Source organism: Typopeltis vanoorti, chromosome 20 (genome assembly GCF_054136105.1).
Source record: "Typopeltis vanoorti isolate ZY-2024b chromosome 20, IOZ_Tvanoo_1.0, whole genome shotgun sequence".
NCBI lineage: Eukaryota > Metazoa > Arthropoda > Arachnida > Uropygi > Thelyphonidae > Typopeltis > Typopeltis vanoorti.
The window spans coordinates 89,798,223-89,870,311 of NC_143568.1; positions in this window are offsets into that span (position 1 = coordinate 89,798,223).

Genomic DNA, 72,089 nt, shown 5'->3' on the forward strand with positions numbered 1-72,089 from the left:
TCGGGTTTTTCGTCCCTAAGAACACGCAAACCGGCCCCGTGAACACACATGGATTACAGTCTAATCCGGGATAAGCTTGGATTATGATAATCTAATTCTGAATGGATTATTCTAACCAAAGCACACGCCGAAGCATGTTACTAATGTGTTAGAGATTTTTCGATCGACCTGTAAAAAAAAAAAGAAGCTCAAAGTCGAAAAGGTCTCACGTTGCGAGACCTCCGTCACACTCACTGGGGAGGGAAGCGACTCGGAAAAGTTCACGATTTGGACTTCTCTAGAGCAGGGTTTCCTAATTACGATAAAACAAAACAACACAAAAATGATAAATAAAAATGAAGAAAATAATGAAAAATCATTAGCCTGTTTACGGTTGCTATAGCAACCTTTTGTGGATGGGAAGTGAGATAAGATGCAGGATTTCACACTGAATACGATAACAGTCTTTTTTTTTTTCTTCTTTTAATGTTTATTTCCGTGTTCTGAAACCAAACTATTCACATTTCATGGACATTAACAAATTAAAGCAACATCCCTGATCACAAATTAAGTTATCGTGAAGCGAATTCATTACAGAAGACAGTTTTGTCAAAAACTAAGCAACTAGTTCGCCCACAGATTCGAGACTCTTCGACAGTTCTGCGCATGTCCCAAAAAGGAGAATCCATTCCGATCACAGGGTAATCAATCCGTCTTCTGGGATGAGTTGTTTATGATTACAGGTCGAAAAGTACAGCGACAGACAAGAAAGCACGTGATTTCGCTTGTTGGCGACCAATTCGTACGTCCTTCATCTCTTTCTTCCCCCCCCCCCCTCGGCACGAATCGACTATTCTTGGCACCAAGCCAAGCGAAGCTCTACAAAGTGTGGGCGTACTATAAAGCTCTTGCATCTGATGGGTGCTTCGGAAGGGTGTTCCAGTTGGGCCTGGGCCCCCTCTTCTGCGAAAAGAAGTGGTAATTGGAAACGCATCTTGATGGTAATAAAAGCAATCAAAATTTGAAGACTAACACGAGCATCCTCGGGTTTCCTAAATGGAGGCCACGTTTTAAAAGGAAATATTATTATTTTTTAGTATTAAAGTAAAAATACGGTGTACATTACAGTACATTGGATCCGAGTTGAAAAACGAAATATTTATAAATGACGGTGCAGGATTCTATCAAGGGATTTCGATATTCATAAGTGGAAGGGGGTGGTCTGCTATTATGCTATCCGAAAGTAACAATCGTATGCAATCGAGAGAGGGATGTCAAGCTGAGTATTTATTTCAACATGCCCATTCTTCCGTACCCCATAATGGGGGAATCCCGAATCGTTCGTATCCTCCCCATTAAAAAAAAAAAAAGACGTCCCCCACTTGGATTTTTCTTTACACCGCCAGACTCGATTTTTTCCCCGACTGCGGTGAGTAGCACTCGGTCGCGCGTTGAAAAGCGAGGGAGAACACTCGTTACCTCGTGGCGATAAAATAAAATATTTAAATTTAATTGGATCAACGGGAAAATATTCATCGCCTAATGGATGCGGGAACCGTTCTACGTTTAATGACGGTTCGGCGCGCGAGCCGCTATTGTTCCTGCCGACCGACTCTCCTTTGACACGTGTTGTAACAAGTGTCGTCACCATCAAAGACAATGGGCGATGAATAAATAATGGCCGATTCGTATACGGACCCAAGGGCGTGGCGTCGGAAGATGACATAAAAAGCGGACGTTGATCTTTTAATGTGGTTCGCTGTCCACTAGGATTAGGTAACATGTTAAATCTAAGCCATCTCCTCCCCCCCCCCCGTTTTGACAGAGAAACAGAAGAAAAAAAAAGCTTGTAGGTTAAATGGGACTTTCAATTATAACTCTTCTACGGACACGTGATTCTGCCGTCTACCTGAGCCCGGTGATGGGAGGGGTCAAATCAATTCCCGTCCCCTAAATCACGATTCGCAATTGAGATGACTCTGCGTTGATGAGCTCGCTGGAGTATCGCAAAATAGTTCGTTTTCAAATCTTGAGGGATTCGGTTTTTTCCTAACTCCCCAGACTCAAGCAGTTCAGGTTCGTTCTCTGAAATTCAGGAAAGGTTTTACACTGTTCGGCTCTGCGAAAAACTCCCCCCCCCCCCAAAAAAAAGTGCCGGAGGTTTCAATCGTTTTGTTTTTGAGCTCAAAATCCAAATCTCTAACTGTTCAAAGGCCTTTTTTCAATCGGATTACAAAAATGATTGAAAAGTAACTTACGTTGGCAGGAATTCTTTTGAGGAGACGGGTAATTAGGACAGGAGGGGGTAAGTTACTTGTCACACGTGCAGCCAAGTCTGGGACGCAATATTTCATATAAAAATAGAGAGAAAATGAAAACAAAATAACGAATCTATAACCAAAAACAAATCAGGTAGTGAGCCTAAACAATGACTGAGCTTCATTGTTGTATCGTGACGTCATTTTTTCTCACAACAATGAACTGAGAATCTTTTTTTGGCTTACGTACCGGAGACATCATTTTATCTTTCTTCATTCTGCCATTGCAATCCCAATCACATTTCATTCAAACTGGATTGGATCGCCAAACGCATTATAAACTTCTGACTTCGGTGGAAGTGAGGGGGGGGGAAGAATATTTTGGTGGTTTTCGTTATGTGGATGAGTGGCAATCATTTGCGTATGTTCTTCGGCCCACGGAAAAGCAGTTTTCTGAAACAAATGTTGCCACCTCCGTCTGAGAACAGTTATTTGAAAAAAAAAAGGTCCGGAAATTCGAATTAATTCATGAAGGGGGTTATTTAGGGGATCCATTCGCTTTAGTGAATACAGGAATATTTCTCCACGTGACACTTTTCGCGCCAAATGAGATCGAATGACTCAATTTAAAGAAAAAAAAAAATTGGAAGAAATTTTTTTTTTACTCAGACCCACTAGCGAAAGTCGTGAGGCACGCTCCCCCCCGCGCGCGCAACCCCCCCCCCTATTATAAAAGCGCACACGGTCGACTGAATTGTTCGGGTCAGTCTCCATTCAACTATTAACAGCGACGGCACCGGAGAAAGCCACATTGAATCGACTATCGATCCGGTCGACACATTGAACTGACCACAGCGGGAAAAGCGGACGCTAAATCATCGAAACATCCGTCTGTCCATTCGCCGTGACCAACTTCTCTCCAACTCGCGAAAACTCTTCTTCTGTTGCTCCCACTTGGCGCTAGATGGCGCTTCGCTACCAGACGGCGATCGCATTTCCATCAGGCACTCGAGCACGTCCGTTTACTGCAGACGATAAGTGCGCGTTCATTGAGGCGTCCGTTCCCTTTATTAGCGGGTCGAAGTTCGACGTAAAAAAAAAAACATTCGGCCGGATCATTACGGATTCGGAGGCACGACGGAAAAAAAAATTTCAATGGGAGCTGTTTATTAATTTGAGGCCCGCATTGGATGCGGCACCCCCCCCCCCTCCCCTCGCGATGTCGGTGCTGCGGAAGATGCCGTCAACTCGTGCGTTTATTACAGCGTAAATTGGCGATGCAATGGAGGCTGCTGACCGGAAGTAGTGGATATCGAATACACGCATGACTTGGTGGACGTGATGCGAGTGTCATCTTTCTGTCTTAGATTTTCGTCCTTGTCTCTTTCGCTTTAGTATGGATGAGGGGAACGAATGTGTGACAACTCTGTTGTTCGCCGTGTTCAGTCAGTGGATCGTTACTGCCTGAAGAGTAACGTAAGTTGACTTATTTCTTCTGAAATGCTCTTCCTTTTCCATACTGTTTTTTCAATTTCTCTTTCCCCATTTTGAAATAACAGTTTCGCTACAATCAATCGAAAAAACACGCTTCCCCACACTTGATCAAAGAAACAACTATCATTGCAATCAGCAACCACTATGACGTAACAATGCATGACAAGTGTGAAAAAAAAAAGTTAGTTTTCATGCATTGTTACGTAATTGCTCAGGTTTGTTAATTGTTACGTTGCTCAGGTTTCACTCGATTGTATGTAGAATTAATACCAGAAAGATATAAAAAAAAAAAAAAAGCGAAACAAACTCATAATTATTGACAAGATAATCGAATAATAAAACTATCGACTTTATATAAACAATGCGAGCACAGTCTTAGCAATAAATGCATCTTAAGAAGATCCGAGGAAGTTCACACATCAAATACATTCCTGAGGGTATTAACAATACAAACATATCGTGTAGATGCCCTCTTCCAACAACAATAAGCAGAATGTGCTGAACAAATCAAGAAATGCAATTAAAATTTATATACGAAAACCAAACCTCTAGTGTGCTAGGGAAACATTTGACAAAGTAAAAATAAATAAAATATTCCCTTTACATAACTTACTTTTTTTTTTTAATTTTTTTATTATTAAAACTAACGCTTCATTACATTTTAATAATTAATTTTATTTTTAATAAGAGAATATAAACTAACTAAAAAAAAAACACATATTGAGTTGTTTCTAGACTTCATTTTCCCACCGGTGTATGGCATTCATTCCGATTTCTTTTGAATATTTATGCCTACAACTAGCGATAGATTGACGGCGAAGATAAAAAGAATTAATGGCGTCCACTGCGACTTTAAAGCCCTTCAGATATTTGCTTGAACACGGTGGAGCGGTGTTGGTAAAAAAAAAAAAAAAAAAAAATCCAATATTAGAATCGACTGCTCTCGAGATCAAAGCTTTGTGCCTGTTACGAAAGTGTATCGAAGGATAACGACAGAAAGATTAGTTTAGGATGGCGTATACGCGAGTGCAATTGAAGCGTGACACTGGGAATAACACAAGTACTTAAACATCCATTTTAATTTTTCTTTTTTTCGAGTTAAAAATACACCCAAATCGAGGAGTTGAATAAATACGTAAAATATTCAAAACAAACGAGAGATTAAACTTAACCGAAATAAAGTGCTGAACTACTACGTGCATTGTTGCGGGAAAAAAAGCATCTTAAAATGTGTATATTAATGGCAAAAATACATTCTTTATAAGTAGAAACCGAATATTGATGATCTTTTGTTTTCAACCTATGTGTGACGTCATCAAACTGCAGTTCTCTTCGATGGTTAGCTATTTATTCAACACCAAGTTATGTATTGTGATATGGTTTTAATTATCTTTTTACAACAATAGTGGCGCTGTTGTTGTAAAAAGATAAATAAAAAAAACAACAACAACAATGGAAACATTGACAGCATACATAGCGTGTTATGCACAGTAGAATTGCAATTAAGATAACGCACATTATTTTTACAGAGATAAAGAAATTACAGAGGGCACTTCGATCGATATTGCCATCGCTTTAATTAAATTTTAAGGCAAAAGAATTGACCTTAATATTTCGAAACTTTCATTTTTAGGTCTTAATACCGCAACTTTTTAGAAAAAATAATAACCTCATCAGCAATAGTTATCTAAATTATGTGTTTTGAAGCGAGGCGGGCGTTAATCTAAATAATACGTTCTAGCACTTAAAAAAAAAAATCAGTGATTTGTAGTTGCTATTATTTAATTATAGATCAAAGCACCTGTTCTTCGTCAGATTAACATCTTTTTATTACACAGCAGCCTACAATAATTAAACTTATAAATCCTTGACTGACAATGCAAAACCATCAACTGTTCGTGTCTGAGTTAGTGATTTTGAATATTTGTGGCTATTTATCGTCAGCACGCCTTTGTAATTGTTGCCAACAGTGTCAGACCTTAGTTTTCCGAGTGTCTCCCTAGTGATAGCCTCAATTAATGTTGCATTTTTTTTAATTGAATGCAAATTACGTAAATTAAAAGACGCCATTTTTTTGCATTTATTCGCCTATCGGCGTAGCCATTTTCTCCCTTACCAAATACGTGAAGCATCCATCTGTGCGCGCACACACACACACACACCGCGACACCTCCCCTTGTAAATTAAAGCGATACTTTCTTTCGTTCAAACTCTCTGCTGTAAGCGAGAGATGGAAGGGTTTGTTTATCAAAGAAACCGGAAGATAAACCCACACGGTGTAAAAAAAAAAAAAAAAAAGGGGGATACGGGGGAACGTCATTTATCATTTTTGACACAAAGCCTTCGACAGGCCACTCAGGGTTAATCGATGATTTATAACCTTCACCGATACTCCGTAGGTTGGTGTCGGCGCTACCCCATCTCCGGAAGTTATAATAAAACGCTGCGGCAAGTGTCAGATGGGAATCTCGAGCAGGACCAATGTAAAATGATCTCTACATTAGAGTTTATTTTGGGAATGCTCGCCAAGATCCACGATATGTGATCATCGCCCTTTTCATTGCGTGATCTCATATCCCACATGTTAACGACCCTTCCATTAATCTTGTGGTTGGTCCATTTTTTTTTTTTTTTTTATCATTTTAACTGTCTCTTCATTTGTATGCCACTCGTCATTTTTTTTTTGCGGAGGATTACTTCTCTCGAATCTGAGCGAAGTGACTGTTATCAGCGGGATAATTCTACGCCTGGGCGCGCGCACACAGAACTCCTTCGTATGCTGCACTGCATCAAAAACTAGTGGATCATACTGCTTAAAAAAAAAAAAAAAGAGGCAGCAGAATCCCGTTTTAAATAGGAGATGAACTTCAATGCCCGGTGTGACCCCGTCGTCCCGCTTAGTGTAGGCCTAAAATGGCTTCAAAAGTTTCCGTGTTTTATTTTTAAAATTTAAAATAAATTTTTAAAAAACAAAAAAAAACCTAAAATTAACTTTAAAATGGTAGCCCACTTACGAATACATAATATACTAAAAGGTTTAACCTTTCCTTGGTTGAGAATTACATAAAACCGTAAATGTCTCGCACGTGGCTATCCGCATGTCTAAATGCAAATGAGCAGTCAAAGATCCCAACATTCAGAATTAAATTTCTATTATAGACAACTTTCATAATAAATGACTCGTGGCTATGACGTTATAAAGAAATTGATCCACGCTGCTGAAGCGCCCTCTTTCGTAAGAAAAGCACAAACCCATTCTGTATTTTTTTTTTTTTTTTTAAACAAATAATTATCGAGATAAGTATTTTATTTATCCAAAATAGATAATACAACACCCATCTAGGGCTGGAATGTGCTCTAGAACGATGGATGCTCCTTCCAGTTCGTAAAAACACTGAATTAAAACGAATAATGACTGTGAAAAAAACTATTTCTCAAATAATCATAAGTCGAATATTCTTTTAGGAATACTCGTAAGATTTTTTAGAGTACACTTTTAGCCCATTAAGACCCCAACGTAGATTTATTTTTAAACTGTATATCTGTTGCTTTCGTTCTATCTACGCACGCCCACACATACATCGATCTGTGTGTATATTTGCTTCGTTCAATAACAGCATTTTTTTTTTTTTTTTTTAGTTTAGTTTATTTTTTTGTGGGTTATATGTGTAAAAGCACGTGCTCGAATAACATGCGGCTCACGTTTCTCCATTTCCAATGTCTGTGAAAGCAAAAAGCTATCACCGTCAAGTGAAAATCTTCCATTTTGTTGAAAGGAGAGAAAAAGAAAGAAAAAAAAAAAAAAAAAAAAAGCTCATTTCATTTTGTGATGATGGAGAGCCCAGACGGAAAGGCTAACGGTAGAATAATAGCCGTACACCCTCATACACGTACGGAAAAGTAAGTAAAGGCTTCTGGTCCACGTCCTTCGACACACCACCACTAAGTGAACATCCCTGTCTCCTCTCTGCCCAAGAAGGTAAACTTGCATTTTCTCAGTCATTCAAGAAGTCTTCCTGTACCTATTACTTATTTCGTATTCCGGATCAAAGCGAACTCGAGCCAATGCGGTCCTACCCTAAACTACAGCTGCCGTTCTATCCCTCGGCATGTTTTATCATCGAAAAAAAAACCCTTCTAAGTAGATGAAGCCAATCTGGAGAGAGAGAGAGAACTCGGGGGAAAAGAACTACAGGGGGGTAGTGATTATTTGAGGGGGGATATAATAGACAAAACGTATGGGGATGCAATGATCCATCCCAAGGGATAAATTACGAAATTTTTTTTTCTTTAAAAACAGTAACAACGCGAACATTGGTTAAAAGGATTTTCTTGGCACTTCTTTCCGACAAGAAAGAGTTGTTAAGCGGGGGGGGGGAATACTAAATAAACTCATAAATTATTGGAAAGGAGACGTCCTTAATGGAGTCATGGGGGCGGACGTGTGCCACGTTGGTTGATATTTCTCCAAAAACTAAAATTGTGAACCTTTCACGACAGCTGACAAGAAAATAATCGTTGAAGTTGGTAAATTCGTCGTGGAAAGGGCTGCCAAGTAAAGTCTTCAGTTCTTGGCTTGATTATTGATAAACACACCTTTCCTTTTATAGACAAATGCATTTTTTTTTATTAACTTTAATAGGAGCAGAAAAAGAAAATCAAATAGTCAAGAATTGAGACTACATCTCCACCAAAATGACGTCATCTCTAATCATAATCCGGGTATTCGGATGACGTCATGTTCAAACCATCAGTGTTAGAGAAGTGCTTTGTTTTGGTTACTGCGATGTAATTCTCCAAACATTGTTTGTTAACGGGTTGACTTAGTTAACTGGGCCCTCATTCACCTAATAAATGACCCCCACAATATTCTGCTTGGTACAACAGAGGCGATGTTAGTGCCAGCATCAACGACAGGCATCTACTTCCAAATGAATCTGTTACTATGGCAACAGAAGCAGGACTCGATGGAATAATCGGCCGCATTAAATTCGTCACGAACCCCCCCCTCCCTCATGATTAGGGGACTCAACCCATCCTAAGGAACGGACGAGACTAACCAACCAATAAATTCTAATGCCAAAGACCAACTGTGTTTTGGAAGTCCTTAACAAATCCATTTAGCAGAGGATGTTGTGGTTTACGTTTCCATTTCCTCGTTTAACTGGATAAGTTTAGTCACGTGTTCCCGTATGATTTTGTTGAAAATTATCGGTTGATGTCGCTCTACGAAGGCTCCACCTGCATCTAACGAGCCCCCTGAAACCGGAGATCCTCTCCACTCGCTACAACACTGCAATGCTAAAAATAAGACACGTGCTTCTAAGTGGCATTTGCGCCTGCAGACTGTTAGGTGAGGACACGCTCTTCGACGGAACCAACCCTCTCGAATTAATCCAATTTTCGGCACATCTGTCAATAAATCCCTTCGCTAATTGGTCCCCCGTTTCCGCATACTCCACCCCCAAATAGAGCACATCGCTGTCGTAATTTGAAGCATAAGGGTAACCTTAACCTCCCTAAAGCTCCAAAGGGAGAGCACAGCTTCCTTTAATAGTAACGAACCTATCCAATATCGCACGGGTTGGCCAACAAAGAAGCTTCAAATGAAAAGGAATTGGTTTTCTTGAAATGCTATTACTTTTAATGTTTCCTACCGGCTAGTAAGTTAAGATGGAATAACAAAAATAAAGGAAAGAAGTCAAAAGTTTATTATTAGGAGTCTTGCTATATTCTAAAATACTTTGATACTCAGACGGCTGTGACGTCATGCTTTCGTTTCTGTGGCAACTGGTTGCGCTTTACAACATTGCATGGTTCGTCCATGCATCGAAATTTCCTCTCTCTCTCTGGTTAATTACACGTTTAGTCCAATGCTGATAAATATGCATCGAGTAATACATAAAAATATTACATCAAGTATTACATCAAAGAATCAGTTTGGCGTATAGTTGTTTGGCACATGCGCGTTACAGGCAAATCTCCCTTGACGCGTGTTTGAATGTTCCCTCAAGATCCCACTTGTTCTCTTTGTGTGTGTGTGTGTGTGTGTGTGTTCATTTACGTCGACAGAAAGAGAAAATTGGAGTGAACGAATAAGGCAGTACATTAACAGTTCACACTTGCTGCTCCGATCCCCGGAAATATTGGTGGTTATTCCCAAGTCTCATTACTAATCTGCAGTTTGAAGGGATCTGTAAATACGCCATGCATTCTGTCACTTCCTCGTGCTTGGATTGCATCCAAACACCTCCAAGTGTCACGCTGATCGCCATCAGTAAATGGCTCTTTTCCACTATTCAAATAACCTATTTTTAGACCACCATTCATTGGACTTGAATATTTATTTTATCCCTTCGGTGGTGTTAAGACGCCTGGACATTAAAACCTTATAGCTTGCGAGTTATAATGGTTATAAAAAATGTAACATACACTGCTTAAATTATTAATAATAATAAACCTTCGTTCCAGCTGTAGGACAGTGGCTAATTATCGTACAGTTATATTCTTCTATATATATATATATATATATATATATATATATATAGAACATTTCAAACAATGCCTATAATATCATGTTTCTGAGTACCATTGTTTAAGGGAAAAAAAGTTTCGTCACACTGACGTCATATGATATCATCCAATGATGTATCATATTCTCTCGCTTGAATACCATTCGTTGATGATTTAAAAAATAAAAAAAAATCCCTCTGATAACAGCCTAGAGTTAGCAGTAGATGCTTTATCTCATACAGTTTATTATTTTTTTGTGTGTAATGGCGCCCTTTAACAATCAATTCACACCATCTTTTATTTTCTATTTTCATAATACAAATCCCATTATATTTAAATTGAAACAAATCATTGGCGTCGTTAGTTTTTATTATTTTGTCTACTGCATGTAAAGACAGATGTATATTCGACCAGTAATGAATTTACGAGGACAATATCTCATTTTTCGAAATAAGCCATCGGAACCTGAACCCAATATCCTCCAAGGCATTTTCTTTATCGTACGCTGGCTATTACTTATCGCCAATGACCTTTGCGACCCGCTCTATAAACAACCCACTTAATTAGTATCCAAAAACTAAATGCTACCGCATCTATAATTAACAGCCTATAATGATGTTAATGATGGGACGGGGATAAATATTGATAAGATAAAACAAGAGGGATGGCGGCACAAAAGGGGAGGCGAACACCTCCTTGTTGGGAATGAGTTGTGCCCTTCGCTAACCACCTTTCATAGTATGTTAATCTCTTATTAAAGGTCTTTCGTAATTCGCTCGTAACTACACGGAAACCTAATTAAAATGTGAATCATTGCAAGGAAAGATAATAACACTCCACAAATTAGAACATCAAGCGCGTCATAAAGGAGACAAAAATACGCTTTGGCGACTAAATGATTCCGTAGCGGTGACCCCCCCCCTATCGACGGAGGTCACTGCAACTATATCAAAGAACGCCAATTATCAGTAGAACAGGATTACGCACGTTCGGGTTGGAAGATGAAGGCATAGTTGAAGTAAAGCAAAATTTCGTTCGCGCATTTTGATTTTGAAAAAAAAAAAAAAAAAAAAAAAAAACGTTCTATGGATCCTGCTATGGTAAGAGGTAAACTAAAATCCTTTTATTGAATCCAAGATCTTTTCCATGCGCTAATCCACAGGTCAAGCGGGAATGATGACAGTCTTAATAGACAAGATCTTTTAAGACTGACATCTTATTTGATTAATTTTCCACCTTTTTTCCAATGACTTCCAAGTCACCTGACACGAATACATCGCAAAAAAGGAGATAACCTAAACATTCTGTTGCCAAAGCGGAGAATATCTCCAAGAATTGGACCTCTCTATGCAAGACCTTTTTTTGTTTTAGAATATTAATATTTCAAGTAAGCGAAATTGAGACAAACAAAAAATAAAATGGTCTTTGAATTAACCATCGAGTTTTCTTTTTAATCTGCTTTTCAAACAAACCGAGTGTTGCATAAAATATAGAAAAATATCCTTTCTAAATTCAAACCCCTCAAGTCTGTTCAAATATTTGTATTTTTTCTATCCGAGACCGTATAAACAAGAAATGGGTTTACAATTGGAAATATTGAAATAAAATTAATTATTGAACTATGGGTTATCGAAATTCCTATAATTAACGTATGCAATACCACCCCCTCTTTTTTACTGAAAAATCAGTGCGACAGTTTATTTAAAAAATAAACCAACAATTACAGCGATCCTTGAAAGTCCTGTATTATTCGCAAATCAGTTCCAGTTGTTCAAAACAATAGCTCACGTCAACACACTACCGGATGTGACGTCATGGACGGATATAGTGGTACTCTCTAGGAAACAAGAGGCAAGACAGCTCCAAAGACAATAATAGAAGGAATGAACGAAGAGAAAAATGTGCTCGACGAGTCGAGTTGAATTGTCAACGAATGTGGAATAAATGCTGCGCGTGGAGTGCAGGCAAACATTTAAATATTTGAAATTATTTCACTGTTCCAAGTTGTTAATCGTAAAAGATGTTCATTTTGAATTAAGGTTAAGATCGATCTTACAGAGGCTTAGCAGTATTTTAAAAAATATATATTAGTCACCTAATCTATGGCAGTTGGCTCACCTGTCTACTCAGACTTTTGTGCGCATGCGCATACATCTCATTCTAATGGGTAGGTGTCGCAAGATGGCGGACAGCTCAACAACAATGGCACGCAAAATTTGGCGAGTGTTTCGCGTGTCACGAGGCAGAAATTTCAAACTATCGCTGTACTTAAACAATACTTTTTTTTTTATTGTTTTCAGTTTTGTTTCCTGCTTTCAGATTACGTAACTAAAATTAATTTTACAACATTTTTAAAAAATAATTAACATAGAATCGTAATTGTTTTTTTAATGTGGCAAAAATCCATATGCTTTTTTTTTTGGATAAATAAACAATCGCTGGATTTGTGTTGGGGGTTTCCTGTGTTAACGAGTGTAGGACAGCGTCATTGCTTCTACAGTCTTGCTCGCAAGGCAATAGACGTCTGAGTGGTCGTTTCTTAGCGTACGTGTTCTTGTCTGCGTCCATTCGTGGGCTACAATTGCCTCACGTGCACCATGAAAGCTAAACTTACTTTGCCCCATATCTATTGTTTTCTTAAGTTTGTTCCCATTTCCGCCTTCCGAGTTGTGTCCGAAAACTTCAAAATTTGCTTCGAGTTTTCTTTTCGTCTTGGAGATTGCGTCGAGTTACTATTTTATTTATTGTTTCACTGAGTCGGAAACAAAAGGACCCGGGCTTTCTCGTTAATAACAGAAGTGGTCTGTAATATGAAGCTGATAAAACTGAAGGAAAAAAGGGAAGAATTTGAAATTTTGTGACTCGTTTAGACCAAGGCGGCATTTAATTATGCTTTTATTGTGTCGGGGTTTATGTTTTTATATTAGATTTCGTTTGAATTTAATATAAAAAATAATAATAAAATAAAAAATAAAATAGCAAGAAATGTCAACGGATATGTTTAACAATTGCTGAACTAAGCTCGTGCATGCTGCGTTAGCAAAAAATGTGCAAATACAATAATGAAAAAAAAGTGTGCACGAACAAACAGGAAGTGACGTTATCAAGCCTACTACTACTAGACAGTGTGAAGAGACCACGCACGACCATCGTAGTGGCAGAAGTAAGGGAAATCGTTTAGGGAAGTAAGATTTACAATTTCCACCTTCTTGAGGATAAAACTAATTCAAATACTGTTGGAATTTTAAAAGGCAACACGTTTTCGTTTTGAAAAAAAAATTTTTTTTTTTCGCCTTCGAAGGCGATATCAACAAATACACGACGTATAACAACAAATATAATAAATTTGATCTCTTCGATTCCTTGTGTAGCATTTTAGAGTACACACCGCTGTGTAATGCGGTAGTTAGTATAGAATTCTATAGGAAAAAAGCAAATCTATATGTAAACAAATATACGTAAATACACTGCTTGGAAAGAAATCAACTGACACTCATGGGCGAGGTGCATCATCCGGTATAAATTGGAGGAATGGGATGCTCCCGAGTCAGTGCACCTGTGCGAGGGTGAAATGGTGGCGAGAAAGAAACTGACAGAGCTTGCAAGAGGCGTTGGGGATGTAAGTGCTACCTGCAAGGGACGCCCCACCATACTCACCGAACGTCGGCCGACACGTTGAATTCCAGGCATTGACTGAAACACGAATGTGCGCGAAAACATTCAGAACCGAGGCTCACACCATGGGTTTCCAAGGTAGGACCGCAATATGCAAGCCCCACGTTATTCGAACCAACATACAGTGCAAAGAGCGTGTACTGTGGGACGGAGAAGCTTGGATAGCTGTGTTTAGCGAGGGACGAATCACCCTCCATCGAGGGTGATTCATCCCTCCCTAAACACAGCGAAGGTCCTACATTTTATTAAGGTGGACGCCATGTTTGTCCATCACCTATGGTGTCCGTGGACTTCTTTCCAAGCAGTGTATATGTAAAATGTTATTAAATGTAATGTAAAAAAAAGTAACATAAGAAGCACAGAATTGGTGAAAAAGTAATACCGTGTAAGAATTTTATCTAAATTGAATTGTACTTGCAATATATCGGAACGACCTGCATGTACTTTGCATTCTTATCGCATAACGTAAATATCTGTGGGACGAACTTGACATCGGGTGAGGTCCAGGGGATGTTTATATTACTCCACGGGCAACAATTTAGTTAGATAATCATAATTCAGTTAACTTTTACTATTTTTTATTCGTCCATTGTAAAGAATTTTCGAAGGAATGAGGCGACCTGCGGGTTAAACTTATCCCCACAGCCAATACGCAAATTTTCAGATGATTCAAAGCTCTTTCAAATATTTTAATCGCAGACGGAAGACCGGTTTCCAGAAAGCAAACATACCATCTCCCCCCCCCCCCCCCAACACACATACACCGAAGTGTACTATAAGGAAAATTTCGTGTTGTAGGATCTGCTGTTAGTTTTAATATTTCATGCAAGCTTTCCAATACCTTTATGTAAACAAGCGATACGGCCAAATGCAAAAAAAAAACTTCGATTTAGTTTAGTTTGTGCTGTAAAATTCAGTGCAAAATCAAAACAGCGTGAAAGCTGACAGCAAATACTTGTATAACCAGGAAGAACTCCACATAACGCAGAAGGAAGCGAAGTCGTGAGCTAAGAAATGGGGCGAACAAGATGGAATGGTGTAACATATGGAGCCGAACTCAGCTATAGACAATAGCTGGCGTTAGGAAATGCTGTTTTTCAATTTCGCATAGATGATGGGAGGGAAGTGAATTGTTTAGTATCCCCCTACAGACCAGTGAAACTACACTCATAAGTTGTTGATGAAAGCCATTTCAACCGAATTACTTTCGTCTGGCGAGAGTCAAAACAGATGTTTGTAATTCTAACCAGTAAAAGAGAAAGATATGAAATACAGATACATAAAGGGACGGGGAAAAAATAAATTTATTTAATAAAAAAACACGCAGAGATGGAGAGAAGATAAGATAGGCTAAATTAAAAAGAAGACATTTACAAGCAGTGCCAGAAATATTTGAGATCTACGCAGATTTACATAAAATAATAAATTTTACACAAAAGAGAGAGGAAAAGATTATATGGAAGGAGGAAAAAAACAACAGAATTTTGATAACCAGTATTCGATATGAAGCTTGAAATAGTTTTATCTCCTACATACTCCTTTGGTTTACGACTCTGGCACGACATTAAAATTCCGCGTGGATTTAAAACATAATATCTCTCGACAACGTAATGAGAAAATTCAGAATATTGTAACAAAAAACAATAAAGTCCATGCATATGCAAACAACGTAATCTTTGACTTAATGTACAACAAACTGGAACATGTAATGTCTACATTTAAAAAAGAAAAAGGGGTCGCTAATTATTGAAACGCACTTCATTTCTAAGATGCTATCAACCTTAGTTATCTAACTAACTATTGTATTTTTACCTTTCCCTTATTTTTTTAAACAATTAATCTATTTTTTTATTAAAAAAAAAAAGAAAACCGAATTATCAATTATTGAAAGATAGAGCTAAGATGCCATCAATTTTTCATTTGATTGGTTTCTTTACTTTATATTTTTTAAACTATCAGTCGATTTTATATATATATATATATATATATATATATATATATATATATATATATACACACACACACACACACACACATATACACACGTATTTTATAAACGTATTAAGTATTTTTAAAAAAATTCCTTCTTCTATTTTTGGAATTCGACCATTTTAAGATTTCGCATATAATCAATACCTACCTATTACTATTTATTCAATACTTGTGGCGCCCCCTATTTAAGTAATTGTGACCAAAATTTTCTACCCCTCATTGTTGAAGCTAGTAACGCATAACATGTCGAACCATTAGGGATTCAAGTAATTTAAACTACTCAGCCCTAATTGTTTGAGCAAGCGAACCCCAAATCACATGCAAGTGGCTTCAGTGCATCCGTGGAGATCTCATAAATGAAGCGAGGCATTCAAAGACAGTGCCAATGATTCCCCACTTGGACGAGAAAGTTTGGGTTGTCAAGGAAACGCTGTTTTCATGGGAGGTCTGCCGTACACACCTCATCATAGAGGGGGGGGGGGGAAAGTAAGCCCTGTAAAGCTTTGTGTATACATCCGTGATTTCTCTATGGGATGTCGTGTGTCATTCTTAAGTGGAAATTGCAACGTTGGGTTTGTTGTCGTTGAAGTTTGAACTGGACGGAGGAGGGGGGGGGGGGTGTCGAAGACGCGTGCGCGTGCAATTTGTATGCCGGTTTGATTTCGTACGTTTTCAAGGATTTGTGTGTGCAGAGGGTTCAACACGTTCTGAGATGGATTTATTATGTCAGGGGAAAGAAGAATTTCTATAGTGGAAACTTCTCAATCTTCGGATTAAAAGTCGCACTTCTTTCACACTCCCAATTACGGTCTTTTTTTTTTTTTTTTTTTTTTTTTTAAATAAATCTCCATCGAAATGAACCATACATTATAGTAAGCATAGTAAATGGGTGAGTGTTTGGGTAATTACAATCAGGGGCGGCTCGTGTATAGGTACTACAGCACCCTCAATTTTTCTCGATATATGAATATATTTATTTATATTTGCTAGTAATATTTAATTTTATCATCAACAATCCTACACAATTCTCTTATTTTGTAAAAAAAATATAATAAAAATCCATCTTGTAGCACTTAGGAGGGCGAAGGACGCTAGCAGCACTGTGTTTACCACAGTGTCATATTGCTGCGCGCGCAAGCATATGCACGTCATAGTGAAGTGCGAGCTATTAGCGTAATGCGGCACTGTCCGTCGCGCAGTTCCACTGTTGTTTATATGCCCTTTGAGCCAGTGTTATGTCCCTATCTTACGATCTTTGTTTGTTTGTCTTACAAACTGCTTTCGTCTATATTCTTCTAACTTCTATTTTCAAAACACCACCAAATTTTCGCTAATATCTGAGCTATTGTTCTCCGTAGTATCCCCAGTATTTGTATTTTAACTGCGCCCTTTGGGATATTTAGTTTAAGATATCTTATACATAAACAGAGAAAGGAACTCAAATAACTGAAAGTGTAACTATTGCAGTCGTGACACTATTTCTTATTACTCAACATTAATTCCTTAAACTTCCCGTTTCTTAACATTAATTCCCCGCGTGGTTAGGTTCGAATGTTTCTAAGCGGTGCATTGGATTAGCAATATCAGATAACCGTTTTCTTTCTTTAAACAAGAGGTTTATTATTTCTCTAAACATGGTACATATCAAAATACACAACTAAATTACTTACACACTAAAATTAGCTTAATACAAGTAGTTGGGCTATGATTCGACAAAGGCTACTATGATCGTGCCGCCACAAAATTTTTATGCAAAACATGAATTCGTTTAACATAAAGTTTTAGATCATCACACATTAATAGATTATTCAGCTCCAAGTACACTAACAAATACATTAACTACTCTAGCACATATTTATGACAATCAAATTCCTTAGGCTACTTGGTTACTCAATTTACACTAATCAAACTCAATATTCATTAACACACAACTATGTCATTAAATTTCCTTTTACAATATAGTAGACGCTCAAGATTCTTAGGATAATTAATTATTCACAAATTATCAACTCTAGCTAGCTTACTTTTAACACTCTCTGTCAAACTCTAAAGTCCTATTATAATTTCTCCCTAATCACTTTAACAGTTCTGTAATATGACAATGGTATCCATCACATACAACTTCTAGTTAACATAAGACAAAATTCACAATACCTTTCTTTAGCTTCACTTACGGGCCTTCACCTTCTACTGAACGAACTTGCTTGCATAATTTCTTGCAATTCTGGGCTATATGAACATCTGCACCGTCGGCTGTACTATCCGAAACGAGGTCTTCGATATCTTCACAGCTTCCTATGACTCTCTGGTATATTTCGCTTTCTACATAGGAATACGGGAATATCTTTCCCGTTCACCTTCGATTCCTTGTTGTGGCATGAGGATATAAGCCATATCTCTCCAATCAGGAACACCGTGAAATCCACTAGAAAACCAAACTAAAACCACCGCGACTATCCAAACGATTCTTCTCTTCTCGCTAAAAGGCAAAAAGGCCTCAAGCCTCCTTGACCACCTAAACGTCTCCCCCAAGACTCAAAAGAGCCTACTCCTCGAAAATCCAAAGTCAAAAAGAAAGAGCCTCGAAGGGGGGGGGGTTACCAACTCTTTTATAGCTGCTTTCCTAACGGCGCCCTTTCTTACTTCTTTTTCCCACCTCCTACTTGTTTTCCGTCTGTCTACCAATTGGGTGGCATTTTTGCCGCCATACGTCATTTTGATCGGCAACTCGTAACGAAGTTTCTATCCGGGTATAGGCCCTAAGCGACATTCCGTTATTTCTCTTGTTAGCCTCTATCTTAACCCCCTTTCAAACCTTTTCTCAGAATTGTACTTAAAGCTTAATCCGTAGCCTCTTACATAGCGTATTTCATGACTCATCCTTTTATACTTATGCACTTAACTCTTTCATTCTTAATCGCATTACTATATTAATTCTTAGTTAACTACTTATTTAATACAAATTCCTTGTTTAGTCATAATACATCTTAATACATTCTTTTCTTTCGTTATCTTAACTAACAATAGACCTTTACATTTTACTCAATTTATACTGGATGCAAGAATATTACATTAACTAAGTTATCCTTTTTATGCAGGGGTTTTTATTTATGTTATTTATTTTTCATGTTACACCATGATAACTGAGAATACTATATTCTCAAGATATCAGGTGTAACGCCAGTAGTCGAGTGTTCGTAGTGCTTATCGTGTTTACTCCGTCTCTTTAAATAGTTGGCCATTACAATTAAAGGATTTAATTGTAATGTCCAAAAATTGTAAATCCATTCCTTTATTACAATTAAAATAATGAATTTTATTTTAAAGTAATTTTGAATTATACCAAACTGTATAATTTTATCGATAATAAACAATATTTTGTCATGTTTATTTTTTTTTTTTTAATTTTTACCATAATTTTGATATTTTATCCAAACACGTATACACTGTACTTACAGTGTGTATGTATATTTTGAAAATTGCAGCACCCATCCAGTCATCCGATCTTGAGATCAAACAAGAGGCTTTTTTCAAGCTCCTTCATGCCTCCAAAATAAATAAACAGGACGGAGATATCACACAGTGGGATGAATTGCATCTCTCACCTGAACACATCCACACAAAAGGCGAGATCCACGCTTGCAGATCGTTGGTGGGAGACCTAGTACGCTAATCTCTCTCCAAGCAGGCTGACAGATTGATATTCAAGGTCCAGATCTTTTATTAAAAGTCAAAAAAAAACAAAAAGAAAACAATATATATACTAGGGTTACCAAGTAATTTTATAAGCTTGGTTTTTAACTCCTAATCCCAAGTATGCAAACAATTAAGTTTGCGCCTGAAACATAGTTCAAGTCTAAAGGTGGTGCAACACTAAGGCAAATCATTGTAAAGGTGGGTAAAGCTCTGATCACTATTCTTGGTATTTTCACATATTGTAAAGCACATATCACTAAGATGTATATTGCAATACATTATGGGTGGGGTCACTGCCCAGACCGGTTTCAACCTTTTTTGAGGTCTCCTCAGTGAGTAGCTAGACCCTAAATACCATACCAAGGTCCTTATCCTTATAAGGACTGGCTTAAAGAGAAGAAGCAAGAATGCTTTTCATCTTCCTCGTTATCTGTAGAGGACAGTGTAGGAATAAGGTATTATTGAGCTATATTTAAAGCTCCGATCATGGCAGGAGGGTAACAACAATAGCAGAGCCTCCGTTAGAACTTCATTGGCTACTGCAATGCCATACATTACCCTCCGAGGGTATTAATCCGACTGTTTAAGTAAAGGTGAAATTTCAAAAAATCAGACGATCTCTAGGCCACTCCATAGTGGGCGAAAGACCGTCCTAATCTCAGCGTTGGTTCCACTCAGTGACGGGCTCCCCGACCACCGAGCAGACCCGCTCAAATTCCGAAGAAAATAATTCACCGACAAAGCCCCTCAGCGGGCCGTGCTGGAGAACACCAACCCCGGAGACTCAAAGTGCTCCCTTAAGGCAAAAACCTTAAGAGAGCGAACTCAAAAACTCATCGCCCAAGGGGGTAACAGCAACAGCCGAACCTCAGTTAAACTTCATTGGTACAGCATTGCATTGTTGCCATCCGTTACCTCCAAGGGCATTAAGGAATCAATCACCGCATCTCACGATCGATTCTCCCCTCAAAATAATCTAAATATCAAGGTCCTTATAGTCCTTATAAGGACTGGCTTAAAGGGGCGAAGCAAGAATGCTTTTCATCTTCCCCGTTATCTGTAGAGGGCAGTGTAGGGATATAGGGATAAGGTGTTATTGAGCTATTAATGCTCTGATCATGGCAGGAGGGTAACAGCAATAGCCGAGCCTCAGTTAGAACTTCATTGGCTACAGCATTGCCATCCATTACCCTCCAAGGGTATTGGATTTCCTAATCGTATTCTAATCATCTCCCTAAATATCAAGGTTTAGTAATACAGAGCCTTATCAACTTTACCTATAGAAGTTGCTACAAGGTGTTTTTATTTTTAACAAGAATCTCTGGAAAAGATATAGATGTAATTAATTTTTTTAACTGGAGATACTGTATATTAGGGTTGCCAAGTAATAACTTTATAAGCTTGATTATTTAACTCCTAATCCCAAGTATGCAAACAATTAAGTTTGCGCCTGAAACATATATGTGTGTGTGTTCATATTTACCGAGTAATAAGTAATACTACAAATTGCTATATATATATATATACACTCTATAATATAAAATGATAAGCCTTTTTTTGTCACGTTTTTTGAAACTCGGGGGCTACCCTGAGTGGCGAGTCTTCAAAATTCGTGTCATCAGAATTCAAGGAAAACCGGCCTACCAGTCCGGAACTCGGGAGGATTGGGCGCCGTAGGCGTCAGAGCCCCCCCTAGTATATATATATATATATATATAGCCCTGTCGAATGTTATACGCCATTCTTTTCGGATATTAGAAATTATTTAAAACTTCGAATGAAAGAAAAAAGAATGCATTTAATATTAAGCATTATATTAATATATATATTAATATATAATATAGATGGTAGACTTCCAATCAATGGAAGTCTACCACCCGTGGATCTGTTTTGCACTTTGTCGAGAGCTGGTCAATGATGAACTCCGAGATCAATCACATTCTTAAAAATTGTCCTTGAGCTGTGTCGGTAGAATTCCATTCTTCCCAGAAAAAGTGAAGAATGGAATTCTTCACTTTTTGAAGAATGGAATTCTTCACTTCCACGCTCGTATCCGAGCGAATATTAGCATGTATTTTGTTGCTTGCGTCCCAATCAATCCGTTTGGTTGGAAAGCAAGCAAGTTCCTCTTGAGGGAAGCGTGGAAAAACACCTAAGCCTTGACTCGATTCCATAGCGCGCATCTGCTGTTTAGCAACAGGATAATCCAAGCTGGATGGAAATGATTATTGATGGGTATGAGTGAACCAGCTGTTGCTCTGAAAGAAGAAGAATGGTAGAGAATCATGGACCCAAGTGATTCTACCTTGCCGATAATCCATTTATGCCTTTTGGAGGAGCATAAAAAGATGCAAAAAAAACCCAGCAGTTAATTCGCCTATGTTTCTCCAAAATTATATATCATACTCCATGGTGGACATGGGAAGTTAAAGAGGCAGTCAAGGAAAAAAAGAAAGCTTAAAAGGCAAAATAAGTCATGTTTTTCAGGGCTAAGATAAAGCTAAGAAATGGAGAAAAGAATACTGTAGAAGAATCGGAAGATAGCCTAAATGTCTGGAGTAATTACTTTGAAAACTTAAGTGGAACACCCTATTGAGTGTTCCAGGTATGACTTATGCAAGCATAATTAAGAAATAGATTTCTTAAAATTAGATAAAATACACTTCTTGATGAAATATAAGTTTATCTCTTCGATATTTGACATCGCGAACAGCACATCGAATTCGTGATGATCAAATTGCAATTTCTAATTCACTTCTTTTAAAAAATTTAATCCCGAGCGAATAATAACGAGAATGTGCTCTGAAAAAGTTTTATCTGATTGATCGCTGAAAGTGGGGCAAGTAAGAAATTAAAAAAGATTCTCATTAGCAGCTAGCGTTATCATCTCCAAAATGCTAGGGGGACAAAGATCGCCACTTAACCCACCGAACATTTTTTTTTAATCCACGATACGTTTTAAGGTCGCATATTGTTGGGGGGGGGGGTTGCAAGTCTGTAATGGAATCAAAAAAGTCCGTGGGGGTCAAAAAGTTGAAGCACAAAAATATTTTTAAAATAAATATTTATGTTTGAACAAAAAAAAATTGAAAAATATTTTATGTATATGCTTTAAGAAACCATTAAAAAATAAATCGAAACATAGCATAAAGAGATTGCTCTGAATTTTCTGCTGATAGATATGTTCCTGTATAGTTTATAATAACATGCAGTTTCATCAAAAAAAAAAAAAAACATTACAAAAAATTGAATTAACTACAAAATAACTTCTACCAATAAAGAAACAATACGTGGCAGCGAAATAGAATGATTTGTTTGTTTAGCACGTTTTGTTCAATTGCAATACGTCACGCAAACTATGACATCACCACGCATGTCAAAAAGCTTTTAGTAGGCTTATTTTATATTGCTGACATTTAAGCTGCATTTGGGTGGGGTTGGTTTTCAACGTAAATATGCCGTTAATATTAAATATATCTTTAACACGCTTAAAATCGTTTAAATTATTATTAATGACTAATAATTATTAATACTTTATCATTATAAGTTTCTGAGATCTGTCATAAGATTGCTGTTTATCGTATTCACACTGTATGCTTTGAGTAAGATGCTGTTGTCTCGATGTAAGCAGAAGACATATGATTTATTTCGATGACAAATATCTCCCATGGAAACTATTACTCGAACAAGGGGAAAAAAAAAGAAGACCTTCCGTTGCATTACAATTATTCCAAGATGATGACGCACTAATCCATCTGCGTGTATGAATAGCGAAGAGGTGGCAAATCTCTTCTTGTCATCTCTCTTTGAACATCCTTTGTACGTCCCTGTGCGAAACTCGACACGTAATTTTACAGTGTAATTGCTCTTCCTGCTCTCACCGCTAGGTGGTGTTGAGGCCGTAATGAGAACTTTGACATCGTTGCACGCGGTGGAGATAGGGAAGAAGACAGGTTAAGTTGTCTATGACAGGCCAAAGTTTATCATAGAGACAGTTATAAATACCGGTCATTATTAAAATAACGGTTGTCATGGTGAGGCGCGCGCACAGCATAGAACGCTTTTCTCTGATTGGATACCAAGGTAACCGTGACAACGGTTCTGTTTTTGCTTTTTTTTTTTTTTTTTAAATTAGATTCTAGACAGTAATGAGATACGATGTTTAATGTTGGATGGAATTGTCCTTGAAGAAAAATCATACTTGGGAATGAATATTTGAGCTAACCCAAGTTCTTTTAAACATAAATTGGCATCTTTTAGGGGCAAATGATTATTTAAAAAAAAAAAAAAAAAAAAATGATTTTGTCATTTCGCGAATAAGACTGAGGCATCATGTTTAAGTAATCTGCTATTGATAGAAAGTTGTATTCGATGAAATTGAACAGGTATCGCAAACAATCATTTTCTGTATCGTAAGCATCCCTTGGATGACGTCATTGAGGTATGCAGATCCACCTAGAAAAAGATAATATCGTGTCGTCTTTTTTGCAGAGAAAACAGCGACATTCCAGGAATACTATTTCTGTAACTTATGTGACTACAGACACAAAAAAAAAGTCCCTTGCACGCACACACACACACACCGACAGGACAATGTTGGCTCTCTGCCCTATTATCAAATATTCATGTGGCCCCTTTTTTTTTTTTTTTAATCAGTAATTACATGACGCATATGCTACAGTCTTGGATGTGACATACGTTTTATCTGGAGGGTTTGTATTATACATGACCCTGGTTAAGACGGTGTTTTTTTTTTTTTTTTTTTTTTCCTTACCTGGTCGACATTAAATATTTAATTAAACTATATCACTAATTTTGTGAGAATCCACAAAAAAAAAAAGAAACGAGATTTTATCTGATCCACAATGCATTTTCCTATTGCTATTTATTGTCTGCACATTATTATAATCGTTCGTTCAACCCTCATATCGTTCGTTCAAGTCAGGGACGTTTTCGCACGGACACGACGAAAGTGGGGGAGCCAAAATTAGGAGAATATGCGGTCCAAATCTAAAATATAAGTATATATAAGCTGATCATTTTTTGAAAAGATCCGAAGTCCACCGATGACACTGAGCTAAAGAGACAGCCAGGAAGGTCCAAAACCCAGCAGCCAAATTTTCTAAAATTTTACTGACAGTAAAATTGATGTCATGCTTCGTAAGAAGGGCTACAGCGAATACACAAGGGTTATTGGGCACGGACCAAAGAAGTGCCCAAAACCAATGCAAATTAGCCCGTGGATGAAATGGACATTTATAAAATATTTTAAATAAGCTTCGTATGCAACCGAAACATTCTTGCAATGGACGTGGATTTGCAAGAATTTGCAAAATAGTTAATTTTATTAACTATTTTGTTCATTCGAAGTTCGTCAGACGTCTTGAATAGTTCAAGATGGATACGAAACGAAGTCGCAGCTGCGGTAGAATTTGGGAAAATCTCGATGAGTATTGCCATTTACGTCAAACAAAGTACTGCGTCAATATAAATGTGGAATTTTCTGCTTCAATTTTTTTTTTTTTAAATGTTGCAAGACATTTGTACAAACGCAAAGCATACGAAAGAATTGCTCAAAATGTTGCATCTTTAAGAGGTTTTAAGCTTCCATAAGAATATATTATTCCGATCAGTAAAAAAAAACCCACAGGATGTCTGCAACTTGGCGATGTGTTTTTAATGTTTCCTGAATAATTTACATTTCCAAGCCAACTGCTTCGAAGTTGTAATCTTCTGGGATTCATGTCGGTGTCCCTGACTAGTTTTTTTTATTTATTAGTCTTGTTTCTTTCGTTGTTCTGTTAAAAACGCCTTAGATTTGTTTTTATCCTTTGGAATCCAATCCTTACTGTCACCACCATTCACAAACATTTTATTGGAATGTCATACACGAACATTTTTTAATGCACAAACAAAAGATGAATATTTAATGTGTGTTCTTTGATCATTTTCCCAACAGGTCACCACACTTGTTACAGTATCACAAAAATGGCCTCTTTCCTGTTCTATTCACGAGGAGCTTTTTCTCCTCCAGAACGTCAAGTTAATGGCAAGCCTAAATTGGGCATCATTTCGATAAACGAATACTTCATTTTGGTTTGATGGAAAATATATGCAACAATATGATTGCCAAACGAAGCTGGGAAGCACGTGATCACAGAAATCCGTACCATAGATACCCAATCGAACGTTTAGTCGAAAAAGGCACCCGCTTGACCATCCGGGACAGCAGTTTAAAACAAATCTAAGGCGTTTTTAACAGAACAACGAAAGAAACAAGACTAATAAATAAAAAAACTAGTCAGGGACACTGACATGAATCCCGGAAGATTACAACTTCGAAGCAGTTGGCTTGGAAATGTAAATTATTCAGGAAACATTAAAAAAACATCGCCAAGTTGCAGACATGCTGCGGGTTTTTTTTAAACCGGACATCATCTGGAGAAATGGGAAAGAGTGGGGTCATATCCTAGACCTTCTGTGTAAGGGAAGGGATGGGGTGAAATAGCATTACGGAGAAATAATTGCTTGGAATTGAGGTGCACCCACAGTTGAAGCTAAGTCTAATGTAATAGAAAAGGCACGCTAGGCCTAAAATGTAATCCCATTACAGCTATCTTCGTTGTGCGATACACGTAGACCAGAACAGGTCCTGTTTAACTGTCCATTGGCCTGTACATTATTTATTAGCTTAAACTAATGGCCTACGGAAGTTTTACGCAGTGACTCAGACGTTGGTTTACATTGATGGGATCTACAGACGATAGACATAAAAATTAAATTGGTTTGTGTGTGTGTGTGTTGTCTGTGAAGTCTTTTTTATTTAGACCGCTACCTAGTAACAGTCCTTCGTTCTGCAAGTGATATTCTGTGTGGGTCTATGAACTGTGCAGCTTAAAATAATGTAGGACGCTAACTGAGCGTTCGTCTGAGAGGTTTCTCGACTGAAAAGCCACTTATTTTTAACTTCATTTAATATTTTTAGTAGCGAAAAACACTTTTGAATAACAAGCGAACAGAAATCCTCCAAGTGTTGAGCTTCGGACTTACTTGACAAGGAAAAACTGAATTAAACATCTCATCTACTTCGTTTTGCTGACAAGAGCAAATGCCTTCAAATAGTAGCGCCCCCATTTGACAGAATGAGTATTAACAGTTCGAGTAATTTTTTTTTTTTAATTTATTACTCCCACCGATAAAATGTTCTTTTGAAAACCAACAATATAGACCGTAGGTGGCCTTAAGATTTATTTTCTATTAATTATTTTTACATAATTCGATACCCCCCCCCCCCATCTTTACAGTATAGAAGTGAACAGCAATCTGAAGTAATTTATTCGGTCCCGCTGGGTGGTTGCGACAGTAATTTGGTCGCCATATCGGATCCAGACCATCCACTTTTGTTACAAATCACCCCTGAAAGTCAGTTGAAGGGATGGGGGATGTTTTAGTTCTCTCCTCCCCCCATGTCATTCTTAATTGACCGATACAATGGAAAGAAGTCGGCATCTGCTAGTAGCGTCATTTATTTGTTACCCCCCCCCCCCCCAGTACTCGACCGAACTGATTCAAGTTCTGCTACGTAGAAAATTATTCCGCCAACTCCGGCAGTCCTAATTGTTTTTGGGAGGTGCGGTTAAGGGTGGGCATCGGGTTTTCAAGAAACAAATTAGAAAAGTGAAATGAAAAAAAAAAAAAAAAAAAAAACGCATTTTTTTATATGCGTGCGAGATACTGAAGGGATGTTGAGGAAAAAATGAGGGGATAAACAAGCAAGTCTAAAGTAATTAAGGGCTCACAAACATCCCCGATAATTAAAAGCTGTACGACCAACCAAGAGAAGTACAGCCACCAAATGATCGAGAAAATGGAGGTGCTTTAAACTTTCCTAAATATACTCAGGTTTAATAAGAAGGAGCAAAAACAGTAACGTTGAAAAAATCCACAGCATTTAGGGGAGGGGGGGTAGCAGAACATCATTATTGGGTTAAAATTAGTTAGCGAGCGTTCTCCAGTAGTATCTGTTAATATCTCTTTTATAAAAGCACGCATTTAAAAATTGCGACGTACATTTACTTGATTTCTTGCAGGTGTTAAAGGTTAATAAATAAAATCTTATTATTTCCCTGGAAAATTTGGAGATATCCGTGTTTATTTTCTTCCGATGTTATTGTTTTCATGCCGCCTCTAGACTATCTTCTATCCGCGAAGCGTAAAATCAGCAATTTTACTGCAGGACACCATCTTTGTATGTTAATTTGTGGAGTTAACAAATTAAAAGAAAACGAAAATAATTCTACGTTGTACTCACCAATATTCTTACGCCATTTCTGAAGCAGGTATTGTAAAGTTGAGTCGTCAAGGCATTTCGCAATGCCCAGGTGTTCGTGGGAATACTGAATTTACAGTTTCAACCTCTCCAAGCAGATTGCTTGCACAATGCAACTAATATTTAACTGAGGAAACGACTAATATTTTCACGCAATTATTTAATATTAGCTCAATAGTTGTAGTCAAATATGCGTATAGTCATTTCAACACGGTTTCAGCAAGCCATGCGCCACTAAGAATGAAAACAGGAAGTGCATGTTCAAGGCAACCGGAAGTCGACCTCAACACAACCGGCAATGGCCATCTGCTGGGAATTTCCTTACATTAATAATAAATAGGAATTCAGTCGAATAGTACAGGAAGATCTACTGCTGACAAGCGAGAAATTGTTCGTAAAACTTGTGCCGGTTGTCCTGTTCATGTCCTTACGTCAACCCCCCCCCCTCGCTACTGACGACCCACCGTTGAGCTGTGTGAATAGTTTGCGTCGCTTCTTATTTCCGCTTTATTATGTGCTGTTTATTTTGATCAGCACATCTTTTGTTGGCTTGTTTCTAACTTTCCTCGGATTCGTATATAGTCGTTCGACCAAATGATAATAAGTTTATTTTTTTAATTTAATATCTACTAATTCTGGGGGAGGGGGAATAATTTTCCGGTGTAACTACGACCAAAAATAAAATAGTATTTCTTTAAAAAAAATAACGAAACAGACTCGCAAATACACGGGAAGATTTTATAGTAAATGAAGCTTTCCGATTGGCTGAATTTTGGGGCCGAGAAAATATTTCGTACAAAATGGACTCAATCCTCATATGAAACCCACAGGTTACGAACGCTAGTCTAAGAAACAGATGCGGACTCTCCAACGGGGATAACGAATGTTGGATAATCAGTATTTAAGCCCAAATAAACTGTTTCGTGTAATTAAATAGCTCAGCAGGTAATTTCGCTTCTTTCTTTGTTGTTGCCATAAATTAATGTATCACCCCCACTCCCCCACCTTCGATTGATTATTTGGCACCCACTAAGTATGGAGTTACCGCAAGGGAGACCAAATACCCCGTTGTAGGGCTGTAGAAGATGGCAGTAGGATCAGACCCGAGCGAGATCTGAAGGGAAACCACTTAAGTTTCTCCGAACCATTCCACAGCAGTTGTCACGTTATGGGGGAGAGTAGTCGAATTATTCCCCTGACAGTTAAAAAGAGTTGTGTATATTTCTCAGGCTTTATTTTTTGCACAGGGTGGGAAGGAAATAGCATGCAGTGAAGGATACGGATCCTACAACTGTCATCGAAGATGGAATATACGGGCTTGGAAAATCGACACCAATCATCCCTTTCTGGCTCCAACGTTGTGTAAAAAGTGGCTTTTTTTTTTTTTTTTTAAATATCTGAATACAATTTAATTTTTGTTTCAAAAAAGTGAATTATAGAAATTCAGTTCTAAAAACCAAAAATAACCTTTTAAAAGTTAAAATTTGCAATTCTTTGTACTTAGCACAAATGTCACAAGAAAGTCTTACAAGAAAAAAAATATGGTATCGATTAAGGAGGTCCCGCAAAACAAGCAAACCGACCAGAAGTATTGACACCAAATCGACAGCCATAATGCGCTATGCCTGCCCCAGACGAGGGTTAATTAGGTTTAAAATAGGTCACGTTACTTGGCCGTAAGAGGGTATTGAGCCTGGCATGCATGGGGAGTTGGGATGAGATGGTCTTGAACCAACTATTTGAGAAAGATAGTCTTGTCTTAAGTTTTTCACGAACCATTGAGGTTCTTTAGCTATGAACTTCACAACCGCGACAGTCTCGTAGATACGGTGGTTGGCCGTACGCCTCCGGTGTGCTCTGTCTCTCAATGCGTGTGTTCACGGGACAGGTTTGTTCTGGGGGACGAAAAACACGTGTTTCCGGGTGAGTTCACCTTCAGTCGAAGGAGATCAGATAAAGGTTCCTCACGACACCGACGGGAATCGAACCCAGGTCTTTCCGACCAAAGGGCTTCGTCTATACCGACAGAGCTACGGAGGTTGCGAGAAAGGTACAGTAGCGAACAAATTAATCCGACCACTCACATTTCAAAGAAAAATTTAATTTCGCAAGAAAATGAGTACAAAATTAAACTCCAACTTTACCTAATAATTGATGTGTGCTCCTCTGTTTCTTAGAAGTTCTTTAATTCGCTTAGGCATGGACTCCACAAACGAAGCACACATTTTTCTTATTTCTGCATCTCGAAACCATTCTTTTATAATGGATTCTATTAAGTTATTTTTTGTATCACAATTCAATTTTCCAAGTCTCTTTTTCACTATGGCTCACGAATATTCTTTTGGGTTAATGTCAGAAGAGTTACCTGGCCATTGAAGCAATTGGATGTTGTGTTCATGAGGAACTCGCTTTTTTTGAAGTTTGGCATGGAGTGAGAGCCTGTTGGAAGATCAGTTCTTTGTCTTTCTGGATCTATGGGACCACTCTTTTCGTCGATATTTTTACATATTGATCACTTTTCATCATACCATCAACAGGCACAAGTGATCCTGGACCGTCATGTGTAAAACAACCCCAGAACATCTTTTTAATGAGTGTTTAGGAGCTTGTTGAAGGTTGGCAGGAGAAGTCTTCTCAGCCACCAATTTGTGAACATAGGGTACACGTTCCCCTTGGACAAAGAAATGGTTCATATTCTCATCTGAAAATATGACTTTCTTCCACTTCTCGACAGTCCAATCTTTGTACACCCCACTGGAGCCTCTTTTTCTCGTCAACAGTTGTTTTATTTTTGATCTGTGGGCAGTCCTCCCTATTTCCAGCACTTCCAGCAATCTTTAACGAACCGTAATGTTAGAAACGTTAATCCAATTAGCTGCCAAGTCTCTTTTTGCTTGGAGATGTATTCATTTTATAGCCAAACAAAATGAATAAAACACTACGAATGTCATCTTGTTTATTATTATTACACGGGCACCTCCACGGAGTCTGAAGATTCATCGCGAAAGACCCAATCTCTCCACACAATCTATCCTTGAACAACAGACAAAACACTCACAACTGACTCTGGCAACCCATTCCACTCATTCACCACTCTACAAGCAAAAAATCTAGTCCTTATACCTATACTAACCACATCTTTCTTCAACTTCCAGGGATGATTTCTTGTTCTGTCCCTCTAGTCAAGTGCTGAAACATTTCCCCTGCATCTATCCTATAAAATCCTTTAAGCAACTTAAATGTTTCTATAATCTTTCTCCCTCTTTTTCTCCTATCAACGAACTTCTGTAATCCACACACCTTTAATCTATCCTCATAGGGAACATTCCACAGACCACTCACCATCTTGGTCACTCGCCTCTGAATCCTTTCCGCCGCTTCCTCATCCCCAAGAAACCCAGGGGAACAGAACTGAGCACACTAATCCAGATGTGGGTATCAAGGCCTTATAAAGTGGAATTACAACTTCCTTATTTCTACGTTAATGTGCTCTTCACTAGCCAAGTAGTGGACTAATTTAGCAACCTTAGCAATATGTTCTGTAAACTTTAACTCTCTGTCTACCACCACCCATAAATCTCTAGCTTCATCTACTTCTTGGAGTAACAGCGCCATCAATGTGATACACAGTTTGTAATCTATTTATCCCCAAATGCATAACTTTACATTTCTCAATATTAAACTGATACCCATTAACTTTTGCCCATACTGACAGCATATTCAAATCTTCCTGTAAGCTCTCCACATCACCTTGGTTAACTATTACTCTGCCCAATTTTGCATCATCAATAAATACCTGAATATTTCCTTTCAGGTTATTTCCAATTTATTTTCATTTACGTACAAATTAAAGCAATGGTCCCAGCATTGAACCTTGTGGCACACCACTAGTCACCTGTTTTCCCTCGATTCGGCTCCTCCATATACAACTTTTTGATATCTGTCCAGCAGCCACCCTCTAATCCACTTAACCATTTGATCTCATTTGCATAACAGAGTTCCACATGGTTTTCTGTGAAATGCCTTTGCAAATTCATCGTGTACCAATTTCCTTTATCCACCTCAGTTGTTACTCTATTGTAAAAAGTTAGTAAATTACTAAAGCATGACTGACCTTTCACAAAGACATGTTGATCCTCATGCAGTATCATATTTTTATCTACGCATTGTTGAATTCAATTTTTGACCATTTTTCTAGTACTTTTAGCCTGAGATACTGATTGGTCTATAATTTGCTATCGTAATATTAGAATCTCCCTTATGCAAAGAAATTATTTTGCTCTCTTGGAACTCTACCACAGCTGAGACTTAAACAGCTTAGTCAAGTCAAAGGCATTGCCAATTCCCTTTCACATAACCTAAGATGATATCCCATCTAATCCCACAGCTGTATTTACATTGAGATTCTGCAATATCCTAAGAACCTTCAATTCATCCACCTCTGTTCTAACATTAGTGTCTCTCAAAAAAGTTAAAACAGTAACCTCACTAAGAGGATATACTCTTGTAAAGTGGTCACTCAGGAACTCAACTATTTTATCCGCTTCCGTCACCACGTGACCGTTATCACTTATTAAGGTTAATCTTCCATGGTCATTCTTTCTCTTACTTGCCACATAACGAAAGAACTCTTTGGGATTTCCTATGGCCTTCTCGGCTAATTCTTCTCATAATCTGTTTTTGCCTTCCTCTATGCTGGTCACCTTTCTTGCCTGAGCCTTCTACTGAGTTTTCTGGTCACCCTTTGTCTTTATATACCTTCCACAGCATTTTCTTCTTCTGCAGCTCGTGCTTAATGATATTACTCATCCATGTAACTCCTACCCTATTAACCCTCCTTTCCCTAGGTACACAATTTAGTACTGCTTCCCCTAGATGACCCTTAACTAGATGATTTCATGCACTTCTAACATCTTTACCCTGCAGTGTTTTACGTCATGTCACAGATTTAAGCTTCTTCCTAAGCATGTCGCAATCACCTGCCTTGTAGTTCAACATATATCCCTTCTTAATAGAATGTTCCCCATGTTGTACGATCTCCCAAGTCAAGACCGCATGGTCACTTTCACCAATTGGAGGCAATGTAGTCACCTTGGTTATGGATAGCTCTTCTGATCCTATGACCAGGTCCAATACTCTTCCACCCCTAGTCCTCCCCCTACATCACATGCTGCCTTAAATAATTATCTCTCAACAGGTGTGTAAATTCTATTTCCTTCCTGCCATGTAATCTTTCTTCCTTCCGTCTATATCTCCATAGAAGCCCATCATAATAATCACTCGACCTGGACTCATTGTGCTAATTTGGCGATTCATGTCTTCCGGATCATCTGGGAAACACCCTGGCCTACAGCAACAACCAACTGTACATTTTGTCATATTGGCCTTAATCCCACACCACATTGCTTCAAATGAACAGCCACCTTCCTGCCTGTCTCCTATTCTTTTTGGTCGCAATTGATCTGATATCATCAGCAGTACGCACTCACTAACAGTTGACGCTATTAAAAACGCACAACACTATTAATAAACATCGCAGAAATAGTTAAAACACGCAGTACTCAACTAAAGTAGTGCACTAAAACTCAAAATTTGAAAATTCGGCTTATTTGGATTAATTTGTTCGCTGCTGTACGTGTGACCTTATCCTCTACGTTTTTTTTTCTCCATAAGCGAACATATCGCCGCAAACTACGATTAGTTTATCCGACTGTATAATCGGATTATACAGTCCGATATTAATCCTCACATATCTCAATGATTCTTTATAGAACGCAGTTCTCGAAAGAATCATTTATCCAAATCATATCCAAATCAAATAATCTGATTCTCATTTCTTTTACATAGAAGATCCTAACATCATGCAAGAATTAATAGCACTTTACTTAATTTAATAGATTAAACAACAATAATTAGCTGAATCAGATATCCCAGCGGACGCGTTTATTGTACTAAACATCATCTAAGTTGAGGAGATGACTCTTTTAAAATTGCTTCTGAAATCTAGAAAATATAAGAACAAACCAGCATTTCTTAAACTTGTCACTTCAAGTTATATCCTAGAAAAGAGAGTCACCACTCATTACCAACATTAATTAAGTTAAAAGGGGAAAAAATCCTTTGCAGAACAAACAATGAGGGATGGTTTTCTTTTCTGTTTGCTGCGCGAGTTTAAATAAAGCCAGCAAAGAACACACATTCTCTCTCTCTCTACGAAGGTATTTTAAATTATCTCTTCCCTTAGGACATCTCATGTCTTTATATTTGCACATATACACTAAATTTTAATGGTTGTCAGAAATCTCTGTTAATGAATTGTAAATAATTACTTGGTTAATTTCAAACTAACACCTAAATATATGGAGAAGTATAAAGGAGAAAAAAAAAACATTCTTTGAAACAATGAATTATTTATCGTAATTAACGAAACGTGTGGTAAGTGAAAATTGGAAGAAAAGAAATAAACGAATGTGCACTTAAAATGATGTGAAAAGATCCTTTCTGAGAGCATAATTAAAAGTGAAATATCTTTAATAATGTACGTATAAAGTTGTGGTTGTTTTGGGGCGATAGCGTCTGTAATAATTGCAATTTTCATTTATTTTTCCAACAATTATTAGTCTGCTCCTAATATCGCCGTTAGAGGGTGCAACGGTAACTGAATTGCAATTTTCATTTATTTTCCCAACAATTATTAGTCTGCTCCTAATATCGCCGTTAGAGGGTGCAACGGTAACTGAAATTTGCGATTAATAGAACATTGTTGATGGATCTAAAGCAGGTGGTTAATTAATTACTACATCAAACAATATGACTTGCAAAAAAGACAGGATGGAATATTTTTAGCAGGATGGCTACATTATCTGTTTTTTTGTGGCTGTTTTGTATCATAAATATTCTAATACTTTTAGCACGCTAAAAGGGCGTGGCGATATTTAAAAAAAAGCTAATGATTTCTACTTCTACTATATATTAACAGTGGCGTGCGGTGGTTTGACACGTGGTGTGTGTAGCCACAATTTTTTTTTATTGCAAACGTTTGTTCAAAATAAACAAAATATGAACACAAACTTTCAATAAAAGCATTTTGGAAAAGGAAATTAATAATTAATATAAACTAAGTCAGCTAATATAGTCATAAATATATGAAATTTTTATTAAATTACTTGTTTACAAATTAATTTAAAAACTATGTTGTGTAGAAACAAGCTGCCAGCTTGTTTCTGCACAACAAATTTATAAAAATCAATTCGCCATTCCTTTTTATTTAAATTAAGCTCTTGAATTAAAATAGATGCACGCATATTTGTAGGAAACAAGACAAAATGAAAAAAAAAAAAAATTGTAACTTTCGATTTCACATGTAGATGGCGTTGTAGTGGGTTCACCTACATGTAGCCCAATACTTGCATTAATCCTCTTTTTAGTCGTACGATAAACTTGACCACCCCGCGGGAGTAATGAGAAAAGCTGAGCAAGTGTAAGAGGCTCTTTGAGTATTTCCCCTTACGCATTTAACCTGCAATAATCTTTAGGAAGCTGTAATGTTTCCGATAATGTTCTAGGGCGTTTCCATTATGCAAAGACCAGCGCAATCATTTTATAGGAGACTACGGACAGCAATAATTTTTCTCTGTTATTTCTGGTTAATCACAGGGAAGGACAAATTACTTATCGCGAGCTTGGAATCTGCACTGTTGAATAAAGTTGGTTTTTCAAAGCAAAACGGGGTTTAAGAGCAAAAAAAAAAAGCGATTTGACAAAATACTTCGGAAAGAAATGGTTCAGCAAACATTAAGTGCAGCGATATGTTGACAAATGCAGGAAAGAGAGAAGGAGACAGTTCTGGGACTTGAAAGCGGTACGTTGAAAACATAACTAAAGTAGAGAATATCACTGTGGTGAGTACGAAAGGGAAAATGCCCCAGGAAACGCAATCGTCTTTTGTCGGGCAAGATCGATGCAATTTCGACACACGTTCGCTGTCAAGACAGAGCAGTTCATGTTCCTCTGCTAACGTAAGTCGTACCCTCCTTTAAGCAGAAGAAGGGTGCGTAAATGCTGCTTCCAGTAACATTTACTGCAGATTATTATGTGCATTCTCGAGACCGATTTACTGCTAATTATTCTTTTGTTTATTCCAATTGACTATTTATTGTGGGCGTATTCACAGCCGCTAACCATAATGCTGGCTGAGTTCTGAATGCAGGAAAATATTTGCTTTTCTGTCGCTGGGGAAATGTTAATAGCACAGTGTTCCGATCGTGTGAAGAAGAGAGAGTATTCTCGGCATAATAAAGGCCACCTCGGAAATTTTATCTGTAGCTGTAAGAATGACAAAGGAATTAACAAAACATAGAAATTCAAGAAAAGAAAAAACGGCATTGAAATCGGATGATTCTCATATAAAATGAACTACAGAACAAAAGCTTTCCAAAAATGCTTTATTTCGTTAGCAGTAAATCGGCCTTACACGTTATAAGTCCTCAGTCTTTTGCGTGAAAGATCCTCATTGAAGTTTTTCTATCGGAAGCACGTATTTACTCCAACAATATGGAATACTTTGCTTTAGCTGGTAACTCTATTATGCACGATTAAAGTATGCATTTAAACTAAAACAGCCTGTATTTGCCATCACGTGAACTCTTTTAAACTGGTATTTGCTTTAACACTTGCGCCAACGCAATCTTCATCCATTATTCACGCTATATTGTTTAGCAAGCAGAAATAACTTAGCATAGATGGTGAATAATTAACAGGAATTAGACGTCTCATAATAAGATACACAAAGGAATGCGTTGACTCAACAGCTATTGACTTCATAGCGTAGTCGGTAGCACTGACGCCATCGGAGTCGAAAGATTCGAGTTCAGTTGCCGATCCGATGACCATTTATTAGAGCTTTTGCCACTGAAGACGAGTCGACTGATTTCAGACGGAGGTTGCACAACTTATTCTCCTACAACAGATACAAACTAGCCAAAGAACACACATACAATGTACAGATCTGGATAGCCACTGAACTGCTCCCTGCAGAATTCCCTTGATTGCGGCAGGCGTAGTCACAGCCCCGAACACTGTAAACTGAGCACGCGCGCACGCACATCCGTGTATAGAAACAAACTTCCATTTTATCCTACAGTTCTCAGTTCCAACTTCTTCTTGCGCCTTATTTGTTTGGGGTCGGCCTTTTAGATGATGCGTCTTTTACGCGAGCAATCCCAACCGACTTGTCGCAGAGCCTGACGTTGTGTGTGTGTGGGGGGTGGGGGGGCTATTTATGTCTGTAGAAGTGTGTGTTCAATGGGTCGGTTTGCTTGTTCTGAGGGATGAAAAACCCGAGTTTCCGGGAGAAAAAAACCTTCTACCTCCTTATGAGACCGGCTAACTCACCTTTAGTCAAAAGCGACCAGTTAAACGTTCCTCACATGATGGACGGGAATCGAACCCACCCACCCACCCACGTCTTTCCGACCCAAAGGGCTTCGCTTATACCCACTGAGCTACGGAGTCTCTTTCTCCGTTCCAACTATAAAAATGAAATTCGTCGCATTTTTACGGCATTATTTCCTCACTAAGGAACTTTTTTTGTCCTTGCTGGTTGGATTCCCATTTGGGCAATGCGGGTAACTGCAAAGTACGTCAACACAACTGTATTTCTTATAAATGGCGAATACTTTGAATTGAGTAATAAATACTAAATTAGTAAATGTGTTGAATATAGTGTCTAAACAACTATTACTTTTCATACCAATACTATTTACAATCTAGAAAAAAGAATATTACCGAAAAAAGAGAGCCAAAAGGCTTCACTTCAGCGATGCAAAATTATTTAAATTAAGTGGATATTGAATCCAACATTATTTCAAAGCCGAATATAGAAACTACAAGAGTTTCGTACCGAATACAGAAACTATAAAAGTTTCGTGCCGAATATAGATAGAAACTATAAAAGTTTCTGCGGATCCAAGCGTAAGCAAATCTTTCATGACAGGGGCAACTCGTAGTAAAGGCGGAGTAAGCTCTGATCACTATCCTTAATATTTCTCATAACGTAAAATTTTCAGTAATTCTTTTTTTGATAACTCGTGTGGTAAAGTATAAGTTCTGCATCACTTCAACCTGAGTATCTGCATCTGGGTCTGGCTTCCACTGACGAGACCTCATCGAAGGTCGAAATCGATCTGGGTAGGGACCCCCCCCCATAATGTATAACATCATACATGTCCGTTAGAAGATGTGTTTTACATTATGGGCAATGCTAAACATAGTGATTGGAACTTGCTCCACCTTTACTACGAGTTGCCCCTGTCATGAAAGGTTTGCTTACGCTTGGATCCACAGAAACTTTTATAGTTGCTATATTCGGCACGAAACTCTTGTAGTTTCTCTATTCGGCTTTGAAATAATGTTGGATTTAATATTTACTTAATTTGAAAGATTATTACGACTGAATAATACTGATGTGCGTCAACAACTTAAATACAGCCGGGCCACTCATTTTAGTTAGTTAAAGTCATCAAATTAGAACCACCAACCTACAAACCTTAGCAAATGTTCTTGGAACACTTCCAATATTACCCCAAGGTATAAGAATGCCCTAATTCGATCTCTAATTGAAGCTCACTATTAGCCTTACCTTACCAAAGAAGCAACTCAAAAATGCGCCATCTATTCTACTAATAATACTGTTGTCTACGTTTTGTTTTCCTCTACGTGACTAAATAACTAGCCTATAATATTATCACTACTTCAAGACTGCGATATCTCATGTCCTCTTTGGGCGTACATCCTCCCTGCTTATGCTGTCCCAAACTCCTTCCTGACAGGCACCAACCTGATCATTTTAGGCAAGATTTAGGCATCGTGAGATCATGACCGAACAACTTGGATTTTCTGTTCCCTAATTTGAATCGCAAGTGGGAATTGGCACTCAAGGCTTCTATAACGCAATAAAGACGTGAAGGAGCGATGATGGAGGCAGTAGAATCCTTTCTTCGACTCCGAAATGAGTTTTTATGAACCGAGTGGGATTAACGGGAGCTGTTTATGTAGTTTGGTGCATACAGTGTGCGGGATCTGTTTATTCTCGACGTTAAGCTGTTGGTGATCTTTCTGCCCGCACTTCGGTATTTTATGGTTCATTCGCTGCGGGTAGCACTCGGTTAATGCGACCACGTTTGAGATGAAGAAATCGGATGCCATATAAGAAACTGTTAGCAATAAATGGAGGCTTTGAAAGCGAAAAAAAAAATGAAATTGATCCGTGACGAAGTAATTACTCTTATTAAATTCTTAATTATTATTTTAGTATAATTAAGAATTCTTTTAGTTACGGAAGTAGTGTAAAAGAATAATACAAATTGATAAAATTAATACAAATTGAACCTTAAACAAAAAAGGCTTCTACGAAACGTGCATTTCTATACTTGGTTTTTTGTTATGACTATTTATCCCACTAGATGGTGCTCGCGTATTAGCGGCCAGGTTTAGCACCGCTGATTCTGGAGCATTGCGTCCATTCAGTGTGTGTAGTTCACGTTAATAGAAGTGCCAGGGGTAAGGTGAGTCTTGGAAATGCGAGCGTTTAAAGGAACTGTACTGTACCGTCACCACCGTTTTACTCCGTGAGTGGGGGGTGAAGATAAGTTGATGTTTTCTTATCATCGGACACGGTCGGTACAACGCTGTCGGATGACCTGAGATTTTTCACTGCGCCTTTCGCCCACCACCCTTCGTTTCCCTGGGATCGCAGCGTTAAAAAGCTGGGAATGTGCTCCGTGAAATGGCCAGTACTGACCGGAAGTGGAACAATAAGCGTCATTTGTGAAATATGAATTGGGGATTACGGTTTTTTTTACGCCTGTTTGAAGTCTTTTTTACCAACCAACCCTTTTCTTCTATCATCCGAGAATCGGGGATGAAATGCAGGGGGCCCTGACAGCAATTTTCTCTCAGGGTCCTTGGCAGATCGCCTGTCTTCCGTGGATCATTGAGAAGTGAACCACACGTGAGTATTTTTTTTTTTTAAAAAAACTTTGATTTTTCCGACTAGTTCTCCTCACAAAACAACACCATCTTCCACATCTCCATTAGGCTAAAAGGACTTCGTAAAATGCGTCAGCAACTAGCCTCCTATCCAAGTTAATATCAAATTATTTTAGCGTTTTTAACTTAGACCCTCTCGAGCAAAAGGTTATCCGTCCAGAATCCATATTCTCTGCATGTTTTTGCGAATCACAGGCATTCCCAAGACGCACAGGCACGTTCGGCTAAGTACCAGTTTTACACCTCGCCACAGCCTTGATATCTATGTGACATGTGACCTGCGACCGCTTTTTTGTACGGTCCATTTACTAGCTGAAAGATCCGATTTCTATCATCCAGCGCTAGAGCGAAGTCAGTGCATACAGAGTTCGCCCAAGCCGATAAGATTACCCACACCTTTTATCGCCGAGAAGGAGGGTGTTATTTCCGGTGAATTGGACACCAGAGAGGTCATTTTTCCTACGACTATTTTTTTTTTTTTTTTTTTTCTCTACCGGACTTGAGACTGTCTCATTATTCAACTGCAGGAAGAAGTATTTGCCTACTTGGACGAAAAATGCATCGAAGGCAATGATACATGTTCTCCATTGGGTAGAAAGATCTCATCTTTCGTAGCCTACTTTCTGTATGCAAATTTTTTTTGTTGGCAAGTTCATAATTTCCTACGAAATTAGGTCCACGTTGGCACTGGATTCCCCAGAGAAAATATTCACTACAACAAAGGCGTTAAAGATTGAAGGTTTTATATGGTGCAAGCAATCAGCCATGTTCTAAGATTTTTATCTCCCCGTGGAGATGCTGTATCGGATTTCCCGGAGAAAGAGAGCAGTAAAGAATGAGAATATTACTTATCGGCTTTCTAATCATCCTAACAATTTTGCTATTTTCTAAAGGTAGATGGCGCTTACGTTGTTACAAAGAAACCGCTAACAAATGTAAATTTTAGGCAGATAATTAAAAAGCGTCTAATTTTTAGACAAGGCGTGTCCTTTCTCAGGTTTAGTTCTGTTTGATGTTATTATTCCTAAATATTTAGAAGTCCTTGAGTTCATAAAAAAAAAAAAGTTCGTTTTTTTTGCTTAAGTATGCGTGTATTATTCTGGGCAGTTAGTTTTGCGGTATTAAATAAGGCTAACCCACCTTCAATTGAAAAGTCATCTCTATAAATGTGTCCCAGCATTCTACACAAAACTTGAATTCTGGGCGTCATCGCTACCGACTGCGCTACTAAAACGGATACTCACGATAGTGGAAATGCAAGCGTGCATCGCAACAATCCTTTTTTTATTACCGAAGTTTAAAATGGTCTTTGTGAGGTTCTTACGCTGGTAATTCCTAAACCGGAATAAACTTAGAAGACGGTAAACACAACGCCCAACTTTATTTCGGTTCACTTTTTTTGACCGAGCACATTTCTTATTCATATGATTCTTCCGTCAATTATGCTCTTCCGTAGGCGGGATCCCACAGGATGCAGGTTTTCGGGAAGGAGGAGTGTCTTCGTTATTGTTTCCGAGGCCAAAAGAAACAAAACGTACATAAGAAAACAGACACGAACGTGCATCATAGCATCCCCGTTATATAAATTTCATCTTTTTTTTTCCTTTTTATATTAAACCAAGTATTTTCTTGTGTATAAATAGCCTGATTTTATATATATAAGGGAAATAAAATTAGAACAATATAAAACTGTTAATTGCATGTTAGGCCTAAACAGAATACAACCTTTCAATTTTAATTTCAAAGCAAACCGGCTGTTTTTTTTTAAACATCCGGGTTCTTACCAACAATGCATGCAGAATTATTCCATCTGTTGGATGTAAAATTTTATTGTTTCACTTTGATGCGATACGCTGCTTTTGTTGATGGCGAAGCAATTTTGGGTACAGTCGATGAATATTTAAGGATCTAGTGAATTATGATGAATGTCGCTCAAGGGTGGCTCTTGGGGGGGAGGTTTTCCACCCACGTTCAAATCGACTTCACTGAACTCGCTTCATGAACGGATTAAATCGCGCAGTTTTTCAAAACTAATGAAAAAGCGCTGTGATGCGAATATTTTAAAACCATTAGGAGGAATGGACAAGCCGTTCGGGTGGATGGGACACCAACTACGACAACAGCAACGAATGAAAATCACTCTTTTTAACGACATACTTAAGAATCGGAGGAGACATTGTGTCCCAGCACTTTACTACTGAGTGGGTGCATCGATGACGACGCAGAAGGGGGGCACTCCGAAGGGCTCTACTGGTAAATTTTTATAACTGCGCGTTTCTCTATTTATTTTTGTACTCATTTCATCTAAGAGAACTCGAACCGTTCATAGATGGTGGGATTATCATTAAAATAGTATCAAAGGTGGGTCAGTAGTTAGGTAATCCGATAACGCTGACTTATAAAGTCAACACAGTCCTTCTTCCAAGCCGCTTTAGGCCTAAGGACGGAAGTCTCACACTAGGCAGATGTGGTTGTGGTAAACCAAAACGTATTCAGTACGACATATGCATCGATTTCGAGCTGAGTGATTTCGTCATGAGTCGCGCCTGCTCAGGAATGAGACTTGAGTTTAAATCCCACTGACGACGAAAGATCTTTTAGACGCAATTCAGACTCGCTTTTGTGTAGCTCCTCCCTGAGCATTCAGAATGTTCGCAGTGGAAAAAGAGTCTGCTAGAAATACTAAATGCTCAGGTATTTCGAATCTGAGTAAACACAGCGTGTTTCTGCAAGATGAGTGCTTTATAACAGAGCCGATCCCTCTGGTCAATAGATTTTGTGAAAAAAAAAGTATTTTTAAAAGCTCATCGTACCTTCAAAAAAGTACTCTTATACATTGGAGGATTTTTCTGTTCAATTCCTACATTTGGACTGAAATATGGGGACCAATGGGGGATAACTTGTGCTACTTTTAAAATGGAGGTTGGCACGTTGACCCTCTCATCGGCAGGCAAAGCGCAGCGTTTCTTGTGGGCTTGTTGTCTTAATCACATTCTAACCATTCTTGGATTTTTGCCGCTTTTTCTGTCCTTGGATGGTTTGTAAAATAAAAGATTTACACACGCACAAAATGTGCGTAAAATAAACGAATTACTAACTTCTGTGTGAGAAGGAACTATTATAAGAGAGGTGTATATATATTATCAAAAAGACGTTCTTTTTTAATAACTTACGTAGATCATTTTGTGTGTGCGTGTGTATCGGAAACTACTTTGAGTATCGGGCCACAAACGCTCAAAGATAATTCGAAATTCAGCTATTTTATTGCAGAATCTCAAATGGCATTCACTTTGCTTTTAAAGATCTTATTTTGGCTATCCACACCTCCATTAACTATGCAACAACAATGAAAATCACCTGGGTTTGAAAAAGGCCTTCTATTGGTTGTTTATATATTTCAATCCAGTTTTCTTTAAAAAAAATGGTCTGTTTGACGTAGAGATTGCCTACACCCATTTTCTGACCTTTAAATCTCTGCCCTCCCGCTAATGTCAGATGTATTTTTGCAGCTGATAACATCGAAAGATATTTTCTTGTTATTTTAAAATGTTTTGGGTAGCAGCTGCCAAATTTTACCAGTCTAGTCCTTAGCAGAGTTTGTCCAATCCAGTCATACTTTGATGGAAATCTGTGATAGCTTGAGATGGATGGAACGGATGCACAATTTTTATACGGTTCACCAATAAATTTGATTTGAATTATTTATTAGAAATAATAATGTAACTTATATTTATTTTAAAAATTTAAGTAGTAAATTTTTAATTTCTATGAATCTGATGCAAAATTTTTAGATTATTTAAACACCTTTATATTTACCTTATCATTATATTAGATATTACTCATATTCATTTATAATATTATTAGCCCAAATGTAGACTAAATAAGTGATACATGATTTATTTTCAAATTCTGAGGGGAAAGTGGCTCTATCATAACGAATAAGAAAACCCACTTTATTAATTTTTTTTCTTTGTCTCTCTCAATCTATATTTGACAAAAAAAAAACACTCCCCAGGTGAGCTAGTATTCTGTTCGTTCTTCAGATTCTCTTCTTTGTCATTCCCATCCATCAAAGACATTACCATAACTCGGTAAAAAGATAAAAGAAATTATCTTTCATAATGTTGACTTCAGGTATGAATTGTGTTATTCAGTTTGCAAGGGCGGGCGATGAATGCGCAAGAAAAACGACGTTATTCAAACCACGTCCACCACAGAAAAGAAAAACATGACCATCCATAAAAGCAGTCTGAATATAAAGAAGGCAGGAATCGAGTTAATGTCATATAAACAGGGGAGTCACGAGCCACGTTAATCGGTTTATCCCCCGTTGCCAATGATGCTGACGCAGTTGATGGGAAGCAAAGAAAATATAAGATTATGGATCATATCCAAACATCAAAAGCATCCATATGGGATGATGGAAACGAACCATGAAAAAAAAAAAAATTAAATCTATCTCGAAAAGGTTTTTAGTTTGTCTTGTTGGGATGGCTTTACTGATCCCTCCCCCTACAAGCGGGAAATGCGGGACCGTATTGGCGATAAATGAATGGACTAGAATAAATAACTTGACACTCAGATGACAACGAGAATTTCTCCAAACTCCCGTGCGCGAAATCACATCAAAGAGTTGCGTCGTAAACTACAAAATTGTGTTGAACAACAAGATAAAAAGTTCGTAAATTCATCAAGTTTAAACGTAGTCTCAATCCCAATACGACTCCACGGAAATGGCTCTCTAACGTGGCATAAAATCTTATTTGGATGTCCGTTACGACATCTCTAAGGTGCCCACCGTCTTCTTGTGCAAATCGTATTTAACATGTTATTTTGCCAGTACTTAGCCAAAAGCGCTTTCTTATTAGCCCCTCCCCCTAACTCTGCGTCATCGTTTTTGCTTTCATCTGAAGTCAAGTTTTACTGCCAGATAGCAGTTGCCGGTCTCCAGGGGATTAGATGTTGTTGCTTTTAACAGGTTTCGTGTTTCTTTTCTTGCTCAACTCTCACAGTTTGCCTTTTACATGGCCTAAAGTGATGGGTATTACACAGAAAAGTCGCCGTCATTTACCAGCGAACGCTTTCTTCGGGGGAAACGCTGCCTTGACGGGGGTTTATTTAGTGATGTCGGGCAAGTTTCGGTGGAACGAAAGACGACCACACGCACATACTCGCTTGTTATAAACACTCCGGGGCAGCGCGCCTTTCTGAAGGAGATGTAATGGGTTGTGTCGTAAACGAAAGTGGCCCAGGTTAATAGGAAATATCCGTACTGCTTTTTCTTAGTTGGAAGCAAAATAAATTCCAGCCGAAGCCATTTAGTTGTCTTCTTCCATCTGCGAAAAACAGAAGAGGCGAGCCATAAAAAATATAGTTGCTGCCTGTTATGTTCATTCTTGTAAACCAGAATAGTGGTTAAATCAATCTTACAAAATGTATCCCATGATTCCGTTCTACTCCACATAAAAGATTATAATCTAATAAATGGCTGGAAGTAGGGGATATTGTAAATCCGTCCTAATTTCATAGCAAAATAATTCATCGAAAAATTTTAGCATCTTCCTTCCTTAATTAAATATTAGATTATATTATAATATTATAAATTCACCAGACAAGAAAATACCCAAAATGATAGTTATATCAATAAATTGAAATACCAAGATGAAATTGCACAACAACAACAACGTTACTGGCTTGCTGGGTGAAGCATAAAATGCTTTTTATTTTCCCCTTTATCTGTGTGGAGAAGCTTGATGGGGGAGGTTGTGAGTCTTATGCTCGCACTTTGTGAACTATGGAGTTAGCCCTGTTCTGCTGAAAGCAGGATTGCCTTGGGTCTTTTGTGTTTTTGATAGTCATGTTCACTATAACTGGAAGCTTGTCTGATTAGTGGATTGGGATGAGAATGTGCCTTGCTGAAGAACTTTTCCGCATGGTCATGAAGGAGAGAACGGATGCCAGGGGTTCCGGTTTCTCTGTGGATCTGCGTGTTTCTGACGAACCATGGGGCGTCTAAGATCATCCGCAGGCATTTGTTTTGTATCCTCTGTAGTTTTTGGATGTTAGATTTGGATGTGTGACTCCATGCCGGGGATGCATATGTGATTACTGGTCGAATTACCATCTTATATAATAACAGCTTGTTGCGTTTATCCAATTTGCTGTTGCGATTGATCAGGGGATAGAGTTGGGCTATGGTTCTGGATGTCTTTGTGCCTATGAGCTTGATATGGCTGTTGAAATTTAGCTTTTTGTCTAGCTGTACTCCAAGGTATTTGGCTTCTGTCTGCCATGGTATCTTTTTTCCGAGAAGTTCAATATCATCTTGGATGAAGGCTTTGCGTCTGGTGAACAGTATAGCTGAACTTTTGACGGGGTTTACTTGTATCCTCCAGTCGGAGAACCATTTCTCTAGCTTTGTGATAGTATCCTGGAGACGACTGATCGCCAGGTGTGGGCGGAGAGATCTTGTCATTATGGCTGTGTCGTCAGCATATAGGGCTGTGATGGTAGTCCTCAGGTTCTGTGGAATGTCAGCCACGTAGATTGTGAAAAGTAAAGGAGCCAAAAGAGATCCCTGTGGTACTCCTGCCAGGATTTTGCGCCTAGTTGAGATGGTGCCATTTATTTTTATCTGCATGGATCTGTCAGTGAGGTATGATTTTATTAGACGGGTAAGGTTTGTTGGAATGTTGGCCTGAACGAGTTTATAGAGTAATCCTTGATGCCATACCTTATCAAAGGCCTTGGCAATATCCAGAAAAACTGCAGCTGTGTGAAGGTTCCAGTTGTATCCTTGAGTGATATGCTCCACTAGTCGGTGTATTTGTTGCACTGTGCTGTGCATACGGCGGAAGCCGAATTGTTCGTTTGGAATTATTTCTAATTGATCTGATTTTTCTTGTAGTCTTGAAAGGATAATTTTTTCAGCAATCTTTCCCAGGTTGGAAAGCAGGCTTATTGGACGGTAGCTTTGCGGGAGTTGCGGATTGTTTCCTGGCTTTTTTATTGGTATGATGTCTGCTGTTTTCCATGCAGAGGGGAAGTGTTGTATCCTCAATATTGCATTGGTTATGTTAACCAGGTGCATAATAGCTTTTCTAGGAAGTAATTTGATGATTCTGTTAGTAATTCCATCTGGCCCTGGAGCTTTTTTGTTGTTTAGATGTTTTATGATGTTGGTTATTTCAACTGGAGTAGTGGGGGTGATGCTGGCTGGTTTGTCTTCGGACTGACTTAAGGTACGCTTGACCTGCTGGTGGACTTTATATATGTGGGTGATGTTTATATTATCATATGACGGGCTGCATTGTTTTTCTAGGTTTTCTGCTATTGCTTCTGCTTTTTCTTTATCAGTGTGCGCCGTTCCATGAGCAGTTTGCATGGGCGGTAGGGGATTGTGTTTAGTGCGCAGAATCTTCAGAAATTTCCATATTGTGTGATCTTCTGGGTTGAGTGATAATAGTTTATTGTCCCAATCCTGGTTCCTGTGGATTTGAAGTGCTTTTCTGACTTGGTTGTTCAACTTGTTCAGAGTTTTCTTGTCCTGTGGGGTTCTTGTGTTGTGGTATCTTTTCCTGGCTTTGTTTTTTGTTCTGATGAGGTCCATTATGTTTTCTGGGAGTCGACCGGATGGGTGGTTGGTTGTGGTTTTGGTGACTGCTTCTAGTGCTTTTTTAATTTGGCTTGTTAAATTGCTTATTGCTTCATCTATGTCTTCTTTTTTGTGGATGATTGGTACAGGACCAATGTATTCTGGTAGGATTTTAGCTAGCCTATCCCACGATATGAAGGTGTGTTGGTGGGCCAGTTGGTCTTGCGTGCCAAGTTTGATCAGGATTGGGTTGTGGTCGGATGATAATTCACTGAGCGTCTCTAGTTTGTATTGATAACTGATGTTTCTAAGGATAGCTATGTCAAGTACATCTGATCTGCCTTGAGGGCTGTAATGAGTGTACTGAGTGGGTCCTGCTGCTACCACAACTGAGTTAAGTGTTGAATAGTTGTGTAGTATGCGACCACTTCTGTTGTTGGTGGTGCTGAACCATGCTGTGTGTTTGGCGTTCAAGTCACCTACTATGATGGTGGGGTCTGTGGTGCCGAGGACTGCATCCAGGTCTGTTGTCAGTAGAGGATTACTTGGTGAGTTGTAGGCAGCAAATATCTTGAGGCTTCCAGCATTGTTTGTGTGGACTTGTATTCCTGTGGTTTCCAGGTTTGTAGTCTGTGGGTTGGATATGGCATTGTGGTGGAGGTATGGTTTGATGTAGATGGCAGTGCCTCCCCCTCTGGAGCTGAGTCTATCCGTTCGGTATATTGTGTATCCTCTCACTTTTGGGTTGTTGGCAGGTCTTAGGTGGGTCTCGTTGATCAGCATTATGTCCGGGTTGTGTCTTTGTGCGAATTCCTGTAGTTCTAATGTTTTGTTGGTGAGGCCATTGGCATTACAGGCTGCAATTAGAAGCGAGTTAGGTTTTACTTTTGTTTTATTCATAGTTGAGTGCTGTGAGTATGGAATGGGTTCCCCGCAGGAATCTCTTTGTGGAGGATGGAGTTGGGTTTGTTCTGCTGAATTCCTGCAGCATAGTGGCTAGCGAAGCAGTCAGCATTGCTGTGATGTTGGAGCCTATTTGATTGCTTTGTATTGTGTCCTTTGGGCGGGCTGCTTCTGCATAGGTCTTGGTGGAAGGTTGAGCCCTTTCCTGACTTTTATGGATTGGGTTTTGATGGTTTGATGACTGTGCAGCAGAGATGCTTTGAGTGGTGGTCCAGATTGGGGGAGGTTGGACGGGTCTTGTAGTTCCGTGATTTCTGGGATGGTGGCTGCATCCTTTGTAGTTTGCTGGGTGGGGACCTCCACAGTTGGCACATTTGGCTGGTGTGGTTCTTGCTTTTGTGCATGTAATGGTTTGATGCTTTTCGCCACACTTCAGGCATCTGAACTCGGCTTTACAGAGTCTTTGGGCATGGCCAAACTTTTGGCAACGATGGCATTGCCCTGCTGATGCCCTTTTCCTGAGTGGCTCTGTTGATATTTTAAGTCCACAGACCGCAGTTACGTCATAAATTTGTCTCTGTGTGTTCTGTATCTCAACCAATACTAATGGCATCGGTTGTTTATCGGATCTGTACATCCGGCTGACTTTGATAGGTGTTAGGCCCTGCTGGGTAAGGTCAGCCGCGATCTCCTCGGAGGTAATGCCTTCGGTGACACCTCGCAGTACAACCTTTAGATTTCTTTCGCTGCTTAGTGCGAAGGTGTGGTACTGTAGTTTGTTGTTATCCATCATTTTTGTTATTCCTCTGTAGTCTGTGACTGTTGTTGGTTGAATTTTTACACCTTCGTCGGTGTTTCTGGCCCAGGAGTATCCAATTTGATGTTCTCTTAGGTTTCTTGCAACTGTGGTCCATTTTTCCTTTTCACGGAGAATTACCGGGGGGGACCTTTTCCCTTTTTTCCGGGACTATTTGTGAGGGTGTTTCGTTTTCCACATGATCATCCTCGATTCTAAGTCTCTTGCCCGTCTGTTCTCCTGTGAAGACCGTCTGACTGAGGCTCTCGGGCAGGGAGATGGATGTGTCATTGATCTCTTCCACTTCGCCCTCCATATCATCGGATTCTTCCGGCTGTGTGTACAGGTTTAGGAAACCTGGCCATTCAGTATCAAATTTTTTAAGCAGTAATTTAAACAATTTTAATGCTTGCTCTTTGTTTAGATGCTCTAGCAGATCAGTAATATTATCCATGTCTGTTTTATTTGTTGTTATATCTAGTAGGTAGTGATTGGAAAATTGCTTATGATCGCAATTAGAAATCCCGCAGGTCTTGAAACCTGCCAGCAGAAATTTTGTAGAGGATATTGCAGATGAAAAGGATTTCCAGCAATATCGAGCGATTAGCTAAATGCGCAAATCAATAGCATATGAAATTTCAGAAAATGAAGAATGCTTACCTCTATATATATCATTTATCATTCAAAATTATCGCACTGAACTAATACGCGAGCCGCCATTTGCATCCAGTAAATACTTTGCAGCTGAAACATTCATCAACAACTCTTACGATAAAGAAAAAGCTGAATAATCCATGAAATTGCACACCGTTCATCTTTTCAATTCTAATATAGTGATATGAGAAATATAAAGGTGTTTAAATATTCTTAAAATTTTGAATCGAATTTAAAGAGTTTAAAAATATGCTACTTAAATTTTTAAGATAAATATAAGTTACATTATTATTTCTAATAAATAATTAATCAACTTTATGGGTGAACCGTATAAAAATTGTGTATCATTCCATACATCTCAAACTATCAAAATAGCACACAAATAAGAAACATTTGCTCAAATTTTCTCTGGAAGAGCATTAACTTGCAGTTTTGCGACCAGATCCATTTCCACACACACAAAGGTGAAATAACATTGCTATAAATGTCTTGTGTTATTTTTATAATGATATAATTTACAAAATCAAGGAAAATAATAGGATTGACTACAGCGCCCTCACACGTCACTGAAGTTTCTACCATGATAAAATAAATATGGGAAAATTACAGGTTAACAATAAAAACAGTCTTGCAGATATTTTTCGTTTTTTTTTGTGCTTTTTTTTTTTTTTTCTCGGAATAACATTCATTTTGTTGTATTTTAAATACCAGTTGCTTTATAAAAGCGAAACAAATGATTTCCTGGCCGTTACTTGAACATTTTTCTGTCTTATCTCGAAATGTCTAGTCGAGATTTCGTTATCGTAAGTGTTCGATACGATAGATTCGAGTCTCGTGCATAGAGCGTGGCACCGATATGACATCCGGGTATTGATTTGACGTAGATGAATCCAATTTATTATTCTAACAGATGGCGAATGTCAAAAATGAATGTTTGACTATCACAAAAAGAATTATCAGATGTCAGGGAGGGAGATTGCACTGATGGATACTTCCAATGCGATTATTAAATTACCTCAATCTTCGTTTACAATTTTTAAAAACCTTTTCCTTTTATATTTAATTGTTTTATTTTAACATTTTGCACATTCTGTTTTAAACTCCTGTTTCCAATCGGTCGAAGCGCTCTTTTTCAATTTTATTTTTTAGCGATTACTTCTTCCTGGAGCCACCACCGTACAGGCATTAGAATTGGCCTTCCTCAGGATATTTACTTCATCTCAGAGACATCTATTAATATATTTGTGTGCTCAGTTTGGCATATTAGAGTAGGGAAGACATTTCTTTTCTCTTTTAATTAGTTTTTTAAGGAATTTCTTGATTATTTGCGATAATACAATACGGCCAATGCGTGCAAGCATGTCAGGAGAATGCAATATACGCGTTTTTTTCCTCCTTACCGTGGTATAAAAGAAAGGAAACTAAGAACGAATCTTTAATGAGGCCACAGCAGACTGATTCCGGAGTTAATTCAGATGCCGAGATTTTTTCATTTCTGCTAGTTTATGACATTCTTTGCTTCCCTTCACAACAAGACGAGATGTAGAAATCAGTTTCACGAAAAGCAAGAGAAAGAAAATGAAAAAAAAAAAAAAGAAAAGATAAATGAAATTGCCGCGTATTCATGACTGTATTATAGTTACGATTATAATAATATTCATGTTTACTTTTGAAAATCTTTTGATGTCTAATTTACAGTTCCCTTAGCTTACCAAGGAAACTGTAATTGAATTTTAAAAATTAATCCGACATTTACGCAGTTCAAATATTAATTCGCCAATGATACGGACCAAAGTTAAGAGATATACGTTACTTCATTTTCTTGGTTGGTCAAAGATGATAACTTGCGCTATGGATCATGACTCATTTAGGTCATGGAGAACAAGTGAAGGAGAGGAAAAAAAAACGGAAGAATTCTTTATTTGTATAAGTAATTACAGTGAAGAAAATGCCATTGTTTATACTTTTGTCGGTTTTTTACAAGCAGTGTTAGTAGTTGGAAAGGATTTGAGACTATAATGCAGTCTGGTTGTAATTTCCTCCACTCCATCCCCTATTTTATGTCTGTGGGATGTGTATGTTCACGAGACCGGTTCGCTTGTGTTGGGAAAGAAATCCTCCACCTCCGTACGAGACAGGCGAGCTCGCCTTCCGTAGAAAAACGTTTGATAAACGGTTCTTTGCGTCGTAGACGGATTTCGAACGGTCTTTTCAACCGTAGCGACCCGTAAAAACCAACCGAGCTACATAGATCAACATTAATTTTGATGTTTTTAAAGAAAACGAGTGAAGTTTAGAGGATTAAAAACGGATTGAAGTGGCTTAAATTATACAATCGAAATTGAAATGCGGGTAAATATTAGTGAAGTCTCCAAATTTCATTAGCATTTGTCCAACAATAATTCCCTGATCTCAATACAGGCAGGCAGGCTTATAAATATGGATTAGTGCAGAAATTTTTATGGGGGGGGGTGGAAGCTACTCGGGTAATCTACATATTTTCTATCCCTAGAAGAAGGCAAACTCGTAAATAAGAAATTGTAGTAAACTATATTTAAATTCACAATTCAGAACAACACACACACACAAAAGCAGCCAGCAGGTAAGGAAATGAAGTTAATTTACAAACACAGATTTGGGTGACGCATACGAACACAAACATCTACTTAAAATTTGTCAATAATTCATAAGTTAGCATTCCTTTGATATTCATAATGGAATTATTAGCTTTGACGTTGTTAGTGAATAATCGGATACACCTAAATTTCGATGCCCATTCAGATTTTTATTAATAAGTAGAATTGCGCAAAATGTATTGTTCTACAATACACCAAGACGTGTTTCGTAACCTATTGTGAAGGAGTGTGGAATAGCTCCATTTAGAAAAATGGAAAGAGCCATGAATGGCAATATTAGTGAAGATTGGCCATGGAAATATTTGTGTACAAAATGCAAACCCTCTTCTTTGAAAGAATGAATTGTTGAGTGACGTCATTCAGGATGTACAGAAGAAAGCACAGTACCTGTGTACTGTGCTTCTTCTGTACCGAGTCAAGTTGTTGCCCATCACCAAATCCAATTGTTATTGATATCACCATTTTTGTTTTCGTATCCGATTGGCGCGCGTTGGAAACAAGCATTGATAGCTGAATGTCCCTTTTTGTCCTCGATGCCACAGTCTGCTTGTGTTCTGGACGACGAACAGTTCCGCATCATTATCTTTCTCTGCGCATGTGCATCAATTGATAGCCACAGTATGTCGGCTACCGAACAGGCTCCATTATTACGTCATAAATGCCATCAATCGAAACAACAGGAGCAAGGATCCTGTTATTTTCATCTCTTTTCAATAAAATATTTAAAGACATATTTTAACGAAGAAATCGATACTAGTTCGCTGCTTAACCAATAGATGGCGCACAGGATATTTCTTGCAGACGAATTTTGTGTTATAGGAAAATGATTTTCAACGCTCAGTGTGACACTACCATTCATCAAGATTTATATGAAATAATAAAAATAATTAATGTTTACTGCTATTGTTAAAATGCTAAAAATAAATAAATGATGGCGAGAAAATGTTTGTTTTCTAATATATATAAAAAAAAATTAATTTCTCTTTTATTTCTTCATTTATTGGACATTCAAACCACTATCTTCTATTTCATCTGTTAGGCCTGTATAATAAAGCATCAATCATTTTTAAATCTTCCACTTAAATCCTGAAACGTACTTCATTATTAGTATTTTGTGAAACAATAAAACCGAATCAACAATGATCATTTCCAACAATAATAAAAAATCAAATAATGAAACCCAAACGATAAAATAATCAACAATGGTCCAGCTATTACAATTGTTTCTGGCAATATATAGCTATCCCACTTTAAGATGCGTATAGCATTTTATTTTCTTTATAATAAAAATAATCCAACAATAAAAATATATTACAGAAAATTCTCAGAGATCGGAGTTAGATTTTAGAAATATCCAGACTTCCTTTATTCTTTGTATGGCGATGATTTTTTTTTTTTTTTCCAAGTTAATTTAATTTTTCGAAACTCGTCATACGGGAGATACTTCCAGAGTAAATTAATCTGTATTTAATCGAGAATAAAGGCTGCAAAGTGAAATTAAATTCAGTTATAAGAGCTTTAATGCAATAACTGCAATTTTTGAAACCAAAGAGTTGCAAGTGCGGTCTATAGAGAAGATGAAGCCGTTGATCTCACTAACAGAACATTTCCTACTATAATAGAATATTAAAAGGGTTAATAAAGTATAAATAACCGGGATTTGACGATTATAATGCAGGTAGAAATTGCAACAAATTTAGGTAATTGTTATACGATAATGAACCCTCAAGAATAGTTAATTATGGTAACACTTTAATTTTGGAGTTTTTTTTTTTTTTTTTTTTTTTTTTTTTTTTTTTTTTTAACTGCGTACGTTTAGAATTTCTATTTTGGCGTTTATCTTTCCGAACTGTTTCCAGTTTGATGTATTTGCCCGATCATTTTTCTAACTCGATTCTTCAACGTGAAAGACTGTTTAAGTCATCCCCCTGGTTTTCGTGATGGAAAATATTGATTGATCCTTTCAATTATTTCTGGATCAAGTTTTTTTTTTTATGTTTCGATGCCATTACTCAATTTAATTATTTGTGTAACGTGAGTAAGCTTTTACGTGAAGGATGTTTCTTGGATAAAAATTCTTAAAAGAAAATTCCTTACTGCCGACAATACTCGGATGGGAGCTTGGGGCTGACGACTGTATAGCGATTTCTAAAGACGTAACAGGGATCATAAGGATAACGGTGACCATTCAGAGATATTAGAAAAGCCGGATTCGCTTTCCCCATCCTCAAAAAAAAAAAAAAAAAAAAAAAAAAAAAAAAAAAAACCGCAGTGCCGCTTGGAATAGCAAGTATAAAGGCAAGGGGGGTGCACGCTAAACAATTACTTGTAAACAATATTGAATACGAAGTGTGGTTTAGAGTGTCTCGATCCGTGATATTTAAGTTTCCGTATAATGCTTGCGTCGTATTGTATATAACGACAGGGATTTTTAGTTTTGACTCGCACGAAAGCAAAGCCTTGTCCATAAATCTCGCGAATAATTCATAAGATTAACATTCATTTAATATTTATGAAATGACAAACACACGCGAAGACAACTTAACAAGGCTTCGGAAATTATTAATGCGAAAAGTGTGCCCCATAGAAATATCTTCGCGTTCAAAATGCAGATGAAAATCAGTTTGCTACGAACGTTATCGGCCTTCCAGGAAGAGATGAGAGTAAATACGCTCTGAATAAATTCTACTTAAGTCCTGATTGCGCCCAATTTGGTTTTGTGTTGCCATAAATAAATTTGCTTCTTTCAACGGCTTGGTTGGATGCGCCGTGAATACATAAATGCCAAAGTTGGGCGCAGCGAAAAAAAAAAAAAAAAAAAAAAAATCAAATAATTGCTTCTTACGCAACAATATATGGACCACGTGGATGTCAGCTGTTGAAACATGAGAAAAAATGAAATAGACATGAACGCCATCTAGTAGCCATCAAATTTACATTGTTGAGCATTTCGATTGTTCGTTTTAATTCACGTGTTATATTTTTATTTATTTATTTTTTGATAAAGTTGCATTGTTGGCTGACAGTACGTCACACAGGTGGAAAAACAGTGTGTTTTTTTGTATACAGATACGAGAGCCGATACGGAAGACCACAGGACAAACAAAAGCCCGGAGCAACATCTCCCAAAGTCTAGGAAAAGTGGCAGCAGAGTGCTGTATCGCAACAGGAGTTCCACTCCTCAAGAATGCAGTAAGATAAGATGGAAGAGATTCGTGAGAAAGTTAAGTCAAAGCAAAGCTGATGCTCTGAGAGCAAAGAATACATTAGTAGAAGAAGCGAGGGACAGGCTGGGATGGGGTTAGATGGAACACGTGACGGGGATTTCCAAAAGCTTTTACAGAAAGAGCGAGTAGCATCAGTTAAATCTCTGTAGCAAATGCGTAAACAAGATGCAAAAGAACACGTTTTTGAAGATAGGAGAACCTAGATGGCGCTAGTGGTTCGCTAATTGAGTTTGATGCAACGTTCACAATGGGGATAATAAATTTTGATTGGCGATAAGACTACAGTGGGAAATGACACGGGTTCATTATAGACGAGTAATTGGCTACACAGAATCCCCATTATGCCGTGTGCCCACCAGCGCCACCGTCTAAGGACAACGCAAAAATAAGGGCGTATTTATGACCCCGGAGGACCCCGCTGTAATTCATCGAATTAGAGAACAACACAAGCCAAAAACACCCCCTCACCTCGTAGGACTCCGCTTATTAATGTACGAACAGAAATAAATAAAATAAAAAAGCACACACGAACTGTCGGGATTTATCTTCGGGAAACTGTTACGAAACACACAAACTATGCACGCGAACTCGCGCCGATGTCAAAGTGCGGAGAATCTTCGGGATTTCTTAATTGACATTATAATGACGGGAAATCGAGTTACGGGAGGAAGGTCAATAAGGGCGGGGAGGGGGGGGGTCTTGCAGCATTCCCGCAAGTGAAACGCGAAACATATTAAACTTTCCGCGTCCTCCGGAATTCAGGTGCGAAGCCAACTTCCCCCAAAAGAGGGGAAAAAAAAAAGTTTGATGCCAGTATTGGTGTAATTAGACAGGTACTCGTCTCGAGCCGCTTCTCAACCCCCGCGTTGTCGGTGATCTATAAAACACTGGCCCGTTAATGTACTACTAAAATTTTGCCGACGATCGAGGGTTTGGCGAGTGTAACCACAAGAGAACACACCTTGGCGGGAACCCATCGATTAATCTTTTCATGGTCTGACAGTGGACTTGCACGTCACCAGATGATAAATGACATTACGGTAATTCTACCGTTCTTCTCTGAAATTTTCGTACCGCGATCGGGTACGAGAAACGCCTTCTTTTGCCACCAGATGGCACTGCGAGTGACAGTTAACATTCCTTCGACACGGGTTTATAATGGATCTCTTAGAAACACCAAGAGATGTTTATAATTAGTGCAAAAGTTGAAGATAAATGATGGATCTACGTTAACGTCATTCTCGCGTTCGTTAACTGGCCTTTTTCATGATAATCCTATCCTTCCCTCGAAGGGGAGGAACTGGCTGCACGTGGACTAAACATTAGCTAATCCATGAATCTGCTTTGGGACTGTGATTTCACGTCGAGTGCCTTGACTGAGATTACGACAGAAGAAACCCAGGCCGGTGTATTATGTCTGTTACTGAGGTGTGTTTTAAGGTCTGTTTGTTCTAAGTTTCCTGGAGGAAAATCCCAGTCATCCCTTCCCTCGTAAGACCGATCAACTCACCTTCGGTTGGAAAGCCCTGATAAATTTCTTCGCGTCTCACACACGGGATTCGAACCCAGATCTTTTGAACGAAAGAGGAATCTCCTATGAACAACTAAGGAGGTCAGTATATTATGTTTATTTAAGTACGCGTGTTCTCCACAGGTCTGTTTTGAGAGCGTACACATAATTTCATCTTTTTTTGCTTAATTTCTATAGCAGGGGTGGCCAACTACGCATCCTTTTGGAGCCAAAACAATTCCGGTAAGACTTAGAAGAGCCGCAACCTTTGACCGATGCGATGGTACGGGAGTAAGTGAGTGTGCGCATGGCGAGGTTGTAACGCGCTTGTAAGAACTGCTTTGACTTTACACGCCTAATTTTAAGGAGCTTACTAAGAAAACGGCTACAAGGAAAGGCCTCTGCTAGTAAATAAGTAACTAAAATTGTTTTGTTTCAACTTTAAAATGATTTTAATTCTTCAAAGTAAACTTCATTTAATGTTTCGAATTAAACTTTTTTATTGCAGTCATTTTTATTAACCTCTCAAAAAACTGTTTATTTTTTTTCCTGGTAGATCGCGAACAGACGTGTGGAAGCGAGCCGCATGCGGTTCGCGAGGCAAGTTATGGCCATCCCTGTTCTATAGTTTATTGGAAATATCATTCGAGAGAAGATTGCAATAACTTCCTCTAAATTTCCTTATTTAAATTTTTACAATTTGAGCAAAAAAAGCTTCGAAAAAAAATCATATTTTCAAAGTTTTGTTTGTTGTTGACTAAGCTTGTGACGTCACACTGGAGCGTTTTCCCTCAATAATACAGATGTGGATCTGGTGATGCGTTTGCCAACTTAATGTTATTTTTAAGCAAAAAACAAAGGATAGTTTCTCTCTCTCTCTCTCTCTCTCTTTCAATGATTCGAAATTCTCCGATCACCCAATATTTTTTTTTTCTTTTTTTCGTTCGTTTTCTTTCCTGGTAATAATCCTCGAACAAGTCGCGATTCGAAAAGGGAGGGGAGGATGAAATAATCAATCAAATAAACGAGAAAGACAGAAAACGGATGAATAAATAAATACAAAAAACATTTGACGAAACAACCCAAGAGTCGAATAAAAGCCAACGAAGATCAATGTAATAATGAACTGTTCGCCAAAGCACCGCTGGGGGATCAAACAGTGGATGGTCCACCTGAAGAATCGCGCATCCTTCAACCATTAGTGTCTTTCACTTTAATGAAGCAAGTTATAAACAATTCGAGAACTTAAAGACAAGCAGTAGGAACAAAAAATAACTGGAACGCATGTTCTGCAAAATTCCAGTCAATAAATCTTTTTTTTTTTCCCGTTCAATAAGAAATAGTACGCCATTTTCGTACTGTAACGAAACCTGCATGGCTATCAACCCCTTTAGGACATCAAAAAAAAAAAAAAACCAAATAGTTTTCCTTTACAATACAATAATAACGTATAATACAAAAAAAAAATCAATTTTTAACTAGAAATGCATTTCTTGTTGTCCTATTAGCAAAACAAGTAAATAATATTCTCATTCTTTACGTCTATTTCGCAATTACTATTATGATTGTGTTTGCTTTTCAACCAAAACGCAGACTGAAGCATGCAGACGAATATGTTTGTAATTTTATTGTTGCGTGCGTCAAGAATGAGTTGGGTATGACGTAAGTAGATGAAGGCGTCCTCTGATAAAAATGACAAATTTACGTGATGGAAATAAACATAGGCACACGACATAAAAACATAAAATAAAGACGTATTCATGATTTAATACATAGAAAATTGGGTTTGGCATGAAACAGACCAATGAGTAAAAAATCGGAAACATACGATCAGAAAAATTAAAAACACATTTTACGCATGCGCCAACTTTTATTGTTGCAAATATAACACAAAAACACCAAGCGCAGAGCGCCTCTAGTGGCAAGGATAAGAACGACGCGTCATAATTTCATTGTTGGATAGCAGAAGCTATTTAAACGAGTAATGACAGAATATATTGTTGAGGTATTGATTTTATTTGCAGCAAATTTATCATTCTCAATTTTGTTGTGGTAGTTTTTCTTAGCAATCGAACCCTTAATGGTAGCTTTTAAGAGGTTAGGGTTGCTTAATTATTTCCCATCTCTGCTTCTATCCCACTTTATAAATATGCAAATACCTTTGCTTCCATAAGTTTGTATCATTAGAATTTTAAAACAGCTTTTTGTTTTCTTTTTTTTTTTATCAACTGCCTACGCTGTCTGGTAAGCTTGAGTTTCCAGACTAAGTACTCGACATATAGAGGGCGTGGCTAGTTACCTGGCACAAGAACTTGAATGTTTTAAACATGAAGAAGGAGATGATCTGGCCTTACTGTGTTTCAAAATAACTGTTTCTATCGAAGGCACAGAGGCAGAAGGGGTCATAGTTTAAATGAAACCATCTGTGCCTCAGGAAATGGAAGGAATTTTGAATAAAAGTTCTCGATTTTCACTCAAAACATCTGCCTGAAGAGATCTATCGGGAGGATGACGCTAAGCCTAATGGATGAAAAACTATAATCGGGCATTTAATTTATTGTTTATTTAATTCCAAATATTATTGAAACATAGGTTAGCGTCCGTACGATTGCTGAACAAGAAAAAAAAAATTAATTTCAATACGTTGTCCTCGTAAGCCTTTGGATTGATGTCCAATGATATTAGTTATAACGATACAACTTCAGCTGGGAGTGGCAACCCCTGTTATATTTGGCAGAATGTTTCATTCTCACTAAGCACCCTGATAAAGTTCTAATAACATTTACTGTCGTGGGTGTGTGTGTGCGTGCCTGTTTACCTAACCGTTGTTCTAGCTGTATTCTTCCTATTTTGTCGCTTCTGTCAACACAGTTGGTTGCTCTCAAGAGACCAATAAGCGCAAATCGATCTCTGTCTATCCACATATGTATCTGTCCTCTGTTATCATATCCCATTACGTATTAACTTATTTAAATGACTATCGTGTTGACACACTTAAGCAGATTGCTACTGGGAAAGCACATGCGATAAAACATATTTTTAGCACGTGCACGACTCTATCTCCACCCGCATTTTCTTAATTGTCGTCTAATATTCCCATCAAAACATTGATAACACCAAAAAAACTTGATTCTCTTCCAACAATGAACGAACGTAAAATCACGTGATCTTGTGCTATTGTTGGAGTTGAACAATTGTCAATTGTTATCATGTACATTGTTTGCCGAACAACAATCGAAATCATTTCATTGTTCGTTTGGTCTGTGCTTAATCTGTTGATTTCCAATCGGCCGTTTAGTGTTTAATAATTTTTAGTGATTTAAAAAAAAATAAATCTTTTAACGAAGTCATTAAGGCTAAGCTAGCAAAGTTCAGCAGTCACGCCGAAGAAAAAGGCAAAGGTCTCAGATTTCCGAGTGACTGGAGACGCTTTTTTTTTTCTCTTTCTGTCTTTCTTCATTTTTTTTTTTTTTTTTTTTTTTTCAATTGTTGGATTTCTCTGTAATTAGCGAAGTTGGAATCAATGGGTAAGAAAAAGAAATCGGGAATGGTGCAAAGAATGTTGGCTTTCAGTGTGCACTTTTGATGGGGAAGTTTGTTGTTTTAATAAGTTTATCTTCTCTACTGCGGCCGAGTTAATTTTGTTAATTAACTGGGAAAAGGTTCGGCGTTCGCTTCTTTTTTTTTTTTTTTTTTTCTTGTTTCAAGAAGTCTGCACCTCTTATTTCTATCTAATTTTGTGAAGCGAACAACGTAGATTAGAAGATAAAGGGGGGCAATCTTTTATTAAACGAAAGTTATAAGCGAGTAAGATCGCCAAATTTTCATTTATTTATTTATCCAATTTAAGAAGGAAAAAAAAAAACAGTCCTTGATTTTCCAACTTCTCTTATAAGGCTCATTTGCTAGCTGAAATCTCTTTAAGGCCTAAAAACTTTTAATTACTGAAAAATTCAGCGCAGAGGGAGGAAAAAAAATTAACCAAACCGGTCAAACAACATTTTTTCAATCAAAGTTTACATAGAGGGCGCTCCCTACCAGCTCAGTTACTGTTTGATATCGTATATTCTAATTCTTTTCAATAATACTTCTAACAATGTGTTTTCTATATGAATAATCGTTTGAAGAAAAAAAAAAAGTAAAAATAATTGTTCACTATGATCATGTGATAACAATACTTATGAGTGAACAATGCACATCATACTAGGTAATGTATATTTCTGCTTACGCAACAATTAATTGCTGACTACGATCACGTGATAATACAATTAGCGAACAATATACATTGTACATCGGTAATAATGCATATTTCTGTTTGAGTGTTTTTTTTTTGTTGTTTTAGATTGTATTTTTCAACTATTTAAAAAGTATTTTAGTAAATCTTTACTGAAATATGTTGGTAAGCAACAAAATCTTTTATTATTGCATTACAGCTTATAAAACAATTTTTATTTTATTCTTTTCGGTTAAAACAACGACAATGGAATTCTAAGCATTGAAAATAAATATATTTTTATATTTTTCGTCTCTTTGTTTCGTCGCTACGGCTTTTCCATTTTTTCCTTCTCATTTTTTTGCATCTAATATAATAAACTCCGACAACTTGCTCTTACACTGACTGAACATTACTTCTTTTTTTTTTTTCGTGTATTTGAGAAAACCTCAAGGCGACATTTCTATCAAATGTTCAAAAACTTCTCATATCAGTTTATTCTTCGGGTTTTTTTTGTTGACACAGCGAATTCCATCGTAACCTTCTATCTGAATCTCAGATCGAGCGATAGTGAGGAAGGAGATATTTCCTTATATAGTAGTTTGGCTCTTTGAGTTTCGAGAAATATGGCATTTGAAGAAACGGCGCTGCCCCCCCCCCCCACTTCTTATCATCTTTCAAGAACTACCAATAGATGCACGAGACGTGTCCGTTCGTTGATGTCAGCGATTGCATAAGTTTATAAAAAAAAAACAAAAAAAAAAACAGACGCATACAGTAATTATTATATTAGCAATAAAAAGGAAGAAAAAAAAAACAATGCAAAATGAACTGAGTTTAGAGCTTCTCTATGTACGGTTGGACTTTTCAAGTGAAGGTGAGTGAGTTAGCCGATACGGAAGTAGCAGGGTTTTTATTGCACATAGGCAACTCGACCACAGTACGCACGCCAGTAGCGCACTCAGGATTTAATCTTGGGGGGGGGGGGAAGAACACTCGGGATTTAATCTTGGGGAGGGCCGAGTTGAGTAGACGATTTGAGAATACATACTACGCATACGACCTACGACTTGGGCATCTGCAGTGATCGCCAAGGCATAAAACCCGTGATCTCCTCGGGCCCGGCTCGGGCAAACGAAGTAGAGTTCGGTTCGCCCGAGCACTACCTCGTTCGCCTTGCGCTCACAGCGGCCGTGATTCCCGAGAGCTATACGGTATTCCCACCTTATGTGACCACTAATTGATAAGTAGTATAGAAATAGAAGACACGACACAACATAAATTAAAAAAAAAATGAATTTGAATTAGGAAAAGATTTTTGGAAAATTTTCTAGTGTTTTTTTCCTTTTTCTTTTGGGGGGACAGGGCTTCCCCCCCATGGGTACGCCACTGACGCATGCAATATAAAGACAAAAATATTATTAGTGGCGCACTGTGTGTGTAGTTGATGGATTGGGTCTCAGTGTTAGATGAAAGTTTAAGTAGTGCAAACGAAACGGGGGGGGGGGTGTAGAGTGGAGATTAGTTTCTGAACTCCTTGTGGGTGTTACGTAATAATAATAATAGTGTATTTTATTTCACCAAGATCGCTGTGACGTTCTGTTTTCCGTGTTCCCTTGGAAACAGGCTCCGTTTACGTCTATTCGATGACGGGTAATGATGACGTCATGAAGAACGTAAGAGATGCGTATTCGTAGCTTAGCGGTAGCATGCACACCATTACTTCGAAAGAACCATTTCGGCTCGCGCCAAAAATATGAGTTTCAAGAAGCGAAATAAGCAATAATTGAGTGCACTAGTATATTCTTTAGTTTTAGACATATTTTATGAGGCTTTAAGATGATAAGATTACTAAATAGACGGTCAAATAAGGCCAAAAAAAACTTTATTTTTCCTTTCTTATTTCTATCGTACTCAATACGACAATTTTTTCACGCTATACATACGTCCATTTGATTTGATTGCTACACCATTCGCGAAATTAATGTATTCGCCAATAAAAACGCGAGGATGTCGTTTTCATTGTGTCGATTTCACCCATTGTTAACATAACAACCAGGCAGTCACGTGATCTCCATTGTTAAGAAATTATCATTTTCATCAGTCCACGCGCTCGTTTGTCGTTTGCTTTTTTAGACCAATTTGCAGCGAAATGAGTGGGTCGTTTTGAAGGCGGATTTATTCGGGAGAAAGGACCGAGCACGCATCAAACGCCAAACAGGGGTGGACTCCCGGTGACTTTTTTACCCGAACGCACACACACAATCGAAGTGGAGTGCTTATTATTGATGACAATGATATTTGCGTGCTTCTCCGTAACTGTTACGGCTGCGAATTGGACTGCGAAGATGGTGCCATGCGAAAGGCTGTTCGGAGAAAGTGGACGAACGCAGGAAAGCGGGTAACAGAGGAAGGAAGACATTAAATATTACTCTTGAGAGTGCCAATCGCTTTTTGTCATTTGTCACACAGCCTTTCAAAGAGTGGACGGAGTCGCATAAATTTTAACCGCATTGGCTACGTTTTCCGAAGCCAATCTCGATTAAATCCACTGAATATTCTGTTAAATGAACTGTGCGTGCGCAGTCTTGTATAGTGACGTCATTAAGTCATCATCGCAACAATTGAACTTAGTCATCGAACCTACTGGCTTATGTACTGTCCATTGACTGCTGCCGCGTTTAAGCCTGAAATGAATCGGAAAGATAAAATTTTGGAAATAAAAACTGTCCGATTGAAACCAGGTTCGAGCCTGGTTGGTGTATCTATTCTCTAACCAATAGGCTGCGGGTTTGAATCCAGCTATGGATGTTCGTGATTGTCTTTAGATGGGAGATGAACTTCAACGCCCGGTGTGAGACGACATCAATCAATAAAAATTTTTAAAAAATCCTTAGCTCACCCACGGTAATCACAGGTTTAAAACTGTTCGTGTATGAGTCATAAAGGAAGAATAATATGTTTACGGACGGACAAAAGAATTAATTCATTGAACTTGTACATAATTCACCCTGTGGGGACGTTGCAAGTTAATTAAATAGCGAAGGGTGTTCGTGAGCCTGTTTCGGCCAGCTCCTGAACCCATCTAACCTCACTTGACGTAACTACAACGATCCCCAGCCTTTGCCGGGGTGTTATTGTTTCGGTGGCGCTACGGCAGGGTCGTTCGCGCTGATTAAAGTCGACCTACGGCGGCACTGAAAGGTGCAACTCTTCCGAAGTCACCCTAATTGCACTCCTATTGATCTGCCGTGCGGGCTCGGCTCCTAATTCCACAGATAATTTGTATACACCAATTAGAAGTAGATGTTTCTCGATGCACCTAATTATACCGTACTTAGATGACAGAATAAAATACTGTGCGCAGCTTTAACTAGACTCTAGGGGTGACGGGGGAACAGGCGTCGTTATATTAGAGCAGCTGAAGACCTAATTAATAAAAGAATCCAGTTCATCACCTTTCCCGACATATTCTAGCACGCGTATCAGTTTGTAATAATCAATGTGGACCCTAATATCACTTCGTTGCACGTTAATTCACTCTATTCAATGACCCTCCTTGAAACTCAAAGATGAAAAAAAAATCCCTTTCAATGGGAAAGGGATTTTTTAATGAACAGATGCCAATTGCGTAGATTTATTATTATTTTTTATTTATTTATTTATTTTACTTTTTGAGGCACTATACGAAGACAGCCAACAATATACGAGGGTGGTCGGAAAAGTTCTCGGCCTAACAATGAAAAAATGAATTTATAATTTTAAAATTATTTCCATCTTACAACATAATCTCCCTTAACACTAATACATTTATTCCCATGATGCTCCAGCGCCATTATCCCGTCCCTGTAGTGGTTCTCAGTAAGATCTGCAAAATACCCCTCTACAGCTGCAATCACCTCTTGATTCGAAGAAAAACGCTGACCAGCGAGGAAGGATTTTAGTTTTGGGACGGAAGTCATAGGGAGCCAAATCTGGGGAATAGGGTGGATGTTCCAACAATTCATAGTGCAGATCCTTAATTTTCCATAGTTTTCAATGGGAGCTGGTATTTGCAATTCACTAGTAAAACTAATCAAACAATAATAGAGAGATCTATTCAAAAGAGTGGCATCTGTAATTCAATACTTAAAACCAAGAGATAAATAAATATATTTTGAAATTTAGAGAAAAATTTTATAAAATCTACTACACCTTAATTTTTCTTATATATTTAACAAATATAAACAATCCATTGTATTAAACCATTATGGGGGGAGAACGAATCGACCGTGAGATGCGGTGATTGATTCATTCAATCCAATACCCTTGGAGGGTAATGGATGCAATGCTATAGCCAATAAAGTTCTAACTGAGGCTCGGCTATTGCTGTTACCCTCCTGCCATGATCAGAACTTTAATAGCTCAATAACACCTTATCCCTACACTGTCCTCTACAGATAACGGGGAATATGAAAAGCATTCTTGCTTTGCCCCTTTAAGCCAGTCCTTATAAGGACTAAACCATTATGGGGGAAAGGGAAGGTTTCAGTCATTTTTAGGACTTCCAGGGTAGCGGATAGCAATGCTGTAGCCAATGAAGCTTTAACTGAGGCTCGGCTATTGCCGTTATCCAGCCATGACTAGAGCCTTTAGCTCAGAGCACCACCCCACCCACACAGATTTTCTTCATTCAGATGAAGGGATAAAGAGTCAAGGACTCAGTCCATTGCCCAGTTCTTATTAGAACTATTAGAAACCACTATGGATGGTAGTTACTATGAGCTTTCTCTATTGTTCATCATACTCATGACTGCATCATCAATGAAATCTATCATTGACAAAACTGCCATCAATTCCTCTTCTAAGATTTCCACATTCTGGTGTTGTTACACTTTTTGAACGTCCTTCATGTGAATCATTTTCGAGGCTGTATGGCCGCGTTTAAATTTGGCAGCCCATTTCTTAATTGTCGAAAACGAATTAGAAGATTGCCCATGAACTTCTTTTACAAAGAATTTTATAAACGCACGATACTCAATTTTATCCTTTTCAAGGGATACAGACAACATTTCAGACAGCTGCATAAAACAAACTACTTGACAGAATGACTTGCAATTTCACATGGATGCTTATGACAGCTGTACCAACTTAGAAAAAAAAAATCTTGACAATAGCGTTGCTATCTATGGTCGAGGCCGAGAACCTTTTAGAGCACCCTCGTAGATCAGGTTCCAAACATATTTTCAGCTCTGTTTATTATGAAAATTGGCATTTTTATTTGATATCACACTACTTAGACTTGGAACGTATTCTGGAATTTCTCCGGACAACAGCTAAGGAAGAAATCGATGGGATTGCCTCAATGGGTAATCCTTAAACCCCCTCATAAGTCCCTCTTGATTCTTAAACAATAATTATAACTTGGCTATGCATTTACGTTATTTTTTCTATCCGGAAAAGGTACATTACAAGCTAACGCCATTTTATCGTTTTCAAGTACTCGTTGTCCATTATTTTATTTGAAAAAAACATTTCATTTGCAACAATTGCAGCCAACTGGAATAGTCCCATTGTTGAAATGCACCTCTTACCCAAACGAACAGTTAAAACTCGACAATTAACTCCTAAGCCTCGCGCCTTCTTGTTACTAAACTGCATGACGTCACACGCGTGTCTGGCGCTAATACCAAACAATGCTAATTTTCGTCAGGCATTTTCCACGCTTTTTTTCGTGTTAACTGTCTTCATCATCAGGAAACATTCACAGTCTTAACGAATGCGTGTCCGTACATAATTTACAATTTTGACCTCTCGTGGACTGTTTCGCGCATATTTTAACACAAAGAAAGTAATCATACCTTTATTTCATGTCCGCTGCTCTATTGTATGCTGGAACACTGCCAGCTCGTGACTAGATTTTATTTCTTGCTTTTGGTTCTCCAGCAATTGTACCATCTGCATCTTTTCTCGGAGTTCGATTTTTTTCTCTCTCCCTCTTTATGTTTGTATCCATTAGACTTTTGGGGCATCCAAAAGTTTTTCAGTGTGTGTAGAAGACCACGTTTTCGACTTCCTAAGAACAAAAAACAGATATAATTTATCGTATAATATTTTAAATATCATCCACAATATTGCACAAAAATTAGAATTAAGACAATGGCTTAGAGAAGATGAAGGATGGGTAAAGACACTTTAATTCTAAGATTTTTGAGGATGATAGAATTTTTACTTAGCATGCTAAAACTCCATTTTAGAAAATACACACACAAGCACCTGGATTCGAATCCTATTTAGTAGGTGACAACTCTAAAATACTTGTCTACGATTGACTTCTCCAATTTTTTAAACCCTGCGTCTCAAATTCATTTTTTAAATGAATATTATTAATGTCTTTGGAAACATCTATCAAACTGTGATATTGATAACATAACTTTTCTGACGTCATTTCCTTTCCCAGAGAAGCAGACGGACTCTTACTTTAGGAAATCGGTGGGCAGCTCTTTTCATTCTTTTTTCATAATTATCGGTAGTTGAGTTCATTTCTACCGACGATTTGAACATATACGGGTGATGTGACTCTAGCATCGAACCTGCGAGGGTTGCGCTGATCTGGAGTCATCGCACTTATCACGAGATAAACACGCGCCTTTTATTATAATTATTTTCATTATTAATATTTTACATGTGTAGAAAATGCGCCAGCACGTTGGGTTATTTGATTTTTAACCATTTGGTTGACAGCCATGCAATGAAATTTCGAATCGAAAACATGAATGAAAAAAAAAAAAAACGGTACTCTGGATTAATAATGTTAAGCTAGCCAACATTCTGCTTAACTCACACGAAATATTCAAGAAACTGCATATTGATTTTTAACTATAGAAAAAGATCTTTTTTTCTAAATAGGGTTCCAATTTATTTTTTAATCTCGATAATCCGGTTAAGTTTATCCCATAATTACAACAATACCTTGTTGTATACAGCTGATAAATAACCACACAAACGATCTCCATTTTTGTAGCATTGATCGATTGGTAGAGCCTCTGCTACTAAGGGCTCAAGCAAGAAAGTTAAGCAAGTTTGAGCGTGGTTAGTAGTTGGAAGGGTTCTGTGCTTCGGATCGTTCGATGCTGTTGGCACACTCTTCCTCGATGAGTCTTTGGACTCTTTGGAGGTGTCACTAATAATAATAATAATAATAATAATAATAATAATAATAATATTTCCAATTAGGGTATCATCCAGTGACGTGTTAGCGACGTTTCGTTTAGCTGGTTTACGAGAAGATATTAACTACTTTATATAAAATACTATTTAAAATAAAAACATATAATTATTTCTATATATATAATTAAGATAACTAATTTTTATCCAGAATATTTTGATAATAATATATTAAACCTTTTTGTTATTTCTATATGAAAATTATATAAAATCAAAAATCCTGCTTTTTTTTCAATATCTCAATATCAATATATATGCAGTATGTATTTAATGTAAAGGAAAATTAAAGATAATAAAATTAAAGATAATAAATAAATGATGGACTTAATGTTAAGACACCGAACAATAAAACGAATAAAAACATTGTATGGGAAACTGGAATGAGCAGTCAATAAAATGCGACCACAGTGCGCTGCTTGGGATGTTTTAATTAAAGTGCGCGTCGCGTATTTCCATCTTGTAGGTGAAAATATTGCTGGTGCAGCACATCGATGCTCAGCAAGCCTTACTAATTGCTTGCATTTGTTCACGGCGATGGGGATTCTTCTGGGAACACGCGGTTAGCGAAGCCCTTCTCCTCTCCAGAAATTGTTTGATACTTCGTGTCTGCTATAAATCAGATCCCAACGACTTCGGGAACGGCGTTTATCTCGCTCGCTTTGGACCAGGGAACCGAGTGCGATATATCACTAGCTGATAGGACGGGGACAAGCAGTCCTTGGAAAGAACCCCACCATTTCCGGCCCTAATGGGTTGCAGTAATGCGTGTGTGCGTGCGCGCGCGCTCTCAAGGACGCAGGAGGGAGGGAGGGAAGCAGAACAACTCATAATAATAGGAAAACTGAAGATGGAGTTCCTATCGATTGGTTTCGAAGAAGTGTTTTGGGGAGAGTGAAGAACTAGTGGGTGGAGTTGCGAAGGTCCCCCAATGCACCTGCGTCTCCGATGACTTATCACGTAGGCATTCACGCGAACGTATTAAACACATGTTAAATGCTGCTTGAATATCAATGGGATCTTGTATTTACTGTTCAATAGTGAAGCTAATCAAATAAATAACTTCTGAAATTTAGAGGAAAATTTTAGAAAATCTAGTACACCTTAATTTTTCTTATATATTTAATAAATATAAAAAATCCCTTCTATTGATCATTTTGTTAAATTAAAGATTAAAGAATACAACTTTGATCGCTCAAAATATTTTCTGTAAATGTATTTACATGTTGATTGTATTGAATAGGCTAGAATTCAGTGTGGTGCCCAAATTTTATCGGGCCACCGCCCCCTCGAACCCATAAACTCATCGTCAGTGTTCCCTGTCTTACCTGAGCCCACCCTACATTCAGAAAAGCGATTCACACAAGGAACGGTAACAACATTTTAAAAACAAATTATTAATTTATAATTTAAATTTATTTTAAATCCAAAAAAAAAAAACCCATTTAACTTTAACAGGCCCTTTACATTAAAATCTAATAAAACATTTTATTATAAGGCTAGTCAATAGCAGCTATTGACTTGAATGTTCAGAAAATCCTTAATGTGATGGATGAGCTTCATGGAGTGATACCAGTTTTCCTATGTCTGGTTTAATATCACTTAGCAGGCGTCTTAAATCTCCACGTTGAGTTATCTGGAGTCTTATTCAAATTAAGTGGATATTGAATCCAACATTATTTCTAAGCCGAATAGAGAAACTATAAAAGTTTCGGCGGATTCAAGCGTAAGCCGACACACCTCATTCAGGCTAGGGCAACTCGTAGTAAAAGTGGAGTAAGCCCTGATCACTATCCTTAGTATTTCCCATAATGCAAAAGACATCTCCTAGTGGATATGTATGACATTATACATCTCCACTAGGAGATGTGTTTTATATGTTTTATATTGATGCTGTTTGATTATTATAATAATCAAACAGCATCAATTAATTATTGTACATTTCAGCATTTTGCAGCACACCTTCAGCGTCCCCCCTGCTGCCTGCTTGCCTTTTAGCGCCCCCTTAGGTAATCCCACCTCTCACTTTGGGAACCACCGGGCTAGATTGTTCAGTTAAATGTGACTGCATTATTTTTTATTTTGTAAAAATTATTTGTTACTATATCATTGAAGAATACATGTAGGTTTATCGAAAGAGCTGAACTAACTAATTAAAAAAAAAAAAAAAAACTGTTTATTTAAATCTCATCGAACCTTTCCAAGCAGTCAATGCGCTAAAATGGGGGTTGTCTCGTGCAACATTCCGAGCACTAGCGATGCTTATCAATTCTGATTAACAAAGAACTACAATTCACAGCATCAAAAGACACGCGCGCGCGCACACACATTCCCCCCCCCGCTTTAAACACGGGATTCTGAACTTTCTTTCATATGCAAATAGGACGCCTGGGTATTAGACAGTGGTCTGGGCTTGTCTAAATGGATTACTTACAGAATCCGGCAAAGTAATTATGTTATTACCTATTCTAATCTGGCGCGAGCTCTGCGGCACACCTGAATGCTACGAAACAGAACGTGTGCGGGAAAAGAGAGAGAGAGAGAGAGAGAGAGAGAAAAAAACGGATTTTTGCATATCAAAGTGAACTCTAGGATTTGTTGGAAATTCTCGTGTTAATCCCGAGGATTTGCGCTCCCTGATTGTGTGTGTGTGCGTGCGTGTGTGGCAAATGAAAATGGCAGAATATTTTTCTTCGTAATCAGCTTAACAAAAAGACTTTTATTTCGTATTTGAATTCATAAATATTTTCATGGTAATTCTAATTAATGCCAGAGGCAATTATGTTTCATTTCTTTTGATTTGGGGTTGAAAAAAATAAATAATTCAGCAAAGATATCACAACGAAACTACTCGCATTAGTCTCATTGTTATACACGAGAATTTACTTAGTTCTAAATTGTATTCTTTCTTTTTTAAAACCGTGTTTTCCTTAGCAAGCGCGCGAGAGTTTAAATGCTGTGTCGATAGATTGAATCCAATCACTGAAGTAATATCTACACGAGCCGCTAATGAATTCGAATCCACTCCCAATTTTTTTTTTTTTTTTTTTTTGTTGCTGTTGTTGTCTTTGTAGTGAACATCCCTCTTGACCATCAAGTATCCAAAAAAAAGTCTTCCTCTTATTAAATAGGAGCACCTCCCATTTAATTAAAGACATCACCGGATTCACTTTACGAAGCAGTCTTGGTACTTTATCAGTGAGACGTCGCTTTTACCATTTCTTATTTTTTTTATACACAATACTGGTCACGGAATTAGAACCTATTATTTAATACCTTGTTGGACCTCCTTTAGCAAGTGCCAATCCCGAGCCTCTTTTGATCCTTTTGAGAACAGCCTTCATTAAATGCTTCGATCAATTGCTGTTC